General features: G+C 54.2%; 2 protein-coding genes and 1 long non-coding RNA gene across 3 annotated transcripts; all 3 read left to right on the top strand.

The window, feature by feature from the left end:
- Positions 1–24,530: 24,530 nt before the first annotated feature.
- Positions 24,531–27,648, top strand: LOC135578025 (SUN domain-containing protein 3-like). Its single transcript, XM_065048184.1, has 7 exons — positions 24,531–24,549; positions 24,665–24,870; positions 25,441–25,525; positions 25,915–26,030; positions 26,203–26,370; positions 26,885–26,977; positions 27,493–27,648. The coding sequence occupies exons 1-7, from the start codon at positions 24,531–24,533 to the stop codon at positions 27,646–27,648; spliced, it is 843 nt and encodes a 280-aa protein (XP_064904256.1).
- A 14,073-nt stretch (positions 27,649–41,721) lies between these two features.
- LOC135578022 (uncharacterized) lies at positions 41,722–42,809 on the top strand. The gene is made up of 3 exons (XR_010469425.1): positions 41,722–41,998; positions 42,254–42,316; positions 42,404–42,809. It is a non-coding gene; the product is annotated as an uncharacterized LOC135578022 (long non-coding RNA).
- A 2,268-nt stretch (positions 42,810–45,077) lies between these two features.
- On the top strand, positions 45,078–51,068 carry LOC135578019 (uncharacterized). The gene is made up of 7 exons (XM_065048179.1): positions 45,078–45,253; positions 47,369–47,555; positions 48,561–48,662; positions 48,752–48,824; positions 49,587–49,632; positions 50,020–50,382; positions 50,577–51,068. Exons 3-7 carry the CDS (start codon positions 48,565–48,567, stop codon positions 50,639–50,641), a joined length of 645 nt encoding a protein of 214 aa, XP_064904251.1. The 5' UTR covers positions 45,078–45,253; positions 47,369–47,555; positions 48,561–48,564; the 3' UTR covers positions 50,642–51,068.
- Positions 51,069–69,342: the final 18,274 nt, after the last annotated feature.

Raw genomic sequence — 69,342 nt, 5'->3', positions numbered from 1 at the left:
GTTCCTGTGATGGGTGGCGGGGAAACGTGTCCAGCATGGCAGCCCTGCCAGGGAGCAGCAGCGCTTGTTCTTCCAGAGCTGTTCTGGTTCCACTCCCACACTCTCCTTCTCACCCCTGGTGTTGGTGCAAGGCCTGAGTGCTCTGGCAGCTTGGTCACCGTCCTGCTGTGTGTCAGTGCTGTGAGCGCAGGCAGGGACAGGCAATGGGCACTGCTGTGACAGAGCTGTCCCCAGAACAGCCTTTCCAGATAGAAAGGTGATCTCCTATGGACGGTACATGATGGTTTATGTCTTCAAGCATATGAGTACAAAAGTGTCCCACAGATTCAGACACCATTGTACAGCTGAACAGTGTGTGTGTGCAGGGCTGGCACACAGCAGTGTCCTCTCACAGCCAGGCTCCTGCCAGAGACCTGCAGGACCAGCAGAGCAGGGGCTGGGCTGTGCCCCTGTGCACTGGACACCCCAGGGAAGCTGCCCCAGGGCATCATCATGGACTGGCCCCTCACAACCATCATTTCCAGCCCTGGCCTATCTCCCCAGCTCACAGAGGTTCTTTGTTCCTCCTTGGAATGACACTGAACGAGCAGGTCAGAAATCCATATTTGCACTGTTCAGGTGAGATGTGAGCATGCACATCATGTATGTGAGGTGACATGACCCTGAGTGAGGAAAAATTCCATCAGCTATTCCTGGAGGTTCCATGAAGGCCTGTGGGACAGACAGTTTCTTGAGGTCACTTCACATTGGGAGTAACAGCCCACGGGAAACCACCCACTGGGATCTTCTTCCTTGAACTGAGGTCCCTGTGTCCATTCCTCATGATGTGGGACATCTCAGGTGAGTACAGAGCATGTGACATGCCACAGGGCTGAGGTGCATCCCGACCCGTTGTAGTGGCAACAGGAGGCCAGAGGGACACTGTGACTCCTGCCTCTGTCTGTAAAAGGGACAGACTCCGTCTCTGAACATCCCTGGGTGCATAAGGAGTCCATTACGTCTGGTCATATATGGATGCTTCATGAAACCCTGACATTTATGTGTGTGACTCCAGGAACAAACTCCACAGGCCCACTGAGATTCATCTCAGCTGCCTTGGACAGGTTCATTGCAAGTGCTCCAGTCTCCTACCTCACCCTTGCACCTGATTCTGGATTGTGTTCTCAAAAGTGCCATAGAAACCAGAATGCTTCTGGGGTCCTTAGAAAACGCAGACCTCAAACCCATCTTCAGGAAAAGCACAAAAAAGAACTGGGATAACTACAGGCTGGTCACCCTTCCTCCCATCCTGGGAAAGTGTTGGGACATGTCCTCCTGCTGCCATGTCCAGGAATGTGAAGGACAAAAAATGGACTGGTGAACCCGAATGGACAGGGGAAAGAAAGGCATGTTGTGTACAGGGTGTTTGCAAGGCTAAGACATGGTCTCCTCTGGCCAGAGTGGTGCTGATGGGGCTCAAGAAGTGGATGCTGGGTGGGAAGTTGGCTGAACCATCAAGCCCAAACATCATCAGTGGTACAAAGCCCTCCATGCAGCCAGTTACTGGTGTCATCTCTCAGTGACCAGCACTTGGACCAGCACTGTTGAACGTCTTTATTCTCCCCTTCTATGATGTAACAGAGAGCACTTTCAGCGCCTTTGAGGAAGATGCAAACCTGGGTGGAGGCCTTGATGAACCTCACCTGGGTCACCCTGCCCTAACCAGGAGAGTGAGACAAATGAGTGAGACAAGGGCTCTCTGCAAACCTGAGTTATCCTGTGATTTGACAAAATTTTTGCCTTGGAGAAGTTTTTGGAGAGAGAATAGGTAGAAGAATAGGAAAAAATAAATAAAAAAAGGCAGAAGAGGAGATACAGAAGGTGTTAACGGAAGTACAGGAGTTCCAGTGAGGAGCGCTTTTCACTCACAGTGTTAACAGGAAATATATTTGACAAATATGAACAAGGTGAGGAAGCGAGATGGGTGTCTACAGCCTATGGGAAAGAGGGGCAGGTGTAGGATGGTGTAGAACACACTGCAGTCTTGGTCAGGTCCGGGGTGCTGAGGAGGGGGATGGACGAGTGTGGTATTAGGAGGTCAGTTGTGTCTCAGACACTCATAATCCAGTCAGAATCATGTGGCTGTGAAGGGGACTGTGGGGTCAGTTCTGTGTCTGGAGGTGACAGCCCAGCAGCAGGGACATGGCTGGGAAAGAACCTCTGCCGAAGTGCCCACAGGTCTTACCCAGGAAGAGAGACGGATTGTCATGTCCATCCCACCTGAGAACATTATGGGACAGCAGCAGGAACATGGTTGTGTTTGTCAGAGAAGCTGAAAGTCCAGCAGCACTCATGGGACTTGGGAGATCATGGTGAGGTGACTTCTCTCCAGTCAGGTAAAAGACCACAAGAAGCCTAACGGGTTGGGTTCCCGGCATGAAGGGCAGTTTCTGAGCTCGATGAGCTTTTCTTGATAATGGGAAAAAGCAGAAGAGGGAAAAAATATCACAAAGTGCAATTTGGAAGGTGCAGACTGGATATCAGGAGGGAGAAATGTCACTGGAAGGGCAGTGCTGTGGTGCAAGAGGTGACCCAGAGGGAGCTGGATCAGCCCATGGTTTGTGTGCCAAAGAGCAGCCAGTGAGGGTGCAGACACAGCAGTGAAGGTGCAGAAATGCTGGGCTGAGAGCAGGTGGGGAAGCGAGATGGGTGTCTGCAGCCTGCAGGGAAAGAGGGGCAGGGGTAGCACTGTGTAGAACAGCCTGTGGTGGAGATGGCAAAGGGCGCTGTGAGGCTGGAAGGGACCCACAGAACCCAGGTCTCTGTCCCCTTGGCCAGGGCAGTTGTCTCTGCCACTGAGGCCCAGGAGAAGACATGTTGTCCTCATGGCACTGGGGCCTCGGTGCCTCCTTGCATCCCCATGGGGAAGCTGGAAGTTGTTGTCCCAGTGTTGTCCTTCCCTGGGCCTTGCACACCCACATCCCACGGTCCCAGGAAGAGCCCTGAGCCGTGTGTGAGGGACAGGATCCCCCTTCCCATTGCCTGGAGGACATGGCTTCTCCTTTCTGCTTCAGAAAGCAAACCAAGGGGTTTCTGAGCATCAGAGCTGAAGAAAAGACTCAAAGGAGACCTCATGGTGGCTACAGGTTCCTCACAAGGGGAGAAGGAAGGGAAGGTACTGATCTCTTCTCTGTGGTGACCAGTAAAGGAACCCGAGTGAATGGCAGGAAGATGTGCCAGTGAAGGATCAGCTGGACGTGAAGAAAAGGTTCTTCCCCCAGAGGTGCTGGACACTGAACAGGCTCCCCAGGGAGGTGTCACGGCCCCAACCTGACGGTTTTCAACGAGAGACTGGACAACGTCCTCAGACACACGGGGTGACCTGTGGCGTGTCCTGTGCAGGGACAGGAGTTGGACTCCATGATCCTTGTGGGTCCTTCCAACTCAGGACATTCATTGATTCTATGAAATACTAGGTGAAACATCCATGTTTTCGTTGTGCAGATGAGTTGTAAACACACACATCATGTGCATGTCCGCTATGTGCATGTGGTGAGATGAACCCAAGGGAGCACAAATGCCATCAGCTATTCCTTGGGGTGCCATAAAGTTCAGTGGGACAGAGATGGTGTTCAGGGGGCTCTTCCAACCTGTGTTATTGCAGGATTCCATGAATCTTTTCCTTGGAGAGCTCTTTCACGTCAGAATAGACAGAGGAAGAAGAAAAAAGGCAGAAGCAGAGATGTAAAATGCCCCAGAGTAAATACAGAAGCTCCTCTGAGGAACGTTTCTCCACTCAAACCCTTGATAGGAAATCTATCAGATACATTTGATGAAAGCAGCTTAGTTTGATCTGCTCACACACTGGACCACAAGGAGGGTGATGGTGGGTACAATGTCGTGTGGTCACTTGTGTCTCAGGAACTCATAGTCCAGTAGGAACCAATGGCTGTGGAGGGGACTGTGAGGTCACTTCTGCCTCTGCAGGGGATTGTCCAACAGCAGGAACAGGGCTGGAAAAGGACTGTGAGGTCACACACACGAGACGAGCAATTGGGCCCAATCAGCATGGCTGGATGAAAGGCAGGTCCTGCTTGACCAGCCTGATCTCCTTCCATGACAAGGTGACCGGCTGAGCAGATGAGGGAAAGTCTGTCGTGGGGAGTGAATCCGCCACACAGGCTGTGGGTGTTGTGTCCTTAGACTGCAGTAAAGCCTTTGACACCGTATCCCACAGCATCTCCTGGAGAAGCTGTAGCTCATGGCCTGGATGGTGTATCTGTGATGGGTAAAGAACTGGCTGGAAGACATTCTGTCCCCTGGAGCCATTTGTCCCCTTCCTGTTCACATGGGCATCCCATGAATGCATCACTGCTCTGCCCCAGTGTAGACAGGCACAAGGCCTTCTCCTCCTGGACCTCTCACCTCACCTGTGGCACTGGTTTCTACAGCAGCCCCATCCTGGACTGTGGGATGCCCAGAACAGCCCTTCCAAGACAGTTTGACAAAGCTTTTTTCTACACACGTGGGTCCCTGCTCAATCCCCTCATGTACAGATCAAGGACCAGAAAGGTTGGGTACAAGTGGGACATTGAGAAAAATGGTCAGGAAAGCTTAGAGGTGCACAGAGAGCCCATCAACATGTTCGCCTGCTGTTCTCTCTGAACAGGCCCTGAGGACCTGGACAGCATTTGCTGTGTCCCAGAAACTCGCCTGGAAGGTTGGGATATGAAGAAAAGGTTTGGTCTGGGAAGGGACAGACAGGCGCTGGTGGAACTGGCTGGTGTGACCATGAGACATCTCTCCAACACCTCAGAAAAGTCCTGGCTCTCAGGGAGGCTGCATGGTCCTCTGAGAAAGAAAATAGCAAAAATGACTTATCATGGAATGATAGAATAATTGTGGCTGGAAGAGACCCTTAGGATCATCGAGTCCAACCGTAACCCACTAAACCATGTCCCTAAGAGCCTCATCTATCTGTGTTTTAAACACCTTCAGTGATGGGGACTCCACAACCTCACTGGGCAGTCTGCTCCAATGCTTCAAAACCCTTTCCCTGAAGAATTTCTTCCTAATATCCAATCTAAACCTTCTCGTGTGCAATCTGAGGCCATTTCCTCTTGTCCTATCACTTGCTACTTGGGAGAAGAGACCAACACCCACCATGATAAAACCTCCTTTCAGGCAGCTGTAGGGAGTAATAAGGTCTCTCCTCAGCCTCCTGTTCTCAAGGCTGAACAGCCCCAGCTCCCTCAACCGCTCCTCGTCAGACTGGTGCTCCAGACCCTTCACCAGCCTTGTCACCCTCCTCTGAACTCTCTCCAGCACCTCAATGTCTTCCTTGCCATGAGGGGCCTAAAACTGACCCCAGGATTCAAGGTGCAGCCTCACCAGTGCCCAGTACAAAGGGATGATCACTTCTCTAGTCCTGCTGAAGCTCTGATTGAATCAAGGCTTGAACACCTTGGTGTGACCCAGTTGGTGACAGGTTGGACTGCAGACTCCTGAGGTCCCTTCAACCTCAGTTCTCTCATGATCCCATTGTGATGTTGGGCTCTGTTTCAGACTGGGGCAGAGCAGACGATGATGGGGCAGGATCCACCTGTGCTGTAGGTGACCATCTAAACCAACATCTCAGCCAGGGAACCAGCCAACCCCTCAGTGTGACTCGCTCTGGGCAACGTGTGAGGAGTCCTGGGCAGGGAAGGTTCAGAGGGCATGGGGCGCTGTGCAAGACACAACATGATCTTGGCTTCATGCCTGTAGGCCCATCAGATGTCAGTTGATGTCAATGGATATTAAAATAAGAAGAATTGAAGACAAAGATCCAAAGCAAAGGAGCGTGTCAACCTTCTTTTTCTTTCTTTGTTTCTTTCTTTGTTTATTTGTTTCTTTCTTTGTTTGTTTGTTTCTTTCTTTCTTTCTTTCTTTCTTTCTATTTATTCATGTATGTATTTATGTATTTATTTATGTATTTAAGTATTTATTTACTTATTTACTTATTTATTTATTTAGTTACCGATTTATTTATTTATATATATATATATATATATATATATATATATATATATATATATATATATATATATTTATATATTTTAAAGTCTTTGTAGGGGAGTCTCTTTTCTTTGGAAAGGAAAGAATTCTCCAGAACTGGGCATGGGTTTGGGATACAAATGTCTTCAGCTCCAGGGACACAAACACCTGGTGCCAGTGTAGATGCCCCGGGAACCCCTGCCCAGGCTCCACCTGCACTGCAAGGTGCTCTGGTCTCCCCAGGTCCTGTGTGAGAGATGCCAATCCCAGGCCAGCACCTCAGGTACACTGGGCCCCTAAAATGGCACTGGCTGTTTACGGTGAGACAGCTGATGACTGATGTCTGCCTGGAAACATCCACTTTTTTGCTGTTGCTTTTTTGTTTTGGGATTTTTGTTTGTTCAATTCATTGGTTGGTTTGGGTTTTGGTTTTGGTTGTTGTTCTTGGTTGGTTGGGTTCGTTTTTGTTTTGCTTTGGTTTTGTGGGTGGTTTTGTTTATTTTGTTTGGTTTGTTATTTTCTTTGTCTGGAGATTTTTGTTTAGTTGTTTTTTTAACATATTAAAATTTAAAAGAATAAAGCCAAAAAGGGAATTATGGGGAAGTGCACTAAGAGTAGGAGAAGAAATACTGGTCTTCCTCTGTACTTCTATTACCAACACTCTATTATTTCATCTCCCTCGTCATTCAGGAGTTCCCACCTCTCCTGATTAAATGTCCCTGTCCAAGGACAACTTTCCAGCACTGTCTGGACGTTTGCCCTTCCCAGTGCTCTCAGGTTTCTCCTCCACTTGCTCATTGGTCATTCAGTGGCCTCTCAGCTGTCTGGTTTCTGCTTTGAGCTTCAGGGAGTTACAAACTTGCCCCATTCTTCAGAGCTCTAATTAACATGGCAGTCAACACGTTCATTGTGTTTATTTTATCCTCTCCTATCTCTCTGTCTAAACCTGTTCTTGTGTGAGTGTCCCTTGTGGATGCTGGACCTCATCAGGTCCAGCTTACACACACAGCTGAGGAAAGTGTTTTGCTGTTTATTGAACTGATGTAGGAAAAGTGATGCAATCTGTGGTGGCCAATGAGGGAACCGGCAGACTGGGGGTGGGGGTGAGGAGCCAGGTTGTCCATACAGTGTTCCTTCCCTTTCTCCTGCTCCCTTCGCTTTCCCCCTCTGTTCCATATCTTTCTTCCCGACTTGTCTCTTGGAGACTTTGTTCCACTTTGTCCCCAAGTCTGGGCATGGTTTGACCAGTTTTCAGAGGCCTGGCTGGTGACAGCAGGGACAGCAGGCAGTGACAGTCCCGGGGCTGACAGGCTCCCCCTCCCCTAGGGGGCGCTCGGCTGCCACACCCAGCTGACATAGAACCTTTGTCACAATGCCCGCTACCGTGGCGAGGATGCGGTGACTCTGCAGGTGACAGGGACACTGCAGGACCTGGTGTCAGCTCAGCAATTTCTCAGTTCCCCAAAGAAGCGGAATTCTGCAAATTGCTGCCTTTGCTCTTGAAAGGATGTCATCAGGTGGGTGTTTTGGTGGAATACACTGGAAACCAGAGCAGAAATGGGGAAATATTCCCATGAGATGCATGATCCCTGCACCAAACCACCATGACGAATGTATTGCACATACAACGCCTATCCCAAATTCTGATTACTGCCTCACAGTCATGAATAAACAAACTCTCACAATTACTCTCAGCTAATGTTACCCTGACAACAGTATATATAACAAAATTCAGTAACCTCTGCCAACAAAACCCCCAATACAGATAATGCTTCTGTTTGCCAGGATGAAATGCTTTCATTGAGTATTAAATCAACTCCAAATCATAAGTTCTGCTTTAATATTAGGATCAAAACTAATCGGTAAATTGTAATTATTCTTTCCAGTATCTGGAGAGAAGTTTGCTTTGAGTTCCCTATTTATAAAAGCGTGATATGTGAAACAAGAAACTGGAGCTTTTTACCAGTATATAGTGGTGGGTATATCCCTTGGCATTGTTCTGGCAAGCACAGCAAACACAGTTCCCTGATGATTTTTGGTGCAAGTTTCTGCTCTCTCAGTTTTGCCGGTTGTGTGCGTGCTGCTGATCTGGATGTCGGAGGGTTGAGGGACAAGCAGCTCCTGGGGGAGCAGGAAAGCAAATTGGAAATATTTTTTGATTTAACTTACTAAGAGGTAAAAATTGTGCAATCCAGTACTTAGAAACAGCAGGTTACAACGTGGTGCGAACAGGGTTCTGCTCTAAAATGGTGATACATTAAGTGTCAATTTAAACAAATTATTGGTTTCTTGCTTCCCCTGTGCGATGATCTGCTGCGTAGCCTCTGTGATAGTCTCTGTGATGATGAGCTTCTGTGGATATTAGTTTTTATCTTCAAATTTTGTTTACTTTTAAGGAATCTTTTAATGTCACAAACCCCATTGGACAGCATGTGTGTCAAAAACTTATGGGATAGTGTGTGTGTCACAAACCCCCCTGGACTGTGTGTGCTTATCACAAACCCCATTGGACAGGGTGTGTGTCTCAAACCCCATGGGACAGTGTGTGTCTCACAAAGCGCCCTGGACTGCGTGTTCTTCACATACTCCATTGGACAGTGTGTGTGTCACAAACCCCCTGGACAGTGTGTGTGTCTCAAATCCCATTGTACAGCTTGAGTGTCCAAACCCCATTGGACAGCGTGTGTGTCACAAACCCCATTGGACACTGCGTGTGTCTCCAACCCATTGGACACTGTGTGTGTAACAGACCCCTATAGACAGCGTGTGTGTCAGAAGCCCCATTTAACAGTGTGTGTGTGTCACAAACCCATTGGACACTGTGTTTGTCACAGACCCCGTTGGACAGTTTGTATGTCACAAACCCCCTGGACACTGTGAGTGTCAGAAACCGTACTGGACAGGGTGTGTGTCACAAACCCCATTGGACAGCGTGTGTGTCACAACCGCATTGCACATGTGTGTGTCACAAACCGCCCTGGACTGCGTGTGTGTCACAAACCCCGTGGGACAGCCTGTGTGTCAAAAAACCCTCTGGACATCGTGTGTGTCACAAACCCCCCTGGACTGCGTGTGTGTCAGAAACCACGTTGGACAGTTTGTATGTCACAAACCCCATTGGACAGTGTGAGTGTCACAAACCCCTTTGGAGAGCGTGTGTGTCACAAACACCATTAGACATGTGTGTGTCACAAACCCCTCTGGACAGTGTGTGTGTCCAAACCCCTCTGGACAGTGTGTGTGTCCAAACCCCATTGGACGGTGTGTGTGTCACAAACCACCCTGGACTGCATGTGTGAGTGTCACAAACCCCATTGGACAGTGTGTGTGTCACAAACCCCATTAGACGTGTGTATGTCACAAACCCCAATGGAATGAGGTGTTCACTTAAAGCAGTAACAGCCACAAAAGAAATGAAACGCTTGAAGAGAATTGTTACTGAACGCCAGGTCCACCCGTGAGCTCTGCAAGAGACTCATCGTGTCACCAGCGCTGTGGCTCATTTACCCCGCAGCCTGTCTGAACTGACACGCTGCCCGCGCTGCCTCAGCTTCCCTCTGACAAACCGGAGGCGCCAGCCCCGCCGCTCCCCTTCCCGCACTCCCTGCCCGCACAGCCGCTCTCTGCTCGGCAGGGCGACCCTCGTCCGGCCCGCCCGCACCCCGAAACCGTTGTGTCTCCTCGCCAACGCCCCCGCACAACAACGCACTCGAACCCCTCACTGCGCCCGGCAGCCAATCAGCGCTGAGCTCCCGCCCCGCCCGCCAGGCGGGCGGCGTGGCTGGCCAATGAGAAGCGGCGTAAGCGCGGCGGGGCGGGCGGCAGGCGGGTGGGGGCGGGGCCGTCCGCAGCGGGGACCAATGGGCGGGCGGCGCGTGCCCGCCGAGGGGCGGGTTTGAAGGCGGCGGCGGGGCTCGGGGACAGCGGGTCCGGGGAGCAGGGGCCCCTTGGTGGGGGCGCGGGTGTTACTTGGGGGTCCCTGGACGCCTGTGTCCCACGGGAGGGTCCTCGGGGGCCCCCAGGGTGTGTGTGGGGGTTCCCGCAGCTGAGCCTGCCCCACCAGGAGCTGCGCCCCTGCAGCCCATTGCCCTGCAGGCCTCTCCCCCGCCCAGTGAGTGACGGTGGGGGCGGAACTGGGGGGCCTGGGGGTAACAGGGACCCCTGGGGGGATGTGGGACCCTGGAGACCCTGGGGGGATGGGGGAGGGGGTGCCAGGGACCCACTGGGTGGCACTGGGGGATGCCAGTTACCCCCTGGTGACAGCGGGGGGCTCCTGGGGATCTTCCGGGGACCACAGTGTGGGGTCCCAGAGACTCCGTGGGTGTTGGGGGGAAGGGAGCCCTGGGGCCCCCTGGGGTGATGGTGGGTGGCACTGAGGGGACCCTGGGGTAATGAGCATGGCTCCTGGGATCCGCGGGGTGACAGTGGGGAGGTCCTGAGGTCCTGTGGTCCGTGGGGGCGTCCTGGGAACCCAAGTATCATAAGTGGGGGGGTCCCAGAGACCCCCTGGGTGGTGGTGGACGGCACTGTGGGGTGTCCTGAGGACCCTGAGGTGATCGTGTGGGGTCCAACGACACCTTGAGTGGCACTGGGGGGCCCAGTTACCCCCAGTATGACAGTGGGGGCCATGCCTGAGACCCCATGGGTGACAGTGCGGTGGTCCTGTGACCCCTGGGCATTGGTGGGTGACACCGGGGTTGGTGTTGACTATGTGTGGGTGCAGGTGCTGGGTGTCCCCCTATGATGGGGTGTCCCCCTATGATGGGGTGTCCCCGCCATCGTGTGTCTCTGCCCCCCGCCCTGCAGACGGACCTTCACGCTGGATGACTTTGAGACTGGGTGGCCGCTGGGGAAGGGCAAGTTTGGGAGTGTCTACCTGGCATGGGAAGCATGAAGCAAAGAGTATATTAAAAATCCTACAGCCTTATATCTCTAAAGAATTCATTATATTTAGCGTTCATCTACTTAAGTTAAATGGTTAATATTAGACTGAAATTGGGTCATCCGCTGAACTGTGAGGAGTAAAACCATTGCCACACAGCTCACTGATTTAGCAGGGAGAGCTCACAGTGGCTCACCCAGACTGTCGTGTTTATAGAATAAAGTGGTTGGCTCGCAGTCAAGTTGCACACAGCAGGAAAAGTCTGCACAGAACCCCCTGCGCCAACAAACACCCTGCGCCAGGGGGTTTGTGACACACACGATGTCCAATGGGGTTTGTGACACACACACTGTCCAATGGGGTTTGTGACACACACGCTGTCCGGGGGGGTTTGTGACACACACACTGTCCAATGGGGTTTGTGACACACACGCTGTCCGGGGGGGTTTGTGACACACACACTGTCCAATGGGGTTTGTGAAACACACACTGTCCAATGGGGTTTGTGACACACACGCTGTCCAGGGGGGTTTGTGACACACACGCTGTCCAATGGGGTTTGTGACACACACGCTGTCCAATGGGGTTTGTGACACACACGCTGTCCAATGGGGTTTGTGACACACACACTGCCCAGGTGGGGTTTGTGACACACAGACTGTCTGGGGGGTTTGTGACACACACGCTGTCCAATGGGGTTTGTGACACACACACTGTCCAATGGGGTTTGTGACACACACACTGTCCAATGGGGTTTGTGACACACAGACTGTCCAGGGGGTTTTGTGTCGCGGTTGAGACGGACAAACGACATGGACCAAGTTCTTTCAAGATGAAAGTAATAGATGCCATTTATTGCTGCAAGTGCATTTTTATACAATTCTACCAGATCATGTGTCTTTTCACCATTGGTTACAAGTTCCAGCACTAACATCTCATTAGTTAATTTTTCTATCGTCCATGTTATTCTTCTATCCCCTTCTCTCTCACGGGTACATCTCTCCTCTCTCCGGATACTCCTTTACTCCCATCCTTCTCAAGGGTAAATCTTAATATCTCAAGGCTGATCTCTACTCTCACATTTTCTGTCAAGGATTCCACAGACCCACTGCAGTTTCCCACAATTCCCCCTTTTTGTATTTGTGCTAAAAATGCTGCCCTCATTGTCCGCTGCAGGGCCCTTTGCAGCAGAGAAATCATGATGGCAACAACTGCAGTCATGGCAGAAACCAGCCCTGCAACCAAGAGAAGAGCCCTGGTGGCTGTCCCCTCTCTGCACCAGAGCTGATGTCCATGAGGCCCCACAGCGAGGAGGACCAGGCTCACAAAGCCTTTTCTGAGGGGATAACAGGATGGTTTCAACCACTGCAGCGTGGAGAAAATCCCAAGTGTGACCAGAGCCATAGGCTGCGCTGGACAGTGCCAACAGACCGCCATGGAAATAAGACTCGCTTTGAATCCATTCCCAAAGCACAGCCAGGCACATGATGACTCTTCCCAAATGAGCAAAAAGAGTCCATTGCTGCTACTGCAGTCATGTTTCCTTTTCTACCCAAACCAAGATCCACAGTTGGCCATCTGTACAGGGGATGCAAAATGCACTTCAGCTGCAGGGTAAACCTTCCACACCTCCTGTGTGACTTGCACCTTTCTCAGAGTTATTTGCCTACCTTGATTGGTGGGAAGAGGTTCAGAACTTATGGAAAGCCTTTAAGAGATACTCTTTTGAGTACTCAAAGAGTAAGGAAGCTACTGCCATTTTGGACATTTGCGTCAAAAGTCATACACACATGGGATAGTGTGTGGTGAGTGACATGGATTTCTTTTTCTCCTTGTTCTCCTTTTTAGTAATGCCTGAGATCTTTGCTTTGGAAAAAACATACCTAAACGAAAGAATCTGAGAACAAAAGTCCTGATCAGAGAGAAGGTCCATCTGGGCCAAGACTCAGTCTCCAAAGCTGCCAGCCATCCGTGTCTACAGGGTCTTGGGCTGCTCAAAGGCCTCAGTGGCTGGGACCGGCCTCCCTGGGGACCATCTCCTGCAGGGGCCCAGGGGCCGTGTCTCAGCTCAGCCTGGGACCTCTGGTGCCTGCCTGAGCCATGTTGTAGGTGTGTGTGCCTGTCTCTGCCCCATCTCCTGGACGGGCCTGGGCCCTGCCCTGCAGAGAGCGGCTCTCCTGGATGGAGTCCTCAGGCCTGGCTCAGAGCTCATCGTGCTCCAGGCACAGCTACTGAGCACAACCATGCTGTGCTGTGCTGTGCTGCTCTATTCTGTACGCTCACAAGGAGTCCAATAAAGATGGGACTGTTTGACTGAAATGCCAGAGAGGTTTTAGATCCAAAAACAGTTTCAGGGACACATACACAAAGCATACAACTGGAAACAGAATTTTTTTTTTTTTTAATATATATTTTATTAAAATTACAAATTTTAATAGAAGAAGGAGAAGGAGGAGAGCTGGCTCCTGCTGCAAGCTTGCCCTTGGAGAAATATCCCGATAAAGCCAGGGCACGAGTGGTGCCTTGGAGGGCAAGAGCAGTGGGCATGAACCGAGCCAAAAGGGCCCAGAGGAGCTCTGACAGGTGGTCATGCTCAATGCTGCAGAGGAAGGCAAAAAAACCCCGGGGACCAGGGCCAGTCTGCCCCGGGGGAAAATTCCTTCCTGACCCCAACACTGGCGATCGGCTGTTCCCTGAGCATTTGAGCAAGACCTGGCTCCTCGGCCCACAGGCTGGTCCTCTCCTCTCCTCTCCTCTCCTCTCCTCTCCTCTCCTCTCCTCTCCTCTCCTCTCCTCTCCTCTCCTCTCCTCTCCTCTCCTCTCCTCTCCTCTCCTCTCCTCTCCTCTCCTCTCCTCTCCTCTCCTCTCCTCTCCTCTCCTCTCCTCTCCTCTCCTCTCCTCTCCTCTCCTCTCCTCTCCTCTCCTCTCCTCTCCTCTCCTCTCCTCTCCTCTCCTCTCCTCTCCTCTCCTCTCCTCTCCTCTCCTCTCCTCTCCTCTCCTCTCCTCTCCTCCTCTCCTCTCCTCTCCTCTCCTCTCCTCCTTTCTTCACCTCTTCCCTCTCCCTCTTCTCTCTCCTTCTTCTCCTTCTCCCTCCTTTCACTACCAGTACATGCTGAGGAAATTGCTGACAAACACTTGTAACCTTGCCCAGATTAGCCATTCGCTCCATCACCTTGTGCAAAGGACGCATGTACCTTCTGGTGGCCGGGAGAGCACCGTGCCCCCTTAAACCACTCTGCATTCCACTTCCTACAGCTGCTGACCCTAGCTCCCCACTCCATCAGGATGGTGAGCTCTGCAGTGCTCCTCAAGAAGTTATTCCCTTCATTTTGCTGCTGCTATTCAGCTGAAAAGGATGTTCCTCTTCCTCCTCCTCTTCCTCTCCCTCCTCCTCCTCCTCCTCCTCCTCCTCTTCATCTTCCTCCTCTTCCTCTCTTCTCTCTTCCTCTCTTCTCTCTTCTCTCTTCTCTCTCTTCTCCTCTTGCTTCACCTCTTCCCTCTCTCTCTCTCCCTCTCCCTCTTCTTCTCTCTCCCTCTTTTCCTTCCCCCTCCTTTCACTACCAGTGCATGCTGGGGAAATCCCTGACAAACACTTGTAACCTTGCCCAGCTTACCCATTCGCTCCATCACCTTGTGCCAACGACGCATCTACCTTCTGGTGGCCGGGAGAGCACCGGGCCCCCTTCAAACCACTCTGCATTCCACTTCCTACAGCTGCTGACCCTAGCTCCCCACTCCGTCAGGACGGTGAGCTCTGCAGTGCTCCCCAAGAAGGCATTCCCTTCATTTTGCTACTGCTATCCAGCTGAAAAGGATGATCATCCATCAGATGAACCTGGAAGGTTGCCCTGCTGGGAGATGGCCTTGCAGCGGAGAAACTCCAGCTGCCTCGTCCAGCTCTTCCTCCTTCAGCCCCTGTCAAGGGATTCCACCAGCTCCTCAAGGACTTCCTCTCCGATGTCTTCAGGCTGCCTCCAGGCCAGCTATGGCAGCAGACACGGGACGCTGCTCCCTTTTATACTGCCCCGGGGCATTGTGACATCAGCATTGCCCCGTGGTCGCATTGTGACATGGAGGTGACATGGGCCCCCAGTGTCCCACCCCACCCACTGCCCATGCACTCAGCACTCTGTGGAGGAAGGACTTCGGGGTGCTGCTGGCCCCGAGGCTGTCCTTGTGCCCAGGAGGCCCAGGGCGCTGTCCCTGCTCTTGGTGGTCACGCACTGGGCATGGCTGAAACCACCTGGGAATGGCGGTGGCATGAAATTACTGAGGAGGTTATTCAGATACAAAGGAACTTCTTCTCTTTGCCTTTAAAGTTACTAAAAGAAACTATGAAAAACAATCCTCTAGTACATGATGGTAATGAATTGCTCTGCGAAAGTGCTGCCATGGGTGCAGGAACCTGCCAGCCTACGTCTCTTCCATTAAAGAATCTCAACCTTTTGGTGCCGGCTCCATGTGTTTGGCATGTGGCCTCTCTCACCTCCTAGATGTCCAGGTAGGAAAACAGGTGGGGGAGCAGGTCTCAGCTAAACCCCAGGGCACCTGCTATGGAAAGCATAGGTGTGAAAGCATAGGCATAGCCTCTGGGCTCAGGCACCAGGTTCTGTGGGCTGGCAGATGGCTGCCTGAAAGCTCAGACATGGTAATTATCCCTAATTCAAGCACTCGGGGTAATGCAAGGTGGTGCCGTGTTGGAAGCGCTTCATTAACTGCAGAAGAGTAAAGACGTGCCCATGGGCAGATCCTCTGCTGCAAAGGGGCATTATTCCTGTTGTAGCAAAAACAAGCCCAGCGATAATCTTTAGCCCATATCGGCATCAGTAGCTGGTTTTAAGAAGCGGCTAAGAAGACTAATCGGGCTGCAGATGATGGCAAGGGGCTGCATTCATCCCCAGGGGCATCATCAGGGGAGGAAGTGAACATTACCCGGTCTTTTTATCCAAGTCATCTGAGAGAGTTGAGAAAAGACTATACTCGTAAAGATGGTGAGAATATGTTAACCTGGATGCTCCGATGCTGGGATAACGGGGCTGACACAAGAGAACTGGAGGGCGGAGAAGCCAAGCAGTTGGGATCTCTGTCAAGGGATTCCACCCTTGATAGGGCAATTGCCAGTGAGCCCAACCCCACGGCCCTCTGGATCCGACTCTTGACAGCCATGAAAACAAGATTTCGTAACAAGGATGACTGTCAATGCACATCAAGGAAATGGAATGCTATGGAGCGAGGTATCCAGTTCCTGAGAGAGTTAGCTGTGCGAGAGATTATCTGTTTTGGGCCAGATATCCAGGAGGGGGTGAATCCAGATAGAGTTGAGTGTACACGGTCTATGTGGCGCAGATTCTCACAGAGTGCACCAGCTCCATATGCTAAGAAATTGGCAGGAACGTTCGTGTCAACTGGCGGTAGACAAAGTGTTAATGACATGACTGAGTGGCTCCGGGAATTTGAGGAAAACCTTTCTGATCCCCTTGGGGCTCATGTCTCTAGGGTGGAGAAACTGAGTGAAACGACTGTTGACTGTTTTGAAAAGCTGTTGATAGAAATGAAAGCACTCAGGGAACACACACATGGCTCTCGATTTGTACGAACCAATGCTTCAGCTATTAGGAGAAAGCATTTCCAATATCCAGAGAGAGAGAGAAAGCGTTTCCAGTCCCCAGAGAGAGAGAGAAGGCGTTCCCAATCTCCAGAGAGAGAACAGAGGCAGGCCACCAGCAGAGGTTTGCTGTGGTCCTTCCTACGTGAGCAGGGAGAAGATGTGAGTAAGTGGCCCAGTAAACCTACTGGGGAACTTCAAGAATGAGTGCATGAGTTAACAGGGCAGGCTTCTAGGAAAAGGGCTGCCTGGTTTACAAAAGAGATTCTGATGCTCGTGAAGGAACCTCTAATTCACACCGAGTGATGGTGGAAGACCGAGATTAGAGGTGCCCTGCCTCCAGCCAGGCGGAGGAAAGGGATAACAGAGTTTACTGGACGGTACAGATAGGATGGCCTGGTACAGCACACCCCCAGGAGTACAAGGCTTTGGTGGACACTGCTGCTCAGTGCACAATAATTCCTTCAGACTGTAAGGGGACACAACTCATCAGTATTTTTGGAGTGACTGGGGGATCCCAAGAGCTGACTGTTGTAGAGGCTGAAATGAGCCTAACTGGAAAAACCTGGCAAAAGCATCCCATTGTGACTGGCCCAGATGCTCCGTGCATCCTTGGCATAGACTACCTCAGGAGAGGGTATTTTAAGGACCCAAAAGGGTATAGGTGGGCATTTGGTACAGCATCTGTGGACACTGAGAGAATTGAACAGCTGTCTGATTTTCCTGGTCTTTCAGATGACCCTTCTGTTGTAGGACTGCTGATGGTTGATGATCAGCAGGTGCCAGTTGCTACCACAACGGTGCATCGTCAACAGTATCGCACCAATCGGGACTCTTGGATTCGTATTCAGAAATTGATTCATCAACTGGAAAGCCGGGGTGTGATCAGGAAGACTCGCTCACCTTTCAATAGCCCAATTTGGCCAGTGCGTAAGTCTAGCGATGAGTGGAGATTAACTGTAGACTACTGTGGCCTGAAGGGGGAAGGGGGAAAAAGGGTGAAGGGAAACCTTCTCCCACGGTTTTGATTGTCTCCCCATGATCAAACCACGACAAAAACAAAGAATCAGCGTGGTGAGGCTGTCGAGTGGCCCTTGGTTTGTCCTGCAAACAACCTCTGAATGCGGATTCTTGCAGGTGCAGCGGAGCAGGCAGCAGCATCTGAGTGAAGCTCTGGGGGACGGGGTCCTGTGTGCTGGGGACAGCTTCCCTCGCCATTCTCTGCTCCCTCCTCCTCCAAGCAGGGGCTGCCCCACGCCGCGCACAGCCAGTCCCAGCCGGGCCCGGAGGTGGGTGTCTCCGTGACGACCGCCTGGCTCTGTGACGTCATAACCAGAGGGCATTGTGACACGGGGTCGACATCACCAGAGGCCATTGTGACACGGGGGTCCCCGCCCTGACCGTGGGGGTATTTAAGGAGCGAGAGCCCTGGGGTGCTCACTCCCAGGAGAGCAGCTTCTCAGGAGCAGCAGCTTCTCACGAGGCAGCAGCTTCTCACGAGGCAGCATCTCCCCTGGGTGCCCGTTGCGGCTCTTTGATAGAGGAGACCCAAGATGCCAACTGACAAGGAGGTGTCCTGCTCCTCCTCCTGCCCGCAGATCGGCCACAGCCTGGGCCAGCACACCCTCCAGAGCACCTGGGTCACCCCCTCGGTCCAGGAGCGCTTGCAGGACCACCATAAAGGTCCCCAGGAGGGGTCTGGCTGGCCTCGCAGCACCAACAGCGAGGCAGCAGCAGAGGCAGAGTGCCCGGCACCTGCCCCACAGGGCCCCACAGCCGACGACGCGGCTCTGTGGGACACAGCCCAGCGCATCGTCAGTGAGGCCGTGCGCAGGGCTGTGGCTCAGATCGTGGCAGCTGGCCAGGAACCGGAGGAACAGCAGGACCTGGCCCAGCACGTGGACTTGCAAGATGAGAACAGCAAAGAGGGGTGCCAGGGCGGAGACACCATCCACAGCACCTGGATCAACCCCTCGGTCCAGGAGCACCTGCAGGACACCCCTGCAGGTCCCCAGGAGGGGTCTGGCTTGCCCAGCTGCACAGACATGGAGGCGGCAGCAGAGGCAGAGCGCCCGGCACCTGCCCAGCACAGCCCCACAGAGGACGATGTGGACCTGTCAGACATTGTGGAGTACATCGTCAGTGAGGCCGTGCGCAGGGCTGAGGCTGAGATCCAGGGACCTGGCCAGCAACCGGTAGAACAGCAGGACCTGGCCCAATGCACGGATGTCCCAGTGGCAGCAGCAGCACCTGCAGGACTTGAAGCCATTGAGGCTCATTTGGCAGGAGAGGATGAGGGACAGGCCAGCACAGCCCCTCTCGTCCCAGCTGCAAAGGAGGAAGAAGAGAACACGGTTTCTCCAATGTCTGCAGAGCATGGGGGAGAGACCAGCGCAGACATCGCCTGCCCAGCGCAGGGCCCAGCTCCACGGCGACGGCCTTCCCGGTTCAGGAGGGCGCTCCGGGCTCTGCGCAGGGCTTTCCGCTGCAGCTGCACCGCGGCACAGCAAGAGGAGTAGAGCCGCGACCGCGGCGTTCACCTGCCCTGAGGACATGGTGCTGCCAGCCTCTGCTCGGCCTTGGATTGTTTTCAAAATCAATAAAGCCAATTAAAAAAAAATGACAAGTTTTCCCCCTGTGCTCCTCTGTTCCTGCTCCACCTCGGGACAAAGAAGGCTGCAGGAAATCTCTGTCCTCGGGGTGTCCCGGCCTTGGTTGCCGGAAGCCCTGGGCTGGTGCTGCCGCAAGCCGGCAGTCTGGCTGGATCCCCCTCAAGCTCCCTTCCCACCCGCCTGTCTCCAGTTCCAGTCCAGGACTTGGAACGTTTGAGATCTGTTGCCGACTTGGCCTGGTTGACCTGCACCGTACGGCATCCCCTTCGTCTCACAAGGAACCTCCCCATTGCGGGGGTGTTTCGGAGCACCTGCATGAGCTGATACAGGCGAGACCCTCCAAACCCGCATGTGGTCCCTCTCCTCCACTGAGGGTCTTCCAAGTCAGGAAGAGCCGGCTGCTCGCTCCCTTGCTGGAAATCTGAGCCATCACCCATCTCTGCACAAGGCTCTGATGCACAAGGCTGCCAGCGTCACGAGAGCACGTTCAGGCCTGAGACACTGGGGAGAAGTGCCGCAAACAGTGCTGGTCTTGACAAGAAATCCACCTGCTCAGAGCTTTGTCTCAGATGCGAGTTACTCTGCCCTGGGTTTCTGGGGCCCAGAAATGGAGGGAGGCTCAGGTATAAACCCAGTCAGCCAAGAGCCGCAGCAGCTGCTGATCCCTGTGTGGCGCATTGCAAACCAGCCATGGCTGTCTGTGGCTGCTGCATGGCCCGGGCTGCAGCCTTCGCAGCATCCTCCTCTTCCCCAGCACCCCCGTGCACTGCACAGACCCAGAGCTGATTGCAATGGCTGGGGCAGCACCGGGCAGCAGCAGCATCTCTCTCCCCAGCCTCCAGCTGCCCAGTTGCCCTGCAGGGAATTTCTGCCTGGGAAGGGCAGAGTTGTATTGCGATCGGCCGGGGGCTCAGGACAAAGCACAGCACCGCCACGTCCCCGGAGCAGAGCCCTTCTTTTCCTGGCTTGGACTGGTGTATTCCTCCTGCTCACAGCGCGGTCCTTCTCTGGGAGAAGGTGACGCCAGCACTTTCAGGGAAATTGGAACGTCATGATGGAGTGGACGTGAAACAGCCTCACTTCCCGAAAAGCCAGAGGAGTAAAACTGACATGGAACAAAGCAAGTAACTTGCCACAGCTGTCCAACCTGCGCTCCTCAGGCGGGAGGTGACCGGCGACATGTTCTGGTGCTGCGGGGCTGTGCCGCAACGAGTCAGTTGGGGCCGTGGCCAGAAAGGTAGTTATGTACATCTAGAGATACCCACATCGTTCTGTGGGAAGCATCTGTTTCCTCGGCACGATTTGGAACACTTTTGACACACGGGACTTGCTGGGCCCTAAATCACAGCTGCGTTGGCTCCTCTAAGCCTCCCAGTTCCAATTCTGCAGGTGCCCAGTTCAAGGTGTTGACTCAGCAATGTGTACTTCTCTTTAATCTGTATTATGTGTTCTCTCCGAAATCGACACTTCCTTCCTAGGAGCAATCTGGGTCCCAGTGTAGGCTACGAAGCCATTGGACTTGTTGACAGTAGTTAACCAACAGTAATTTGCCAACAGGAGGAGTTCTTGCTAAATTAACAGCAAAAGCCATGCTGACAAATGCAAGGGAGCAATGAGGGAGGGCTGGAGTCGTGCTCGGGAGCTGTGTCCGTGCGGGAAGGTTCATGTGTCTCGCTGGGTAGTGCCCAGAGAGTTGGTCTGATCGCACCGCAGAGCTCCCGGAGACATCAATCTGTTTTCTTCTTTCCTACACCAAGCTTTAAAGGCTGGTTTGGATAGTCAAATGGGATTCAAACGTAATGTTCCTCCAAGAAGGCCTTGGGTGAGTCATTTCCCAAAATTCCAACTTCTTTTCCCAGGGAGGCTGAATTTCCTCCATAGCAATCAAATGATCAGGTTTTGCACAGAAGAGTTGCTGTGGTTCTAAGCGTCTTTATTTTGTCTATGCTGCCTTAAAGAAGCAGCTGGTCTGCCTTTTGCTTTTGGTGATGGAAGTCGGGAATGGCCAGCGCTGTGCTTCATGTCAGGATGGTTTCATTCTCGAATTATTGAAACTGAACTTTTGCTGGATGCGACTCCAAGAAAAGGCCTCAGCCTCTTCCAGGGCCCTGGGAGGAAGGAAACTTTAAAAATTTCAACATTAATTTTAGGAATTTCAACTCGAATTTTAGAAATTTTGACGTGAAACTGTAAAAAGTTTGAGGGGAATATGAAAAATTTTTTTGGGGATTTTGAAAATTTTGAAGGAAACTTTAAAACTTTCAACATTAATTTTAAAAATTTCCACTGGAATTTTAGAAATTTTGATGTTAAATTGTAAAAATTTTGACCAAAATTTGAAGAATTTTGACGGGGATTTTAAAAATTTTGATGGGAACTTTAAAAATTGGAACGTTAATTTTAAGAATTTCAACTGGAATTTTAGAAATTTTGACATGAAATTGTAAAAATTTTGACTGGGCTTAGGAAAATTTTAGTGAGAATTTTAAAAGTTTCAACAGGATTTTAATATTTTTGTTGAGAATTTAAAAATTTCAAAGGGAATTTGAAGAATTTGGATGGGAATTGAAAAATTTTAGTGAGAATTTTAAAAGTTTCAACAGGATTTGAAAAATTTTGAGAGGAATTTGAAAAATTTCAATGGGAATATGAACAATTTGGATGGGAATTGAAAAATTTTGAAGGGAATTTGAAAAATTTCAACATTAATTTTACAAATTTCAACTGGAATTTTAGAAATTTTGGCGTGAAATTGTAAAAATTTTGACAGGGATTAGGGAAATTTTAGTGAGAATTTTAAAAGGTTGTTGGCAGAGGTTGTTCTCAGCTGCTGCTCTGTGCAGCTTGGTTCAAGAGCCAGCTGGGGGCTTCTTTGGAAGGGAGGTTTCTTGTTCTGTGCTCACTGCTCCTCGGGACCCTGCACAGGAGCGCTGTTGGGGTCTGCAGGGACGGGTGGGACCTGCTGTGACTCCTGCTGAATGTGAACTCAACTTGTCCTGATGGCCTCGAATGAAACCAGACTGACTGTAGGTGCTTTTCTTCCCTGTTTCAGTTCCAAACTACACATTTGGCACTGAAGAACATGAGACTTTGTGCTGTTTTTCGGACGTCAGTGGCTGCGGATCAGCTGAGAACATCACTGCCTTAGGTACCAGGGCAGGTGGTCTGTGATCAGGGCTGTGGACTTGAATGGCCGTGCTTTCATGAACATTTCCTGGTCTTGCCATTTCACAGCCCTTCCTTCTCCTGGAAATTTAATCCAGCATTTCTTATTCTGAGGTTCAGATGGGAGTTGGACTTACTGTTGAACGGCTGATATAATGTGCTCCCTGACGAGCACATCTTGCTTTTTTGTTGTTGTTTTCCAACACCGTCTGAACTTTGGTCAGCAAGAGGAAGAGTGGTGACAGAGCCTGTTATCTGAGAGTAACGTGTTCCTGTACCTTTCCCGTCCTTCTGTGGTGAAGGATTCCTTCCCTTGCAGAGAGGACTGCGAGACCCGCTCCTGCCAGGTTGGACTTTGCCTCCAAACGATGTGCAGCCTCTTCCATTGTGACATCAGCCACTGCCGTTGTGTCACAAAGCAGCATCAGCGCTGAGGTCGGCACAGCAGGGGATAAGACCAGGGGTCTCCCTGCGCCTCGGTCACTCTCGATCTTGAGGGAACCGAGATCGCAGAGTTTCTGGCTCACTGCTGAGTGAGTGAGATGCTTGTTACCTGCACCTCAGCAGGTACCAAGGGACACCCAGAGAAGGTTCAAGGTCTGAACGGGTATGTTTGAAAACTCCTCCTCCCCTTTCCCCAGGTGTGTTTCCACCTCGTCAGCTGGGGTGGGTGGAGGGTGGGCAGGAGAGGAACACGAGGGCAGCCTGAGAGCTGGGTCTGGAGCTGCTGGAAGGCAGCAGCCGCCTTCCAGTCTCTTCATGAATGTGAGGGCTGGGCCCAGAAGCCTTTGATCTCTGCAGAATGAGGGACAGGTCCATTTTGGATGGGACAGAGAGAGTCCCAGGGGTGGCCCAGACACAGCCTGCCGCAGTAATTGTGAGAGCTCAGCTCCGTCCTGTGTTGTGCTCTGCAGGGTGGGTTCTGTCCCTGAGCCTGCTTGGTTTTCCTCTCCACGGGGACCAGAAGGACACCAGCGTGTCCTCTGTTGGCCGTGGGTCTGAATTGTGTTCCTGACAGCGGAGGTTTCCTTGGGAAACCTGGTCACCTCCTCACCAGGGCTCTGCCTCAGGAAAGGGGCTCAAAGTCCTCAGAGGGGTGCAAGGAGTTCTCTAGGAGAACAAAAGGGATTGTTTATTCCTGATGAGTGTTGCTGTGAGCCTGTTGAGAGCCTCCTGGAAGAGGCAGGAGGAATTTCCCCCCTGCAGAGCGGTGTGTGCTGTGTCTTGGCAGATCAGGCTCAGGGCAGCAGGGCCCAGACACCGGAGTTTCTTTGGTGCTTCCTTGGTTGCCCGTTGCTTGCCAGCACGCATTGACATTCAGCCCTCCCTCCCTCTTTCCAGTCTGCATTTGTCTGCCGTTCTGCCAAGAGAAGGGCCAGAGATAACCCGGCTGCTAAAGAAACGCTGCAAGAGGGGAGACACACACCCCCCTGGCAGCTGTTGGACTGTAGGGGCACAGGCTGAACCTTCTCTTGAGAGGGTGGAGAACAGGAGCAGCACAAGTGTCCATCGGATGCTGGGCAGGAGAAACAGGCGTTTGTTATGTCCTTCCATTTCCAGAGAATCCCTGTCCAGCCCCACAGATGTGAAATGTGGACACAAGTCCTGTTGCAACTCCTGCTCTTAGTCCAGAGTCAACCTTGAGCCCTTTGTCCCTAAGGAAACAATCTTTGCCGTGACAAATCCCCCACTGGTGCAGCTGGTGACACCTCCAGCAGTGAGTGGAGCTGGTGCAGGACCAAGCCAATGCACACGGCAGGAACGCCAGGCTCAAGGGCTGAGTCCATGCTGCTGCTCTCCAGTCTGCTGCTGATCTGCACGGGAACCGCCAGCTTCACCAGCCTTTTCTTTATCTGCTCTGCAGGACGATGAAGGCACTGAAGGCATCGACCCTGGTGCTTCTCCTTGGTCTCTTCTCTTTCGGTGAGTCTCTGCAGATCTCCGACCTGAGGACGGTGCTTTAGAAGGTACTCGGGGCTCCATCCTGCCCTGTTCCGCTTCCCCCGCTGTGAGCAGCAGAGCTCAGCCAAGAGCAGAAAGTCCCCACAGAGCTGTGCCAGTCCCTGCTCCAGCGGGACGGGTGTGGGTGAGGAAGGGCTGAGTTGCCTTCCCCAGGAGGGCTGAGCCAGTTCTCTTCAGCCAGGGAGAGGCCGTGGCTGAGCTCTCCTGCCCCAGGGGCTGAGAATCTTCTGCAGGACAAGGAGCACAGTCCAGGGCAGGGAACGTCCATCTATTGCGGAGCCCGTACGCCATGACGGCCACTGTCAAAGGCAACAAGAGGAGAGACAACTATGGCACTTGGGAGAGACACAGAAAGGGGAGCGGGCAGCCTGAGGCATAGCCCAGCCTTAGACCAGGTTCTAAGCTCTTGTTTGTGTCTGACAGGTGCTTACCGTGTGGGACAACTCGGCACCTTAACCTGGAGCACTGCAAAAGAGTTAGGAGAGCTGAGCAAAACCCTGTCCCTGCCAGACCAGCTCCGAAACCTCCAGGAACAGCTTTATAATCTGCGCTGGAGCGCAAAGGATGTCACTGAGCGGGCTCTGCAGGAAGGGCTGAAGCAGGCAAAGCTCCCAGGCGTTACCGGACGGGTAAGGGCACAAGGCAGAAGGATCTGCTCAGGGGTTTTATCCTCCCTCTGGCACGTATCCTACTCCATTCCCTGTCACAGCCAACAGGCTGGTGCTGCTGGAACAAGTGCTGCCATGGCCACGCTTCCTTTTCCTGTTGCTCCACACTTCCTTATGGGGAACAGAGAGCGTGATGGGAATGCCAGCTGTCTGAGTCGGACCTTCCTCTGCGCCCAGATCTCGGGTCCTCCTCAAGGGAGGGCTGGAAAGAAAGAATGGTCTCAGAGGTCCAGAGTTAAGCCAGGCCTATCTCATGCCCAGAAGGCTTGTCTGTCTGTGCTGCCTGGTCTGGGGCCTCTGCACAGGAACAGCCCCGTCCCACAGCTCCAGCATTCAGAGCACTGGAGTGAGCAGCTCCCCCTTTCTGATCCCGACAATCAGAGCAGAGCAAACCTGGGAGGCTTCCAGGCAATGTGGGTGTTCCCTCCATCTGAAACGGGCCTTGTACCCGCTCACCTTGGCTGGCCTTGCAGGGGAGCTGCTTGCCCCGGTCCTTCTCCTTCCAACAGGCGCTCTCCTTTGTGTTCCCAGGCTGTTCACGAGATAATCAATCAAGCTTTGGAGAAGCTGGAAGAAATGCAGGTCCCGATGCCGGATTACGCCCTGAAATCAGCAGGTGCCGTGACATTGTACAAGCAAACGAGTTTCAAAGCACCTCCTGTCCAGACTGACAAGATGGGTATTGGAATATGCCCAGGGGTAGGAGAGAAGGGGCGAGAAGTCACGGGTCACCTCGTGCCCTAAAAGTGCCCCCAGTGACAGAGCCTGTAACGGGACAGACCCCATGGGAAGCACAGAAAGGCTGGTTCACATTCTTGCCTATTTCCACGGCCAAATGTGACAGTTTGATGACTCCCTGCTGTGTGTTCCAGAGGGGTCGTGCCAGCAAGACAGAGGGGAACCCACTGTAGGACATGGATGACAACTGAGAAGCCTTTTTCAAGTCAACAGTGCAATATTCCTCCTGACACTGCCTGATGATCATGCTCGTGTTTGAATTTCCAGGGGCAGCCATCATTCTTTCCAAGACTTCTCCATCCCTCCGGACTGCCAAAGCCAAGGTGTTCTTGTACTCGCTGCCGGTGATGGATTACATGAGGTCTCCTGAGCTGATTCTGGAGGTAGGAGCACCAAGAAGCAGTAACACAAAGGCTGGGAGAATGAACCACACATGCTACTCTGAGTGTCCTTCCCACCTGTCTTCGCTCCTTGAAGCTTCTTCTCCTGCCCCCTGTCCCGCATGGACCTGCTCTCCTCCTGTGTCTCCCTGCTGAGTGTTTCTTGTCCTTTCAGCCGGACAATCATCCTGGCAACTGCTGGCCCTTCCCAGGGAGTCAGGGACACGTCTTCATCAAGCTGTCCATGCCGGTCATTCCGAGAGCTGTCACCATGGCCCATGTCTCAGGGACGGCGTTCCATGGAGAAAGCATCTCCGGAGCTCCCAAGGACTTTGCTGTCTATGTAAGTGATTTCTCTAGAGTTGGGGGCTCAGGGTTCCGGAGCATTTCTGAGCAGGGAATGAAGTTGGGTCAAAGATTCTGGTGGCCTGAAGCTTCCTCCTGTCTCAGAACAAACAGGCTCCTTGGAGTTGCTTCCTTCCCATTGTATTCCTCTTTTATTCAATGTACCACTCAAAAAAAAAAATCTCCTGGGGCAAGATGCTACTCCAGGAGCCACAGGGAAAAGGAGCTGGACAGTGCGTGGTCCTAAACCTTCTTGTCTTCCAGTCCCAGTGGCATTTGTGATCCTCAGGTCACCTCCCTCTCACTGGGAGCATCTGCTCCTTTTCTGACAGGTAGCCTGGACTCGCTGAGTGGGCAAGTGTGACGTGCTGCCCACCTGCAGCTTCTCGTCTTGTCCTTGTGCTCATGGTCCTTGGACTCCGTAGCTGAAATAACCCCGTACTTCACCGGCTGAACTTCAGTCTCCCATGGTGCACCAGACGCTCTTGTTTTCTCCACCCATCTTTCTGTAGGGCTTCAAGGAAGAACACGAGGAGCAGGGAACGTTCCTGGGACAGTTCACTTTCCTGGCGGCGCTGAATCCCAGTCAGACCTTCCAGCTGAAGGTATGGGGACACAGAGGGAGGAGAACTGCAGGAGAGGAGGAGAAATGCGGCTGGATGGGGAGAGGCTTCCCTGCCAAAGGGTACAGGCAGCCCTGTCCTTGAGCCTGTGCCACGCTGCCTTTCTTCTGCTTTAACTTCCTGGTGGTGGATGGATGGACTGCTGCTCTTCTTTCTAGAGAAGGCAGCGAGACATGTTGGGGCTGCCCATTGGGATAAAAGCCATTTTTTGGAGCTCCCCATTGGGATAAAAGGCATTTTGGGGCTCCCCATTGGGATTAAAGGCAGTTTTAAGGTTCCTCATTGATCCCCATTGAGCCCCATTGACTCCCATTGACTCCAATTGACTCCCATTGACTCCCGTTTGTCCCCATTGGCTGCCATTGACTGCCATTGACCCCCACTGACTCCCACTGATCCCCACTGAATCGCATTGACCCCCATTGATCCTCATTGACTCCCATTGACCCCCATTGACTACCAGGGAAAAGACTACTGATTTCTTCTTGTCCTTGCAGAACGAGCTCCCTGGGGTCGTGAATTACATCAGGCTGCAAGTGCTGAGCAACTGGGGCCACCCGGACTACACCTGCCTGTATCGGTTCAGGGTGCACGGTGATCCGCCCAGAGATGGGGGAGACACAGCAGTTGCATCTGTCAATAAATTCCATTAATGTTCACCCAGTCGAGTTCCCGTCTGTTTTGCCTGCGATGCTGCCTGGTCCTCCCTGAGCTCACTGGAGCTCCCCGTCCTTCTCTCAACCACCAGCTTATGGGAGACTTCAGGAGCACACAGCAAGATTGTCCTTGTTAGGGGAAATGGAAAACTCAGCCACAAACCTGCAGAAAGCCTGACATGCACACACTTGCTGCGACACAGGAACATCAGCAAGGCCCTGCCTGGACACCAGGGATGAAATTAATGGACAGGTTTCCTGTGCAGGAAGCAACTAAGGATCCACTGAATGGAACCATCTGCTGTTACCTGTTTTCACAAGAGGCACATGCTGCTTCAGCTTCCACCTTTCAGTCTGTTGCCGATGAGAAAATGGAAGTGTGTGTTTTTGTAAGAAGGAAACCTTAATTGGAAAGTTGATTCATGGACTTATTTGCCTCTCTGGGCACATATCGATTTAATAGCTCAGGAAACGTTACAGAGTGATGAGCAAAGCAGTCCCAGGACACTTAAGAGATCCCATACCCACACCAGTCTGTCCTTCCTTTTCACCTGAATTCCCCAAGCCCCAAGGCCACAGAGACCCATAGAGACCCATAGAGACCCGTAGAGACCCATAGAGATACATAGGGACCACAGAGACCATAGGGACCCATAGAGACCCATAGGGAACACAGAGACCCGTAGAGACCCATAGAGACGCATAGGGACCACAGAGACCCACAGAGACCCACAGGGACCATAGAGACCCATAGAGACGCATAGGGACCATAGAGACCCATAGGGACCATAGAGACCCGTAGAGACCATAGAGACCCACAGAGATGCATAGGGACCACAGAGACCCACAGAGACCCATAGAGACCGTAGAGACCCATAGAGACCATAGAGACCCATAGAGGCCACAGGGCAGTCGTGTGCTTGGACCGCCACAGGGAGGAGAGAACAGGACCAGCGCTTGGCACCCGGGGCTGGGATCAGCAATTTGTGCTCTGAGCTGGGGCTTAGTCCATGTGCAAGCCCAGCACGGGTCCAGATACCAAACTGAGGGTGTCGGTTCACCCCCGGTGCCACACACACGGCACCTTCTTCCATCGCCTCCTCCAATGAGCTGTTTTGCAGCCCCTTCCAGCTCAGCCCAGCTCAGACACCTGCACTCTGGCTCAGGGCTGCCTGGGGCTGGTGACCCTCGGGGCAGCAGCAGGAACCGCTCTGACCCTGGTCGTGGGGCTGTCCCTGGGCTGAGCCTCGGGCCCAGGGCTGCTGAACTGGGCCATGCTGGGGCCCAGGGGTGCTGGGGTCGACAGGTCCCCATGGCCTGTCTGTGCTGGGAGACACCTGCTCCTGCAGCACCCCTGGTCCTGATCCCGAACCTGGTCCATCCTCACCCAGAAGTACACTTTAGTCTGTTTTCTTTCTTAAAACTGAAGATAATTCAGGTAGAGGCAGAGTCTTTTTACAAGTCTGAATAGTTTGGGGACAGAGGCCAGTGGGGGGCTGGGACCCTTGGGGGTGGGGGCTCTTTCTGCCACGTGTCCATAGCCTGGAGCTCACAGCTGGGAAGGGACTTTCCAAAATGCTGCTGGGAGGAGCCAGATGTGGCCACCCCCGGCACAGCCTCAGGGTCTGCTGCCAACCTGCCCTCGGATCATCTCTGCCCAGCCGGACATGGCCCAGGAGTCACTGCCAGTGCTGCTGTTCTCCTTGGGGCAGCTGTTCCTCTGCCAGGAGAAGACTTCCCACAGAGCCTTGGCTGATGGTGACAGTTCCCACCAGCCGTCCCGCTCTGGAAGGTCCAGATACCACAGAGGAGACACTGACTGGTTGTCACTTCTCTTGCAGGAACAAGTTTGATCAGCAGGAAGGAGGCAGGACCAGAGGGTCCATGAGGTCAGAAAGCACATCAGACAGCTGGTACAGTCATGCTGACAGCAGAGGGAGAACAGAAAGAGATGCAGTGACCTGGCAGGGACAATGTTTCTGATGTGACACCTGCCACACAAACACATACGTCATCACATGACGCAGAAGGCAGAAGTCAGAACACACGAAGCACCATGGATCAGCTAGGGACCATCCAAACTACATGTGGGAAGGATGATCTACCTGGAGACAAGAACATCATCTGCCAAAGGATGCAACAGGGGAGCACTGGAAAATGAAAGATTAGATAATGTGGAGCAGCAGCTGACCGAACAATATCAAAACTAAGTACAAATTCTGGATGGTTCCCTATGAACATAACAAGACATGCGTAGAAAGCAACTGAACAGGGAGAATAAATCAATTGGTATAATATGCGTGAAATGTCAACGGCACAAAGAACACGCCCTCCTGATAGAAACTAAAGCTGCACTATTTTAAGCAACATTTAACGAATAATTGTTGTTTTTACATAACTGAGGACCTGGCACCTGAGCCCAACAGGGGGGAAGGACCAAGAGACATCGGACTATGAATCCTTAATGTAAAACAGTCTTTTCCTGGAATATATACTGACACCTGTATATATACTGATACCTGTATTTACAAGTTAATTTAGGGGGAAGGACCGAGAGACATCGGACTATGAATCCTTAATGTAAAACAGTCTTTTCCTGGAATATATACTGACACCTGTATATATACTGATACTTGTATTGACAAGTCAATTTAGGAGAAGTGCAGCCAAAGTACCAGGAATCCATATTGATAAGGGGAAGGGTTATTGTATGCGCTGAGGGAGTCTGTAAACCCTGAAGTACCAACCAGTGGGGAACAGGGAGGAAAATTGCAGCTGGGCTTTTGGGGAGATATAAGCAGGGGCTTTTTGCCCTATTTGATGTGCCTGCCTTTTGGTAGAACATCCGGTCTTGCAAAATCATTATTAAAATGTGCTTTGCTGAGAGATCCTGCCTGGGCCTATTATATTTGCAAAATAGTTGCTTCCTACACTATTTTTTTTTAAGTGCAGTACATTTATTATAAACATTCATACAGGGAAAAGTTAGGGTGACCCTTCCCGTTAAAAATGTTTTTATTTCATGCGGTTATTTGATGGCATCAGTGTGGAGAGTTTTTCTTTCCTTTTAGTCTCTATAGACAGACAGAGGCCTCGGTGGGTCCTGAGGAGGTGGAAAAGGTGCCTGGGAGGGAGGAGAGCACGGGGAGATGGGGACAGAGGGGCAGACAGAGCAAAGAGCCGGTGCTGGCACTGAGGACACTGCTGCTGTGCAGGTGCTGCTGGGGTCACAGCCCCAGAGCAGTGACAGACAGGAACGGGCCACTGGCTTGTGCTGGTCCCTGGTGGAGCAGAACTCCCCCTGCAGCCTCTGGAGCTCCACGCAGGAGCAGTGTCGCCACCACGACGGTCCTTTCTGCACCCCTTGTTCCACCCCATGGACATCGGGCTCAGGTCCCACATGACCCAACACGTCCTCACCAACCAGCGCTCCCCTTCCCGCCCTTTGATACCACACACAGGCAGTTGCCCTCAGTCCATGGGCCGCCCCTGTGAAACGTCCATGAAATGTCACAACAGCCCGTTGAGCTCCTGCAGGCCGTGGCTTTGGGCTCCGTCTGTTTCGTGGCCACTCTGGACAGCACGGGTGTCTGTTCCGTGGGGTCACGGGCACCAAACCCAGCTCGGGTGGGAACCAAGAGGGTCCCCTCATGTTCAGGCCCAAAGCGCCATCTGTAGCATCTGCCCGTCCCTTTGAGTGCCCAGAGCCTCCTTCTTGGGGCCAAATCCTCATGTTTAGGGTCCCAAAGTATCTTCTATCACGCATGGCCCTTGTTCAGGGCCCACAGTTTCATGCTTGACCAACCTCATAGCCTTTTATGAGAATGTAACAAGGTGGATGGACGATGGCAGAGCGGTGGATGTGGTCTACCTTGACTTCAGCAAAGCCTTTGACACAGTCTCCCACAGCATCCTCACAGCTCAGTTGAGGAGGTGTGGTCTGGACAATAGAGTAGTGAGGTGGGTTGCAAACTGGCTTAAGGAGAGAAGCCAGAGAGTGGTAGTCAATGGTGCGGAGTCCAGTTGGAGGCCAGTATCTAGTGGAGTGCCTCAGGGGTCAGCACTGGGGCCAATATTATTCCATATATTCATTAACGATTTAGACGAGGGAATTGAGTGACTGCCAGCAAGTTTGCTGATGACACCAAGCTGGGAGGAGTGGCTGACACATCAGAAGGCTCTGCTGCCATCCAGCGGGACCTGGACAGGCTGGAGAGTTGGGCGGGGAATAACCTGATAAAATTTAACAAGGACAAGTGTAGAGTCCTGCATCTGGGCAGGAACAACCCCAGGTTCCAGTATAGGTTGGGAAATCACATATTAGAGAGCAGTGTAGGGGAAAGGGACCTGGGGGTCCTGGTGGACAACAGGATGACCGTGAGCCAGCACTGGGCCCTTGTGGCCAGGAAGGCCAATGGCATCCTGGGGTGTATTAGAAGGGGGGTGGTTAGTAGATCGAGAGAGGTCCTCCTTCCCCTCTACTCCGCCCTGGTGAGACCACATCTGGAATATTGTGTCCAGTTCTGGGCCCCTCAGTTCAAGAAGGACAGGGAACTGCTGGAGAGGGTCCAGCGTAGGGCAACGAAGATGATTAAGGGAGTGGAGCACCTCCCTTATGAAGAAAGGCTGAGGGAGCTGGGTCTCTTTAGTTTGGAGAAGAGGAGACTAAGGGGGGACCTCATTAATGTTTATAAATATATAAAGGGAGAGTGCCATAAGGATGGAGCCAGGCTCTTCTCGGTGGCCAACAATGATAGGACAAGGGGTAATGGGATCAAGCTGGAACACAAGAGGTTCCGCTTAAATTTGAGAAGAAACTTCTTCTCAGTAAGGGTGCCAGAGCACTGAACAGGCTGCCCAGGGAGGTTGTGGAGTCTCCTTCTCTGGAGACATTCAAAACCTGCCTGGACATGTTCCTGTGCGACCTCACCTGGGCGTTCCTGCTCCAGCAGGGGGATTGGACTGGATGATCTTCTGAGGTCCCTTCCAATCCCAAACATACTGTGATACTGTGATACTGTGATACTGTGATTTTTAGGTGGAGCTCGTTGCCCGGCAACAACCAACCAGAAATCTATGGGGAGTCAGAGGACCCAGGACAGCCAATCACATTTGAGGAGGCGGGGTGAGTCATGTGACTGATAGGTAACCAGCCAATCAAGCTTTGAGACCTGGAGGAAAGGTGGTGAGAGTTGAACAGCTTGTCAGTGTTGAGGGGCGGGCTGTGCTGGCTGCACCAATCACACCTGGCGGGAGTGCAGCACATGGATGAGTGACAAGAAGTCTGACCAATCATTTGATGTGAGGAGCCAGGGAGAAATCCCAGACCCAGCACCACCATCCTGACAGGGGCTGAAGAGGCCGCAGCCTCTAAGAAGCTCCATCTCTGCTCTCTCACGGCTGGTGGGAAATGCCCCGTGGTGCTGGTCCCAGCAACGGGAGCGGAGCCGCTGGCCGCGCAGAGCCCAACCCATCTGGGCTGCTGAATCGTGGAGACATTGCTGCCCGGCTGGAGAACCTGCCTGTGAGAGTTTGCCATGGAGAAGCCATGTGCCCAAGAGCCGGTCCGCTGGAGAACCCGATCGAACAACCAGCGGGGGGATCGAGCTGCCCAGGTCAAAGTGGCTGAGGTAGATTTGCACTGGAAAGATGAAGGTGAATTATTGGTGGCCCATTGGGCCCACGATGCCCCAGGTCATCGAGGAAGGGACGCAACATATGGATGGGCTCGTGGTCGAGGGGTGGACTTGACCATGGACTTAACAGGTTATGCACCATTGTGAAACATGCGCTACGATCAAGCAAGCCAAGCGGTTAAAGCCTGTGTAATATGGGGGGCGATGACTGAAGTGTCTATATCACAGAGCCACAATCTCACCACGGCAAGAGCTCTGTGCTTACGATGGTGGAAGCCACCACCAGATGGCTGGAAACACGCACCGTGCCCCACGGCACTGCCCGCAACACCGTCCTGGGCCTTGAAAAGCAAGTCCTGTGGCGACATGGGACACCATGGGGAGTAACTGAGGGTTCTGCTCACTGCAGAACAGCGTTTAGATTTCTTAAAGACAAGCTCAACTTCAAGAATTCAGCGGCAGGTTGACTCTGTTATTTACTGCATGGGGAAATATGGCAAGCCGAATGCTGCTGGCCTTCTCTCCAGGTGCCTGTACCCGTTCACGAAGCAAACTGTCGGGATTCTTGCCTCCCTGATAACCGTTCGCTCTGGACTCTGTGTCCTGGAGCTCCAAGGACAAACTCTCAGGTGAGGCCGTACCCGTCACAGTTCACACGGTCAGGATTCTTCTCTCCCTGATAACTCTTCACTCCAGTCTGTATTTTCAAGCTTTGAAGACAAACTTTCAGGGGAGCCCTGTATCCGTTTGCAAAAGCAAACTTTCAGGCATTCCTTTCCTGATAACCGTTGGCTCTGGAGTCCATGTTTAAAGCTCCGGTGGCAAACTTCTCTGATTCCACATGGGCTTTGTTGTGTTCAGCTGTAGACATTGGTTATGGTCCATAACCCTGCAGGTGCTGTTTTGCCTGGACGCAAATTCCTTTCTTCTCAGCGAAGTGCAATATCGGCCTTATCTTGTAAGTGATCAGTGTAGTTTGTAGTTGCTTTTGGTAGATATGAGCAGAACTTCACAGCTTAAAATTTCAGCAAATCCAGCTTACAAGTAACACGAAGCAAAGAGTATATTAAAAATCATACCACCTTAAGTCCCTGAAGAATTGATTATATTTAGTGTGCATCTCCTTAAGGTAAATGATTAATATGAAACTTAAATTGGTCTCATCCACTGACCTATGAGTAGTAAAACCATTGCCACACAGCTCACTTATTTAGCAGGGAGAGCTCACAGTGGCTCATCCACGCTGTCGTATTTATGGAATGAAGTGATAGACTCGTAGTCACATTGCACACGGTAAGAAAAGTGTCTGAGACTTGTACGCCCACAAGTTCCCGGTGTTCATCTGCTCTTCTGCTTCCCTGCGGGTCTCCTGGCAGGAGTTCTTGGCCTGGGTACGGCTCAGGCCCTTCCCTCCTCCGGAGCCTGGACCCAAGTGCTGTGGGTTTGGCTGGGGGTGATTGGGGGATCGAGTGCATCTGCCACCCCTGGCAGCCCAGAGAGAACTGAGCCAGACAACGGGACTCCTTTCCGCAACATCCTCAGAGACGCCTGGAGCAAGGAGATGGCACTGAGTGTGTCTGTGACATCCCCACCACGCACCAGCCGCTGGGGAAATGGAGCGGTGCAGCAGACTGTTCAAGACTGTGCTCAGAGCAATGGGTGGTGAACTTCTAGAAACTGGGATGGAAATTTAGCAGCCATGTGCCCAGGGCTGAGCTGGCCTGAGCCTCCCAAGGGGACCTCCTGACCCTCCCCACCCAGGCACAGGGTCACAGTGGGGCCCTTTGTGACCTCACTTGGTGACACCCACTGCCCCGCATGTGATTGGTGCAGCTGCAGCCCCAGCCCACACTGTCCGACAGGACGGTGACAGGACAGGGTGCAAGCACGGAGCTGGCGAGAGCCCCGAGCGTAGCCCACGTCTGTCAGAGAACCAGAGAATCTCCTTGGTTGGAAGTGACCCTTACGATCATCGAGTCCAACCACAGTCCAGCTCTAGCTGCCCCCGGCAGACTTGGAGCAAGGAGCTCCTGAGCTCACGTCTTTCCCCGACGAGGAGCACACGGGCGCATCCCACACCCTTCACCGCTGCCTCTGGCAGAGCTGCAATACCGAGGCATTTTGACAAAGCGTCCGCCTTCCCCATTTTTCGTCCTTCCCTTTGACTGAAAAATGGCAGGAAGACCCCCCACCCACCCTAGGCTGGCCTGGCAGGAGAGACCCCCCAGCTGCCCCCGGGTGGCCTGGCAGGAGGAGGTTGGGGCTCCCCAAGAGGTCACATCTCCACCGCAGCCCAACCAGGTGGATGTGGCGCAGCCACCGCAGATCGGTGAGTGAGGGGCCCTGGTTGTTGGGCAGGGTGGGGCCCAGCGATCGCTCCCCGCTCGACACCAGGGTCACGGTTCCCCACACGCTGGCAGGGGGTTCCATGGGTGGTGATTATGCTGCCTGAAGCCCAGGGCTGCTCGGAGCTGGGAGCCGGCCCCAGCACAGCCTCTGCGGGCAGAGGGGACCCAGCTCCTGCTGCAGGGCACGGGCAGCGAGAGGCAGCTGGGCGGGCAGGAGGCAGCCGTGCTGCGGGACGGGGACCTTTCCTGCCCGTCTGAAGCGAGTTCCTCACCCGCTGCACTGGGCGCTTTCCCCGTCCTGCCTGGCTCCAGCATCGCAGCCCGTCTGCCGGGCACCCTGCAGCCCTGACACGCACGGGGAGACTGTGCCGGGGCAGCGGGCACTGGGATGGACATGGGGCAGAGCTCCTTCTGCTCTGTCCTGCCTGCAAACCCTCTCTGCAGCCCTCCCTGCTCTCCTCCTTTATTAGATGCCGATGCGTTACCTGTGAACGCATTTCTAAGCAGATACATGGACTCCATCGTGTCCTTTCTCGGCAGCCCAGAAAAGGTAACCGCAGCCGCTTTAAAGGCGGCTGTGCCGGCGTCTGCTGACAGGGGCTCTGCTGCGGGTGCTGGAGGGTGCTGGCTGGGCAGAGCTGCTGCTCCCGGGTCTTTAATGGGCACTGCACCCCCATGCTGCGGTGCCGCTGGCCGCGTGTCCCCATCTCACGCTCCCTGTTGGCCTCTCTGCTCCCTGGCTGCCAGGAGGAGAGCCACAAGATCGGGTTTCTCATGGACATCCGTGACCTGTGCGACACCAGCAGGCGCCAGTGCTCCCCAAGGGGCCTAGATGTCTTCTGCCAGAGATACGAGCTGGCAGAGAATATCAAGGTGAGGGGATACCCGGCGGCTCTGGGGAAGGGGTCGAGGACTCCGGCACCGGCACCCTGTGAGGACAACGCTGGGCAGGGCCGGGGGCTGGCGGCGCTGGGCGCTGGCAGCTGCAGGTCCCATCCCGGCTGTGCTCTGCAGGTGCTGCTGGAAGAGGAGCCCAGGGACCAACTGCGCACGGCGCTGCGGCAGATCGCCATGCGTGCCATTGCCGAACTGAGGTACCTGCCCATCCCTCCCAGGGACGCCTGCACGCGGCCTCGAGGTACCAGCGTGCGGCTGGCTGCTCTCTCTCTTTGCAGCGCAGTGGAGAGGGTGCTGGAGGGCAAGGAGACAAGGCTGCTCCAAGCCTGCTTCTCCAGTGTCTTCTCGCTTCCACCAGAAGTGGAGGACATGGACCGTTACCTCTACTTAGAAGTAAGTGCTGCGTGAGCTACAGGAGCCCCCGGTCCCTCTGTCTGCTCCCCAACCACCCCGTGCCGTGATATAACCAGAGACCCAAGGCAGGGCAGGGTCTCAGCTCTGCTGTCCCACCCTCATCCCTTCGTCCCCTGCCTGTGGGCCCGGCCACGTCCAGTTTCGCAGGCTGCTCTGCCCATAGCAGGTTGTTTGCCCCTGGGTCTCTCCCAGGCACAGCGCAGCAGCGCGGGAGTCGTCCCTCGGTGCTGGGAGTTCACATCAGTCCCCTGGGAGTGAGAGAGGTGGCAGAAAACACGACCACAACCCGTTGTGTTCTTGCAGACCATGCGGTCCATGGACAACATGCTGCAGGCGTTGCTCCTCAACTCTCGTGCCTCCAGAGTCAGCGAGCTGCTGCAGAATATCTTCCAGGTCTGGGTGTGCGAAGTTTGGGCTTCGCAAGGGCTGTTCCTCACCCTGGGGATGGGGTGTCCACTCTGGAGGTGACAGTCCCACCCCGTGCCGTGCAGAGAGCGCTGCCGGGAGGGTGCCCACCTCCCCGGGGAATGAGGGGCTGCCCTCCAGGCTCTTCCGCAGCACAGTGGCCGCAGAGGGTGGCATCTGCCTTCCTGCCTGGTCACAGGGCTGGCCTGGGGCATGTGCCCCAAGCCTGCCAGGGACCCCAGGGCAAGAGCCTCGCTACAGGCTTTGGTCGAGCCCTGGGGAACCCTTAATGGAGCGGGCCAGTCCAGCCCAGGAGTTGAGCGGTGCTGCTTCTGCTGGAGCGGTGGCTGCTCCCAGGGCTCACCAGCAGCTTCTCTCTCCCCAGATGCTCCTGACTCTGAGCAGCTCCGAGAGAGAACATGTGCGGCAGAGGGCTGTGGGGAGGATTGAGGGGCTGAGCTTCGTGTTGGCTGAGAATCCCACACTGGGGGTAAGGAGCCAGGCACCCTCCGGCCAGATCGTCTGCCCATCCCTGCACCCCAGAGCAGCCTGCAGCTCTCCCCACGTGGGGCTGTTGCCCACCCAGCTGCTTTGGGAGCTGTGACCGGCACGGCCCTGGACAGTCCTGCCTGCCCATGGAGCCCTGGACACGCACTTGGCTTCAGGGCTCTGGCACCATCTGCCTGCCCTCAACCCTCCTGCTGTTCTGTCTCCCTCGCCCAGGCCTGGTGCCGCTCTAGGACAGACATACACGGCCCTGTCAGCTATAGAGACATCCAGATCCCAGAGCTGGGACAGCTGCTGGGGCATCTCCTCCTTTTCCAACATTCCTGGGGAGAGGAAAGAACTCTGGCTCGAGATGCAGTGCAGCACCTCGCTGTCTTCTTGGCTGGACAAAACAGTAAGAGAAGTTGTGTTGGGCTCGATCCCTCTACACACAGACATCTCCCGATGGGTCTGCTCCTGTTCCTCACCTCCTTTGTCCTTCCCAGCTGCTTCCCGTAGCATCCCAGCTGCCATTTTGCTGCAGCAGCTGAGCGCTCTCCCAAAGTCTGGGATCTGTTCTCTGCTGCTCTCCTTCCTCCCTCCTTTCGGAATCCTGAAGCCCGCTGTTCTGTGGTTCCCAGACCCAAACATACAGCTGATTGCCATGACCCAAAGCCATGGTTTTCCTGCCAGTGAAGAGCAGGTCTATCTCTGAGTCCTCCTGGCTAGAGCTTCCAGTGCTTGGAGCAAGAAGCTGTTCCTGATGCCCTCCAGAATTCTCCTTGACCACTTATGCCCTGCCATTGTGAGGGCAGATCTCGGGGTGCTTTGGGAAGCTTGCTGACAAAGCTGCTGTGCTTTGCTGAGTTCTCTCTGCTTCCCCGCTGTTTAGACAGGAGGAATGAAGCACGACAGCCCCACTTGGAAGATCCCGACAGCTCCTCTGAGGACTGGCTAAAACCCGACATCATGGTAAAGAGCTCCTGCTGGCACTCTTGTTGGTGGCACCAGCAGGGGACTCGTGTGAGCAAAGGCCTCCACAACCAGGGGGCTGGCATGTCCCTGCTGAGAGGGTTCCTGCTGTCCCCGAGCAGGGACGATGCGAGGGCTGCTCTCCAGTGTCCCAGCAGCAGCCCCAGCCCTGCTGGCCACCAGCAAGCCCTGGTTCACGGCAGGGCCAGCAGCCTGTGCCCAGGACCCCAACCCTCCCCCCTCTCCCCGGGCCTCTCTTCTCATCTTCCCATGCAGTCACTGCCCCCCTGCTGCCAGCTTTGCTGCGGGCACTGCCGCAGCACCGCCGGGCGTCTCTGCAGGGCTGCTGGCACTGCCCGCCTACGCAGCAGCACCGGGGCACTCGGTGTGACTTGGCTTCGCTGCCTCCCTTCCTCCCTTAGCTCTTTGCAGAATACCTCCAGCCTTCCGAGAGGACAGACATGGTCCTGGTGTTCATCGAGGCGATGAGCGACTCCAGCACCTTTGACAAGGAGGTGGCCAGAAACATGCTGGGCATGGTCATGGGAAACTGTGATTTCTGGCTGGTGGATGTAAGTGGCCTTTGGCTGGATTGTCCTGCCCTTCGGCCCTGTCAGGCCTTGTTCCTCCCTCCATCCATCTCTTCCTCTCAAATCCCAGTAGAGTGAAGCCACCTGAAGGCGGCAGAGAGGGATGGGAAGGGCAGCTGAGGAAATGGCTGCACTCCAGTGGCAGCACCATCCTCACCTGTGTCCCCTCCAGGTGCCAAAGATCACGAGCAGCATCTATAAAACCCTGGAGCGCATCAACACGGCACCAGCCCGGCGGAGTGTGATGTCCCTAATTGTCCCCTTGGCTGACAAGTGCCCTGGGGAGGTGGTGTCGACGCTGCTGACAATCGCACCACCAGGAGACAGGTACCGGCCCCAAAAGCCATGAGGGCTTGTTCCCTGTGGGGAGAGGGGCCCAGAGATGCTCTGGCTGCCAGCACCAAGGAATCCTGCAGGACACCCCCGAGGAGCAGGACCCTCCATCCCACCACGCTTTCCAGCGCTGGGGGTCAGCCAGGCCCGCAGCAGCCACAGCTGAGCAAGCCAGCCCAGAGCCCCCCACTGCGCTCCTGCCAGCCCCACGGGAGCAGCAGCTCAGCCTCTGCTGCTGCCCAGGGCATCCCAAGCGTCCTGCAGCGCGGAGCCGGACACGCTGCTGTGGCCCAGGCTGCCCTGCTGACAGAGCGCTCTCTTGCAGCACTGCCCTGGCACTGTGGGAGGTGATGTTCTCCGTGCCCCACACCCTGCAGAACGTGCTGAAGGAGCTGCTCATCCAACTCCAGGACCGGCACTATAGGGTCTTATATACACACTGGGTGGACACCGCCATCCTTCGCTTGGCTGTGAGTTACTGGAAGAAGCTCCTGGTGCCCCAGGAGCTGCACGGTGCCAGGAGCCCCAGCAGCTCTGCCACTCTGAGCAGCTCTGCTCACTGCTGGCTTGCTTTCAGATACTGGCCAGCAGTGACCTGCAAGATGAGGAGTTTGCTCCAATGTACCTAGTCATGAGGTTTCTGAGGCAATGAAGCCTGGGGGCTGCCTGGAGAGCTCTCCAGGCATCGACCTGGTCCCAAGACGGAAACTCTCTTCTTCATATAGGCCAGAAAAATGAAGGTCATGCTGCCAGACCTGATGTGGGTCCTGCAGTACGGCAATAAGGCCATCAAGATCAAGGCTCTGGTGGTCTTCAGAAACGTGATGGCTCAGCTGGAGAGGGAGAAGGCCAGTCCCACCGCTGTGCAGCTGGCAGAATTTCTCCTGCCCTTCTTTGATGACGTAAGGCTGATGGATAAGGCTGATGTATAAGGCTGATGTATAAGGCTGATGTATAAGCCTGAGCCCCGCGGGTGGGCACTGGACAATGACAGCTGCCCTTCAGCCCAGCCACTCAAAGCAGGGGCTTCTCCTCTGCTTTCTCCCCGGGGCTCTTGCGGGATGGTTTCTGTGTTCTGCAGCCCAGCCCAGCTTCTCCCTGCCCGCTGCTCCCACAGCTCCTCCCCACCATGGCTGCTGAGGCTGCTGGGGGTGCTGGCTGGCTGGGAGAGCACTTTGAGGCACAGGCACTGCCTGAGCAAGTCTCACGAGTGGCCTTTCATGGACCCAGGGCCGCAGATCTGGCCACAACTGCAGTGTGCACAATGCCGCCCTGGAGCGTCTCCCCTCCCATCAGCCATGCAGGAGCTTCTGCTCCCCGTGGGCAGAGAGCTGCTGGTGCTCAGGTCCTACTGTGCTGCTCCCTCCCAGGAGCTGAGCCAGCTGAGAGAGAGCTCCATCAGCCTCTTCAGAGACCTGATGAAGATGGTGGTGCGGAGCGACAAGAGGGAGATGAAGAACACGGTGCGACGTGGCCTGCTCCCTCTCTTCTTCCGCATGAGTGACCAAGTGCAGAGCGTGGCCAAGGTACAGATTTCAAAGCCGAGCAGCAATGCAGGGAAGAGACCCCTGGGCTTTTGGGCCAGGGCATGTCCCCGCTCCCTGAGGGCAGAATCGCCCCAGGAACAAAGCCCAGAGCAGGGGGACACCAGGTCTCCTGCCCCAACCGTGGTGCCATCTCCCCGCTTCTGCTGTTCCGTAGGTCGCCAGGGAAGCCCTCCTCGGTGCAGCAGAGCTCCTCAAGTGGAAACAGCTCCAACACCTGGTGCAGACACAGCAGACATGGAGGATTGGAGAGTGCTTGGTGAGGACAACCCCCAAGGCCCAGGGCCCAGGCTGGACGGGGCTGCCCCACATGTCTGTGCTGTGGGCTCTGCAGATGTGCCTCCCCTGTCCTGCTGCAGCCCCGAGCTGCATCCTTGTTCCCTGTGCTCAAGAACAGAGCCCCCAGGGCTCTTCCCTCTGCCCCGCAGCCAGCGGGAGGGAGGGCTCTCAGCACCCCTGGGACCCCTCGGCCTGTGTCTCTCTCTCAGCCCCACGGGGCTCCTGGCTGGAACACGGGAATGGCCGGAGGGGAAGGGGAGCGTGGGTTCATGGGAGGAGAGACTGATCCAGCCAAGTGGGGAGGGACAGTGACGTGCTCACACCCTTGTGCTCTCTCCAGCTGGAGCGGGACAGGAGCAGAGCTCAAGAGCTCTTGAGTCAGAGCCTGCCGTACCTGAGGGACGCTCAGGCCAGCTTGCGAGAGGCGGCCGTGAGGTTCATCGGTGAGTCACAGCCCCCGGGTCCCTCTTTCGGCAGCCTGGCCCCAGTCCCCGCCGCTGCCCTGGCACAAGGAGCAGCCCTGTGGCTGCCAGAGCCCCGGCTGCCCCGGGCAGGGCCTTGGCCTCCCCTCCCAGCCCTGCCCACGCAGGTGGCCTTGGTGGCCGCCTTGCCCGGTGCCACCATCTCGGCTCCTGCTCTCCCCTGGGCTCAGCCCTGGTGAGGGGAGGGAGCAGGGGCTGACGGAACTCTGTGCCCAGGGCTGGCTGCGCGGCCCCTGAGGGACCGAAGGGAGGAGGAGGAGCTGGCTGAGATCTGCAGCGGTGAGTAGGGAGCGTGGTCGGGAGGGGATGCCCGGGGGTCTCTGCAGACGTGGGAGCTCATCTGGGTTCTGCTTCTTTCCCTTGCAGCCCTTCAGCCCTTGGAGTGGGACAGCGAACCCTCCATCTGCTCCCTGGCAGCCCAGACCATCCGCATCCTGGGCAACCCAAGGGAGCAGCCACGATCGCGATGGACCCTGCGAGGCCTGTGCTGCTGGCCCCGCTAAGCCCGGCGGAGGTGCAGCTCTTCTCGGGAGGAGGGCTGGATTTAATAAAGCTGGAGGAGAATGCCAAAGCCCTGGTGTCCTTCAGCTGTGCAGCGCCCTGAGCGTGCTGAGCAGACGGTGTCGTTCCTGGGCTCTCCCGCTGCCGCAGGACGTCTGTCCCTCAGCACAGCCCGGTTCCAGGCGCAGTTACGGTGCCGGCGGGCGGGCGCTCGCGGGCCCCAGGCCCTGCCCTGCAGGGGTACGCAGGGGAGGCAGATGGCCGTGCGGCACGGCAGGCACGGGGCAGCAAAGACATGCACTTTTACAGCAGGGCTGGTCCCAGCGCCCCAGGAGCTGTTTCCCACTGGTTTGCCCTCAGCTCCCGCCATCCCCCGAGGGTTTCCACAGCGCCGTCTCAGCGAGCGAGACCCTCTGCTCCGGGCTGCCCGGCCTCGTCTCTCACGCTGCCCTCCCCTCCTCGCCAGCAGCTGCCGCCCGGCGCTTTCACCCTGTCCTGGAGCCGCTTTCCCAGCGGCGCTGCCGGGCTGAGCCGGGGCAGTGCGGGTTCACAGAGTCACAGGACGGTTTGGGTTGGAAGGGACCGTCAAAGCTCATCCAGTGCCCCCCCCGCTGTGTGGGAACTGCGGAACAACTGACGCCCTTACGTTCCTTTAGCTCTAGAGTGGCAGTCTGGGGGGACTTTGAATGCATTAGCTCTGGTGGGTACGGGGGCTGAGGTCACAGTTTTACATGGTGACATTAAGAACAAAGATGCTACATCACAGATTTGTGGTTTGGGGGGACATCTGAGCCCTGCTCTCCAAGCTGCTGTTCCCCTCACAATCGCAAATCCCAAGCCATTTACTGGAACAGTGTTGGTTGCCCCAGTTCAAGAATACATCCTGGGTATTGATGTCCTAGCAGGGCAGACGGTTGGAACCATCAATGGTCGTTTTGCTTTCGGCTCTCTGCGCACAACCCCCCCGTGACACCGCTGACCGCAGCCCAGGACCTCGGCGCCCCGACCGAGGGTCTCTCCAGCACCCCGGGTGAGGCTTCCACGCGCTGCGGGTGGGAAGGGACTTGCCGGGGGAAGCTGCGCTTGTACCAGTGTCTCCGGAGACTCGGGATGCTCCTGGGGCTGGTTTAGTGCCCCTGTGTGTAAACCTCAGGTGTGAATTGGCCTCCGCGTCCTGCGCAGGGGCTCAGCGGAGCTCTCTGAGCCAGGGCAGTGCCCGCAGGGGGCAGGAGGGGAGAGGCCGGTGGGTTAAAGCCCGTTTGCCCTGGCTTTGCGGTGTCCCCGTCCTGTGCCGCCAGGTCCCCGCTGGGTCTTTCCCCAGGCAGGGACGCCCTTGGAGGCTTCCCCTGCGGGTCTTGCTCAGACTGCGAGGCTCTGGGCTCTGCAGGAGCACGGGGAGGGGTCCCCTTCATGGGGACAGGGCACGGGGGAGGCTTTGGGATGCTTCTCTCGCTGGTGAGCAACACCCTGGACTGTGGCCCTGTTTCTGCGGCACTTTCTGGGATCATTCCCACGCATCCTTCCCCTCTTCTCAGGGGGATGATTACTTAGAAAAGGAGAAGATCTTCTTGGAGTCCCTGAAGAAAGCGCCATACAACACTTCACGTCTGTCAGCATCCCGTCCGTCCTTCTGCCCTTCTCTGGACCACGATTCCTTTGAGGTTACGCGGTTATTTCTGGAGATGCCGAGGAAAGGGCCCTACTGCACTTCACCTGTCCCAGCGTCCCGGCCGTCCTCCCTACCCCGACCAGCATTTCTTAGAGGGTTTCTTAGAGAAATGGGTTTAAAAGCCCAAGTCTCTTTCGCCTTGTGTTCCCTCCCCTGAGAGGCCCCCAGCCTGGGCTGTTTCTTTGCTGTACCTTTTAAGTTGTATTTCATCCTATAATTAAAGTCTATTTTTAAAGCGCAAATGCCTGAGTCTCCGATACAGGGAACCTGGGGTCAAGAGCATTTCTGTGACAGTTGTGCCCATGAATCCGCGTGTGGCGCTACTTTGCTGATGGAGCTGGGAGGGAAATACTCGTCCTCTGGAGCCGAAAAGCCACAGGCGGCGGCTGGAGAAACGGCCAGTTTGACCTGGAAGGACGAAGCCAGAACTGAGGGCAGAAATGAGTTGCCCCAGGTCCTTGGGTCTGGAGGCTGTTCCGGATGTTCTTCTGGTTCTCAAAGGCCATGTCCAGCACACAACGGTCCCCAGGGCGGTGTCCAGGCTGGTTCCTCCCCGTGCGTGCCCTGGGTGATCTGCTCTGTGACCCTGCGGGAGCAGGGGTTGCACTGGGGCTCTGCAGAGGTCCCTTCAGCCCCACCAGGCTGGGATTGGGTGACTCTGTGACCCTGCACTGCGGGTCCCAGCACCCCCAGGATGTTCCACAGCCCACAGGAACTGCAGCTTGTCCTTTTCGGGCCGGTTTCTGAAAACCCCTGGCTCTTGTGCTGGGCTGCACCTCCCGTCCGGGCACCCCGGGCTGACAGCGGGGCCGCTCCGGTCCCTCCCGCGGGCTCTGCCCGCTCGGAGCAGCAAGGCCGGCGGTGGGGAGGGGTTCCCGGAGGGCAGAGCCCGTCCCGCGGGGCTGCGGGGACGTTTCTAGGCAGGCTCCGCGCTCAACAGCCCCGTTGCTACGGCTGCGGGGCCTTCCAGGCCGGACCCCGCGCGGCGCGGCCCCTGTCGCCATGGGAACGGGCCCTTCCGGAGCGGGCGGCGATCGGCACGGCCGGTGAGTCCCGGGCCGGGAGCCCCGGTTCCCCCGGGCGGGCAGCGGGAGCCGCTTGGGGCGTGCGGGGAGAGCGCTCGGGCGGCGGAATTGCTGGCGTGGCCGGCTCGGGGGGGCGGGGGCGGCTCCGGCTCTTCGCGGGCTCTCTCGGCCCCGTCTCTTGCGCTCTGGAGAAAGCGGGAACTCTCTGGAAACGAGGAGACCGACTGAGCAGCAGAGGCAGTGCTGCTGTTGGGCGGCATTCTTTATTTCATCAGCGCTGGGCAGCACTGGTAGAGACTTACATCTGGGCAGGAACAAGCCCAGGTTCCAGACTGAGCTGGGGAAGGACCTGTTGGAGAGCAGTGTAGGGAAAGGGACCTGGGGGTGCTGGGGACAGCAGGGTGACCATGAGCCAGCACTGGCCCTTGTGGTCAGGAAGCCAATGGGACCAGGGGGGGTTAGAAGGGGGGGGTCAGTAGGTCAGAGAGGTTCTCCTGCCCCTCTGCTCTGCCCTGGGGAGACCACACCTGGAATATTGTGTCCAGCTGTGGCCCCTCAGTTCCAGCAGGACAGGGAACTGCTGGAGAGAGTCCAGCGCAGCCACCAAGATGCTGCAGGGAGTGGAGCATCTCCCGTGTGAGGAAAGGCTGAGGGAGCTGGGGCTCTGGAGCTGGACAAGAGGAGCCTGAGGGGGGACTCATTGCTGGGGATCAATATGGAAAGGGGCAGTGTCAGGAGGATGGAGCCAGGCTCTTCTGGTGACAACCAGGGACAGGACAAGGGGCAATGGGTGCAAACTGGAACACAGGAGGTTCCACTGAAAGATGAGAAGAAACTTGTTCGTGGTGAGGGTGGCAGAGCCTGGCCCAGGCTGCCCAGGGGGTTGTGGAGTCTCCTTCTGTGCAGACATTCCAACCCCCTGGACACCTTCCTGTGTAACCTCATCTGGGTGTTCCTGCTCCATGGGGGGATTGCACTGGATGAGCTTTCCAGGGCCCTCAGGATCGCTGGCATTCTGTGATTCTGTGAATCATCCTCCCCTCGTTTTGCAGATGCTCAGAAAGCATTTACCATGTCCTTGGTTAACGATGGGTGCGTCTGTTGTAAGTGAATCACAGTGTACATGAACTGAGCCGCTTCTCTCCACTCTCCATCCCCAGCTGTGCTCTCAGGCGGGCAGCCCCGCTGGGGCCGATGCCCAGTGAGGATCCTGATGTCGGCAACTTAGGAGCGCTGGAAAAATCCCGCAGTGTCAGTGGGTCCCTGAGGCTGGCGGAGAAGGAGCAGGGAGCCGCGCTGGGGGCAGACGGCCCGGCAGCACAGCAGCCCCAGCCGGGTCCTCGCCCAAGGGGCTGCGCCGTGCGGGGTTTGGAGGTCAAGACAGCTGTTGCTGGGGCTGCGTTTTGCCCCAAACTGTGCTCTGGAGAGAGCTGATGAGGGGCTTTGGCACAAGGTTGGCCCTTTTCTGATGGAGAAGTTTGCAGAGTGCAAATGTTTCAGGGAACCGGATGGCAGTTCTGGGAGGAGGGAGGCTGGCCAGGACCTGCCAAGAGACCTGGAGCAGAGTAGAGGAGTGATTCCGTGGAACCATAGGATCATTTGGTTGGAAAAGACCCTCAAGTCCAACCATAACCCACCCCCAGCACTGCCCCGTGTCCTGAGAACCTCGTGTCCGTCTGTCCAGCCCTCCAGGGCTGGTGACTCCAGCACTGCCCTGGGCAGCCTGTTCCAATGCCCCACAGCCCTTTGGGGAAGAAATTGTTCCCACATCCAACCTCAACCTCCCCTGGCGCAACTTGAGGCCGTTTCATCTTGTCCTAAACCCAGTAGTGTCAGAGGAACCAGAGCAGGAACCAGAGCTGTAGAGCACCTGCAGCAAATAACCCAGTTTGGCTGCAGAGAGCAGAGCTGCTCCTGGGCTGGGAAACCGCTGGGCCTGGGGTGCGATGGGCTGGGGGAGGAGGCGGCAGACGCGCGCAGGTGCCGAGGAAGGCAGAGGTGGTAGATTCGAGTCTCTGCTGGCTTGGAGTTTGCGTCTCTTTCACAGCCACTCTAACGCTCTGCAGGCGTTTTGTGTTTGGGTATTTTGGGTATTGGAATTTATCAGGTATGTGGTTTTTTCTCCCCTGTCTGAAGAGCCAAAGAACAACATCAGCCTGCTGCGTGAGAAGCTGCTGCGGGCAAAGGAAATCAAGGCAAGAAAGAAGACCCCGAGGGAGAACCGCCAGAACCTCCTGTATCCAAACGAGCGTGGTCAGCAGGACAAGGGCAGTGACCCTTCCCCTGTGCTCTGCATTGGGGAGGCCACACCTGGAGTGTTGTGGTCAGTTCTGGGCCCCTCAGCTCAGGAAAGAGATTGAAGTGCTGGAGCGGGTCCAGAGAAGAGCAACAAGACTGGGGAAGGGATTGAACACAAGACCCATGGGGAGAGGCTGAGGGAGCTGGGCTTGTTTAGTCTGGAGAAGAGGAGGCTTAGAGCTGAGCTCAGCACTCTCTAGAACTACCTGAAGAGCAGTTCTAGCCAGGTGGGGATTGGGCTCTTCTCCCAGGCATCAGCAATAGGACAAGGGGCCATGGGCTTCAACTCTGCCAGAGGAAATTTAGGCTGGAGATTAGAAAGCAATTCTCTGCAGAGAGAGTGGTCAGGATTGGAATGGCTGCCCAGGGAGGTGCTGGACTCGCCGGCCATGGAGGGTTTTAAGCTGAGATTGGACAAAGCGCTTAGTGCCATGATCTAGTGAACGGACTGGAGTTGGACCAAGGGCTGGACTGGATGATCTCTGAGGGCTTTTCCAACCCAGTCCATTCTGTGATTCTGTAATGCCGAGCTGGAAAGAGCAGCGTGGCTCCGGACAGGTGTGTGCCCCGCCACCCCCTCCCTGCCCCGCGCTGGGTCCCCCGGTGTCACCTCCAGCGTTTCCCTCTCCTCGCAGCGCTGATCCCCCTCGACGAGCTCAGAGCTGAGCGGGAGCAGAGCAGCGGCCCGTTCCACAAGCAGCGCGTGGCCGAGCACTGCGCGGTGTTTCGTGACTTGTTCCGAGGGGCCACGTTCCCCCCGGGTCACCTTGAGGGTGGCGTACAGCCAGGCAGACGAGCACGCCGTGCCGGTCTGCTATGGGAACATGGTGACTCCGTCAGAGGAGTGGGGGGTGCGGGACACAGCCTTGGCCCCACGGGAAGCCTCTGTGGTTTCCTCAGACGCTCCCGATGGGCATTGTCTGCCCCGGGGGGTTTTGTTTAGAAGGGTATTTGCTCTGTGATGATCCAAACTTGTTTCTTGGACGTGATAAAGACAGAGCGTTGCAGCAGGACGGCTGTCTGTCAGCAGGCTGATGCTTCTGAAGGCTCTGGGCGCTCTCCGGTGGAGCTGGATGACTTGGTGTCGCGGCCATGCCTGGTCTGTGCTGGGTCCTGGCCGTGCCTGTGCCCGGTTCGTGTTCTTTGCCTTGGAAATCATGACCTGATCTTAATGGAACGTGTTGTTGCAGTGACAGACATTCTGTTTTGTGGCTCATTTAGGCTTCCAGTCCTCCCGCAGTGTCATCCCAGGCAGATAAAGGCTCCCTGCGGACTGTGCTGCTCACAAACCCAGGTGAGTAGCGGGTTCTTTACAAAGAACATGTTTAAACAGGATGGTTTCCCTCTGCTCTTGTTTGCTGCTGTTTCCGTTGGCTGCACGTGCAGAGACGATGCCGTATCATCTGAGTAGGGATGTGTTACATACGCAGGAAAGATTGTAGCCTCCCCAAAGCTCTAGCAGTTGAGAGATGAGACAGGACCGGTGTCGCAGTGTAGTGGAAGCAATTCCCTGGCTCCCGTCTTCTGTTTCCCCCCAGACTCCTCTCCCTCAGCAGTCTGCCTGGCAGGTGCGTTAGCTGCCACTGCTCGCTCTGGGAAACTGAGGCACAGTGAAGCAGCTGACCGAGAAGTCCCTTTAATCTTGGAATGACCTCTGTCGAGCTCTCATTTGAAGCTCAGTCCTATAAGAACGAGTTACTCTTCTGCTAGGAAAGGATTGCTGGGTTGTCTTGGGCTGCCCCGTTGGTTCAAAGCGGGTCTGGGGGTTCTCACTTTGGGGTTGGTGCAAACACCGGCCTCAGTTGTGCCAGGGGAGGTTCAGATTGGATAGCAGGAAACATTTCTTCCTGGAAAGGGCTGTAGAGTACTGGAACAGGCTGCCAGGGCAGTGGTGGAGTCACCATCCCGGGAGGAGTTTAACAGACGTGTAGATGAGGTTCTTGTGGACAGGGGTAGTGCCAGAGCTGGGTTATGGTTGGGCTCGATGATCTGGAGGGTCTCTTCCAACCCAAACGACTCTGTGATCCTGTCACGAAGTCGCCTTTCTCTGTTGCAGAAGGACGTTGAAGGGACGCGCACTCGGAGCACCCGCGCTGGCTGGAGTGAGTACCGCACGGCAGAGCCGCGCTGCTGGGCTCGGGGAAAGCCCCGGCGGAGCGGGCAGAAACTCCTTCAACAGCGCTCGGGAATACGGATTTGCTGAGATTTTCTGTGGTTCTCTGGTGCTCCTGCCAGTGCTGCTTCACGCCCATGTTCTGGGTCCTGCTAAAGACGCAGGAGATCAGGTGTTGCTGCTGTTTGGCTTTCAAAACGCTGAGTGTGAGGTTTTTTCCCAGTGAAAGCAGCCTCTGCTGTCTGTTTGCTTGTCAAACAGGGCGTAGGTTACGTCCCAACGGAGCCCAGAGTGATGTGTGATCCTGGGGGAATCTGCTGGCCCTGGGGGAGGGAAATGAACGGATATATAGTGCAGTAAACTTGTGTGTGTTCAGGACGAACATCCCAGGCAACGACATGCAGTGGGGTAGGGAGATCTGCCGCCACCTGCCCCCCTTCCCCGCCATGGGCACTGGCTGCCATCGCTTCATCTTCTGCCCTTCAAGCCAGAACCGCCCATCGACTCCAGCGAGGATGTTGGCGCAGGCCCTGGTCACTGGGGCTGTTGCTGGGCGGTTCACGCTCTCTTGGCCAGGCTGTTCTTGCGTGTTCTGGTGACAAGGTCGTGACTGCTGGAGGAGAGCAAGTTCCTTGGAGTCTGCAGGGTTGCTCAGGGCTGCTCCGAGTTTGTGTGTTGCCTGAAGCCGCAATCCCAGCCCTGCAAGCACTGTGCTGTCCTGTTGCTTTCAACCAGGCCGGTAAGAAAGTGGGTTTTTTCCTGCCTGGAGCAGGAATGTGCAGAGGGCTGGGGAAGCTGGGAGGAGTTTCAATGTGCCTTCCTTTTCCACCTCTGTTTTACAGACTCGGGGGTGCTGTGGGGAAGTAGTTGCCAGCCAGAGTGCTGCAAGAAACGGGAATCACCTCAGCTCTTGTGCTTGTGTCTTGTTTCCAGCCACAGGCTCGAGATGTGAACCTTGCGCACGTGTGACTTGTACAGAAAGCACGAGGATGCCGTGACCCCGGCAGGGCTGCCGTTCCAACAGTGTTTCGATGTTACATTCTATGGAAACGCCGTAGAACAAATTGTGGCTGCTGTTGTTTATCTGCTACAATTTCTGTAGCATTTTTAGACAATTTTCGAAGTCGACTCTCGTCAGGAATCCAGGATCTTGTGCTGACCTGCATGTTGCTCCTTCTGCACGTTGTCCTCGATTAATGCTGACCTGAGGGATTTATCTGCAGCACAACACGGTGTAGATACTAAATCAGGTCTGGAAGCCATCTCAGGAGATGGATTAGCTCGTCATTGCACCAAAAATAGAAGGAATGCTACTTCCTTGTTTCCTGTGCTTATGTAATAAGGCACATACGTGGTAGTAACAGAGCCCGTGGCCCCTGTACTTCATGTGCTTATAACAGAGTAAAAATAAATTGTTAAAATGAAGCTGGTTTCAGGTGTTCTGTTCTAATTACTTTTCCCTTTTGACTCTCTGTGTTTTCCGTTGTCACTGGAGCCCAACCCCACTCACTGTCCCGCGACTGGGGACTCCAGACAAGGGGGCACAGCCGCGGGGGCGGCTGCACAGCGGAACTCAGCGGACTTGGGAACCACGCAGCTGGGTGAGGATCAGACGCGCACAAAGCAACTTTGCTTCTTAAATGACAAGGACGATGTGCTTTGGTTTGGAAGACATCAGATTTGGAACGTTAAGGAAGCTGTAGCTCCCTTGGTGTTTCCTTCTCCCCGCAGTCGCATTTCTGGTTCTGTCTGTCCAGTTGTGCTCCTCTCCCGCACCAGGTGCTGATCGTGGGCTCAGGGTGGGGGGGGCAGGGAGGGCGGGGGGTCCGTGGGCTTCAATAAGTTTTGTTTGGGGTTTTTCAATCGCCTCTGTTGACACGTCGTATAACAACTGATTGCTGCAGTGCTAATGAATGAACAAGATACAGCATCCTAGATACAGCATCCCAGATACAGCATCATAGATACAGCATCCTAGATACAGCATCCCAGATACAGCATCCCAGATACAGCATCCCAGATACAGCATCATAGATACAGCATCCTAGATACAGCATCCTAGATACAGCATCCCAGATACAGCATCCCAGATACAGCATCCTAGATACAGCATCCTAGATACAGCATCCCAGGTACAGCATCCCAGATACAGCATCATAGATACAGCATCCTAGATACAGCATCATAGATACAGCATCCTAGATACAGCATCATAGATACAGCATCCCAGATAGAGCATCCTAGATACAACATCCCAGATACAGCATCCCATATACAGCATCCTAGATACAGCATCCTAGATACACCACTAGATAAGTTTTGTTTGGGGTTTTTCAATCGCCTCTGTTGACACGTCGTATAACAACTGATTGCTGCAGTGCTAATGAATGAACAGGAGGATGAGCAACAGACTGCAGAAACTGTTTGGCTTTTGGTTTATTGAAAAATTATGATTTAACTCAAAAGCAACAAGGTCTTGCAGTGGTCTTCTAATACCTAGTGACAGCTTTTTAATGTACCGGTTTGGAACTTTGAGATGATTTTTGATATGGAGCGGCTGTTCCATTGTGGAATAGTGCAGGAGTAAACTCTTGCATTTCAGCATTCCTGGCAGATCTGCAGCTTGATAAAGACCTCAGGCTGCTTGGTTTAATCAGACTTTTGTAGATCCCACCTTCACTGCTCAAAGCACCGGCTGCCAATGTGTTTTCTTTCTGGTGTTGTCACTGCTTTCTGAGCAAAGACGGCAGAGGCAGCAGCTCTGCTGGTGGTGTCTGTTTGATTGAAACATGGGTATCTACAGAACTTTAACCTGAAAGCTCAGAAAGCTGTGGTCGGTGGTATATCTGTGTAATGTCTGTAGATCCTTCTGCAGATGTTCTTGTGCCAACGAGCACGGAACGTTTGTGAGTGTGACCTGCTGTGCGGTTAGAAGGAAGAAAGATGTGTGAGCTGCAGCAGCAGGAAGGCTGCAGCCGTGTACGCCGGGGTGCAAACGGCACGAAACGGGCTGCAGCGGCGGAGCCCTCGGTCCCGGGCCGTCCCGGGCGGGCGCAGCCCGAGCGCTCCCGGCCCCGCTGCCGCTGACCCGCCGGGGCCGGGGCCGCGCTGCGGGCGGACAGCGCCGCTCTGCGGCCGCCGGCGGCTCCGGGCCGGGAGGGGGGGCGGGGCCCGGTGGCGGGCGCGGACGGGATTGGCTCCTGCGCGGGATGGGCGGGGCCACGCTGCAGAAGCGCGCGGGCCGAGGAGCGCGTGCCGGCGGTGCGGCGGCGGGAGCAGCGCGCGAGGAGCGGCGGGGCCGGCGGTGAGCGAGGGGCGGGCGGACAGCGGGGAGACTGGACGGGGCCGCCCCGGTCCCGGCTGAGGGGGGAGGCTGGAGGGGGAGGGACGGGCTGGGTTCGGCAGGAGGAAGGCGAGGGGCAGCCAGCCGCAAGAGCGCGGCCCCGGGCCGGGCAAGGGGCGAGGGGGAAACACGCGGGCGGCTGTGAGGGAAGGGAGCCCCGGGCTGAGCGCTGCGCGGGGCTCGGGCGGGGCCGTGGGGCGGAGGGGGGAGCCCGCGGTGCCGCAGGGCAGAGGGAGGAAAGCGAGCGGGAGGGGGCAGCGCCGGGTCGGGAGCGGCGCAGGCGGGGCCGGGGGCGCCAGGGGGCGCGAGGGGCGGGGGCGGCGCTGCCGCGGGGAGGGGCCGGGAACGGGGGGAGCGGCGGGAGCGGCGGAGGAGCCTGAGGGCGGGACGGCGCGGAAGGAGCTTGGGCGGGAAAGGCTGAGGGAGCTCAGGGAGGGGGTGACATCGGGGAGGCTTTGGCGGGAAAGGCTGAGGGAGCTCAGGGAGGGGGTGACATCGGGGAGGCTTTGGCGGGAAAGGCTGAGGGAGCTCAGGGAGGGGTGACATCGGGGAGGCTTTGGCGGGAAAGGCTGAGGGACCTCAGGAAGGGGTGACATCGGGGAGGCTTTGGCGGGAAAGGCTGAGGGACCTCAGGAAGGGGTGACATCGGGGAGGCTTTGGCGGGAAAGGCTGAGGGACCTCAGGAAGGGGTGACATCGGGGAGGCTTTGGCGGGAAAGGCTGAGGGAGCTCAGGGAGGGGGTGACATCGGGGAGGCTTTGGCGGGAAAGGCTGAGGGAGCTCAGGGAGGAGATGGCGTTGGGGAGGCTGCAGTGGGCAATGCTGAGGTAGCTCAGGACGGGATGGCACTCAGGTGTGGTTTCAAAGGGAAATGCTGAGGTACCTTGAGGAATGGACGCTGGGCTGGGAACTATGAACACATCAGGTTGGTTCAGAGAGTGTTCATGACAGAAATTTGTGCAGTGAAGGATTCCAGCAAAGAGAGGGAGAAGAGCCAAACTTAGATCAGGCCTCCTAGGCCGCCTGCAGGTTTGGGGACAGGGATGACGAGGTTGTTAATCCGGTCCTAACTGTTTCTTTCTCTGTCCCTCTCTTGCAGCACCTGACTGAATGGAGGAGCAAGTGGACGGGAAGCTCCTGCGCCACACACAGATCACATTTGTTATAAATAAGAGCCAATAAATCGATTTTGAGCGAATGATCGATTTTATTTAGCAAGCGGTAATTAGGCAAAACAGCGCTGGGTGACCGGGGGAAGCTCAGTTCCGCCAACAGGCACACCACTCAACTTTTCGTGTGTGCTTATATATGTTATACGCTCGTTCACACGCTGGGAATTTCCGTCTCTGGAACTTTGTTACCTGTGGCCCCATCCGGGAGTCCTGTTACCTGTGGCACCATCCGGGAGTCCTGTTACCTGTGGCACCATCCGGGAGTCCTGTTACCTGTGGCACCATCCGGGAGTCCTGTTACCTGTGGCACCATCCAGGCAATCCAGGCATTGGCTTAACTACTGCTACAAGGTTCTACAAAACATAATCAAACTTGCACAAGCGCAGTTACTGCTTACAACAATATGCATAATATAATTGAATCCTACTCGATTTGTCCAACATTAACAATTTTGACCATCACTTATTACAATTCCCCCCCTTTTTTTTTTTTTACCCATTTATTTGTTGATCAAATCAAGTTACCGCTTTTCGGGCTAGTAAGGTCATTTCAGCTTCTTCATCAGTTCCATGTTTCTGTAGCAGCAGAAGGTGTACCCGCTCTACACGGTTTTTAACTAGTCCAATAAGTCGATTTAGGACACAGGGTCCAAAGGTTGGGGTGAGTAATAATATCATCAAGGGTCCAGCTACTGTGGATAGCAATGTAGTTAGCCACGGGGACTGAATAAACCAAGACTCGTACCACCCTTTTGCAGCTTCTCTTTCCCTTTTTCTCTGTTCCAGTCTCTCCCTTAATTTTGCCATCGAGTCTCGGACTACCCCTGTGTGATCTGCATAAAAACAACACTCTTCCTTCAAGGCTGCGCATAGTCCACCTTGCTGTAGGAAAAGGAGATCCATCCCTCTCCTGTTTTGCCACACCACTTCAGATAGCGAGGTTAGAGATCTCTCTAAGGCGGTTATGGAGTTTTCAATTCTCTCTAGGTCCTCATCTATCGCAGTCTTCAAGGAACTGAATCCTTGATTTTGTTGAACAAGTGAAGCTATCCCTGTTCCTGCTCCGGCTGCCCCTAACCCTAGCAACGTGGCTATAGTAATGGCTGTGATGGGTTCCCGTTTGGTACGATGGAGTCCTGTATCCCAAATATCATACATTACATTTTCTTGATGATACAATATCCTTGGGATGATGGTAACTAACATGCAATACTCTCGGGAACTGTTGAACACCTGTTGAACACACATGGAGTAAGTCCCGTCCTAGAACATATCCATTTTGTTGCATTCGGGGGAATAATATATCCTGTGGTTTCGTTAAGGCTCGGTACGATATTCCCACAAAGAGGTCTCTTGGAGTTTGGTACTTTACCTATACAAGTCCCTATCCCAGTTACATGTTGCATAGTTATCCCTCTTTTCTGCTTTTCCCAAGGACATTGAATAGGCACAGGCTCCTTGCTTATGGTATACCGACGATTATCCCCTATAGCTTCATAAAAGGGTGGATTAACATTATAACACAACCAGCAACCAGTGGTTAAGTTGGGTTGAGTATAGTTTAGGGTTTGATAAGCAGCCCGGATAATTTCCCATAGAGGATTCAAAGATTCCGAGGCTTCAGTATTCAGAGATTTCAAGGCTTCAGTGACAGTTTCCTCTTTTACTATTATATTCTCCTTCTCTACTGTCCTTGTCTCCTTACCCAGAGGGGGAGGGGATTTTACTACTGGATCGGGACCTATCGCTCGAGGGGTCGGTTTAACTTCTTCCTTCTTTATGAAGAACATGCCTCCCCTATCATCACCCGGTTCATAATACCGCATTCCCCAGGTTTTCCCAACAAGCCATCCACTATGTTCAGGGTTTGTTATGTTAAGGAATATATATTCATACTCGCCATCACTGTCCCGCTCGTTTCGGTTGCGAGGATAACCGAGTTTTAGTCGGCGGCCTTGGTTCACGACTCCCGAAGGAGGAATGCATCCTACAGGTCCCCATCCAACCTTTAAGAACTTATCAGTATTTGCCGGAGGAATTGGCCAGCTTGAGGCAATCGTTTCACACCCCAGTAAGCGCAGTAATAGTGTCCTGGGGTATTACAATACGAGGGCCCTGTGCTGGGGCACATATAAAACCCCATTTTGTTAAGGCATGGCTCAATCTGAACTAATTGGCAGAAGGTTGCAGTAAAAGAAGGTGACCCTGATGTGCTCTGTTGTTGTATGGTCATTTGGCCTTTCCATCGATAGAGGGTCCATTTAAAAGGTTGGTGAGAACTCCCCTGCTTTATTGCTATTATTACCGGTAAGGTAAGGAGGATTAGGGAGAGCGACCCGGCCCCTGGTTGGCTGAAAATCAGCCAGTGGAGGTTCATTTTGTTGAGGGTTGTTCTGCTTAACGGAGCTGCTTTATTTTAGGAGTTTTCGGAGGCACTTGCCAATCCCCACAAGGATACCCCTCTGCCTTGCCCTGGGCCTACTCGGTTGCTTCAGAGTAGCCGGGTAAGTTTTCTTCTCGGCAGCAGTTGTAGTCTTCAGGGGACTGCCTCCTGAATCCTCTCCTTGTTCTGTCACAACCCACTTTCCAATACTCAACCCAATAGGGCTATTTTGAATACCAGGTTTTGGCCACTGTCCCGAATCCTCACAGGGTCTGGAACATTCCCGTATTTTTACTAAACGCTTCTTACACTTCCTCTTGGTTATTTCCCAAATGTCTGGACTAACGGGTCATACAGAAAGTACTGAATATTTTTACTACACTCTATGTTCTTAACTATAAGTTTCTCTCCTAACTGTGCAACAGTTCTGTACCAATCTCTTCTATAATGTCCGTATCTAGGCCAATTTTCCCGTCCAGTAATTTCCACAGTATTTCCACAGTATTTATGGTTTTTCCCAAACACTCATCACACCATCATTCAACATAAGGAAACTTTTCCCACTGCTGTATCCCGCACCCGCTACACACACGACATACCCAAGGATTACATTGTTTGCATACAGGACATGCGATATGTAACTTCCGCAATTCCTTACAGTTGTCCATAAGAAGCTTAGTATCTACGGCTATACGTCACGTGTCTGTTTCCTCCTGAAGTTCAGCTTCAACTCATCCGGTTCCCCGGTGACTTCCCAGTCTGTATGTAGGATAGGACCTTTTACTCGACTAGCGTGTGTCCATCCTCTTTCTGCGGCGCGGACTGCGGTATCTGTGGTGAGTAAAACAAGGAAAGGTCCCTCCCAGCGAGGGGTTAACGATGATTCCTTCCATGTTTTTACGAGTACTTGATCTCCCGGTTTAATACTATGTATTGCTACATCTAAAGGTGGTCTTTGAACCACCAGGCCTCGCTTTAACAGTTCTTGCCTCCTTCTCATGAGTTCTATAAGATATTCTTGTAACATCTTTTCTTCCACTTTAGGGTGTTCGATTGGCTTCTCCAAATCATAGGGCATTCCATATAACATTTCAAAGGAGGAGAGTCCTGTATGGGCCCTCGGTTGTGTCCTTATGTTCAAGAGGGCTAAGGGGAGGCACTTCACCCAGTTCATTCTGGTTTCTATCATTAATTTGGTCAGGTGCTTTTTAATTTCTCCGTTCATCCTTTCAACTTTTCCTGAACTCTGGGGGTGCCAAGGAGTGTGATACTCCCACTTGGTTCCCAGAGCTTCTAACATTTCTTTAATTATTTTAGAAGTAAAATGGGGTCCTCTGTCCGAATCAATAACTGACATGATCCCATATCTAGGTATGATATGCTCTAATAATATTTTTACTACTGTCCTTGCAGTGGCCCGAGCTACCGGAAAGGCTTCAACAAAGTGAGTTAGGTGGTCTACCATAACTAGAAGGTATTTATATCTGCCTACCTTTGGTAACTCCGTAAAGTCTACCTGAATCCTTTCGAATGGCTTTTTGGCCAGTTGTCTTCCCCCAGGGATTCTCTCCCTAAGGTGCTGTTTATTTATCCTTTGACATGTTAAACATTCTCCAACAATTCCTTTTGCTAGATCATACACCCCCATAACCATATATTTGTTAGCGAATTGATCTACCAGAGCCTGCACTCCCCAATGGGTTTGTCTATGAAACTCTCTCAGGACTTGCCAAGCCACTCCTTTCGGGAGCATTTCTCTCTCATCCGGTAGCCACCACTTCCCCTCTCGTTCAACTATTCCCATTTGCCCCAATTTCTCCTTTTCCTGATTTGTAAATCTCATAGCATACTTAGTTTGTACAGGATCCTGTTCGACTGCTTTTATTGCCAGTAGCGCAGCTTTCTTAGCTTCTTCGTCGGCTAAATTATTTCCTCTTACTTGCGTGGAAGTTCCCTTCCGATGGCCCTTTACGTAAACTACTGCAATTTGTTTGGCCCCTCTTAATGCCTCCAGGGTTTGCTTTATTAAGGTCTCATGTTGTCGAGGGTTAAGATTGCGGGGTGACAATAAAACCCTGGCAGATGTATTGTTAACCCCCTCTCCCCCCCACTTCCCCCTTGTGCCCCTCCCTCTCCCCTTTTCCCACTCAGGACAGGCGATCGGGAGGGCAAGAAGGACAGAGAGAAGAGAGTTGGAAAAATTAAAGATGTTTTACTAATGCTACTAATAAGAATAGAGAAAATAATACAAAATATACAAAACCAATCTTGAAAGGCTCAGCAACTGCAGAGCCGGCACCCAAAGTCCTGGACTGGACTCTGCAGCCAACCGGAGCTGGATTCAGTCTGTCACTGGCCTCAGTTCGCAGGGACGACTAGCAAGGTCCTCTCCTAATGTCGGCCATAAGCAGAAGGGAAAAGCAAAGGCAAAAGGGAAAAGGGACGAGATCCTCGTGATCTCCCACTTTTATATGAAGTATTCACGTGAATCGAATGTTATACACAGTTGGTCAGTTTCTTGGTCACTTGTTTCTCGTCGCCCCTCTCGCGAGATGTCCATCCGTGCTTATCAATAAGTTTGCATTCCATTGCTAGGTTTACCAAAACATGTGTCTGGTTCTCCAGGAAAATGCAGTTAATATGAAGCTTTAGCTGACAGGCAAATTCACTAAAAGAGAAACTGCTTTTTAACAAAACCAGGACATCCCACCCCTTATAATATGCCATTCACTGAATGCTTAAACCTTATCAATACAATCTATCGATACAATCTAATTACTCACTACTACTATATATATATATACATATGTACATATATACACAGGAGTAATTAATCAGTGGACCATCCTTTGAAAAGTTCATTAAGTTCATTTTGTCACGACAGTCTCCCAGGGCAGGAACAATGGTACAAGTGCATCTCATGACCACTGTTTGTGGGTTGAAGACACCAACTTCGAAGAAGTTGTCAGGCGCCACTCGAAGAAGCTAGCTCTGGTTTCATCATCACTGTTTTGGTCTGAAAAACACTTATTAAACACTGTTAGCATGGCAATTCACATCATGCAGTTCAGTATTGCATATTTTCACCTAAACTCAAATCCCCTTGAGGTGCACACCGAACTTCTCCATCCTTAAGCATCACCCACCAGGTGCTGCCAGGTCCCTGGGCAAAAACAATCCCACGAATGGGCTTGACTTTGCTGAGCCAGGATTAACCCAGACTGCCTTTCCTAACATGTTTTTCATGTGTACTACAGGGACTTTATCTCCTTCTACAGTCCGTAGAATTTCTGATTGGGCAGGTCCAGCTCCATTAGTTGATCCTCTGCTGTTGACCAACCAAGTGGCTTTTGCTAAATGTGAATCCCAGTGTTTAAAGGTTCCACCACCCAACGTCTTTAGTGCAGTTTTAACAAACCATTGTACCTTTCCATTTTCCCAGAGGCTGGTGCATGATATGGAATATGATATACCCACTCAATACCATGTTCTTTGGCCCAATTGTCTATAAGACTGTTTTTGAAATGAATACCGTTGTCTGATTCAATTCTTTCTGGCGTACCGTGTCGCCAAGGACTTGCTTTTCAAGGCCCAAGATGGTATTTCGGGCTGTAGCATGAGGTACGGCATATGTTTCCAACCATCCAGTGGTTGCTTCCACCATTGTAAGTACATAACGCTTACCTTGACGTGGTTGTGGAAGTGTAATATAATCAATATGCCAAGCTTCTCCATACTTATACTTTAACCATCGCCCCCCATACCGTACAGGCTTTAACCGTTTTGCTTGTTTGATTTCGGCGCAAGTCTCACATTCATGAATAACCTGTGAAATAGTGTCCATCGTTAAATCCACCCCTCGATCGCGAGCCCATTTATATGTTGCATCTCTACCTTGATGCCCTGAAGCATCATGGGCCCATTGGGCTAGGAAAAGTTCACCTTTATGTTGCCAGTCCAAGTCCACCTCAGCTACTTTAATCTTAGCAGCTTGATCTGCTTGTTGGTGGTTTAGATGTTCCTCGGTGGCTCGACCTTTAGGCACATGAGCATCTACATGCCGAACTTTCACAGGCAGGCTCTCTAGCCGAGCAGCAATGTCTTGCCACAGTGTGGCAGCCCAAATGGGTTTACCTCTGCGCTGCCAGTTGCTTTTCTTCCATTGCTGTAGCCACCCCCACAAGGCATTTGCTACCATCCAAGAGTCAGTGTAGAGATAAAGTATTGGCCACTTCTCTCGTTCAGCAATGTCCAAAGCCAGCTGGATGGCTTTCACTTCTGCAAATTGACTGGATTCACCTTGTCCTTCAGTGGCTTCTGTAACTTGTCGTGTGGGACTCCACACAGCAGCTTTCCACCTTCGATGTTTTCCTACAAGACGACAGGATCCGTCTGTGAACAGTGCACACTGCTTATCAGTCTATTATACTCTTATCAGAGTATTATACGGTGGTGCTTCTTCAGCACGTGTTACCTCCTCCTCATCTGGAGACATCCCAAAGTCTTTGCTTTCTGGCCAGTCTGTAATCACTTCTAAGCTCCCTGGGCGATTGGGATTTCCAATTCGAGCTCGTTGCGTGATCAATGCAATCCATTTACTCCACGTAACTTCGGTTGCATGATGTGGAGAGGGAACCGTCCCTTTGAACATGCAGCTCAGCACCGGCAGTCGAGGTGCCAGGAGGAGCTGTGCTTCAGTACCGATCACTTCTGAAGCAGCTCGAACTCCTTCCTATGCTGCTAGTATCTCTTTTTCAGTTGGAGTATAGTTGGCCTCAGATCCTTTGTATCCTCGACTCCAAAAACCTAAGGGTCGACCTCGGGTTTCTCCTGGTGCTTTCTGAGGCTCCAGGTAAGTCCATTATCTCCGGCTGCGGTGTAGAGCACATTTTTAACATCTAGTCCAGTCCGAACTGGTCCAAGGGCCACCGCATGAGTTATCTCACGCTTCATTTGTTCAAAGGCTTGTCGTTGTTCATGGTCCCACTCAAACTGGTTCTTTTTACGAGTCACTCGATAGAGAGGGCTCACAATCTGGCTGTAGTCAGGAATATGCATTCTCCAAAAACCTACAACGCCCAAGAAAGTCTGTGTCTCCTTTTTATTAGTAGGTGGAGACATTGCTGCGGTTTTGTTGATCACATCCATTGGGATCTGACGACGGCCGTCTTGCCATTTTATTCCTAAAACTGGATCTCTCGGGCAGGTCCCTTGACCTTGCTTCATTTTATGGCAAAACCAGCATCCAAAAGAATCTGAATTATTCTCTCACCTTTCTCAAAGACTTCTTTCGCTGTGAATTATTCTCTCACCTTTCTCGAAGACTTCTTTCGCCGTGTCGCCCCATACGATGATGTCGTCAATATATTGCAGGTGTTCTGGAGCTTTACCTTGCTCCAGCGTGGTCTGGATCAGCCCATGGCAGATGGTAGGACTGCGTTTCCACCCCTGGGGCAAGCGATTCCACGTGTACTGGATGCCCCTCCAGGTGAAAGCGAACTGCGGCCTGCACTCTGCTGTACAGGAACAGAGAAAAATGCATTAGCAATGCATTGCAAGATGTCCATCCGTGCTTATCAATAAGCATTCCATTGCTAGTTTTACCAAAACATGTGTCTGGTTCTCCAGGAAAATGCAGTTAATATGAAGCTTTAGCTGACAGGCAAAATCACTAAAAGAGAAACTGGTTTTTAACAAAACCAGGACAGAAGGGCTTCGGCCTTTCATCGCAGGCTTAAGTGCTGCAGCCAAGGCCGCAGCGTGGGCTTGAGCATGTAGTTTTGCCTTTTCTACCTCCTGTTGCGTGATCGGTACCCGTGTGCAAGCTTCCACCATCTCTGCTAGAGAAGCAGTTTTTCCCAAAGCGGCTCATATCTGTTGGCATTGGGTGTTTGCATTCATCATGGCCAAATCTTTCCCCACAGCAGCTTTTGCCTCTGGAATCAGGTTAGGAGAAGCATCTATAGCTTCTTTTAAACGGTCCACAAACTTCATATATGGTTCCCCAGGATCCTGCTTTATTGTAGAATAGGGTGGCACAGGGTTACCTATATTGGGTAACTCACTGCTGCCAGAGCAAGCCCTTGCGTTTGCTGCAAAACCCTTGGATTATCATTACTATCACTGCTATACAATTCCCTTGTGCTTCCCTGTGGATCAGTAGGTCGACACATATTTGCAAACCCATCTAACCCAGTCTCCAGCCCTTTTCCACACCACGATCTCAAATATTCATCTGCTCCTCTTACGGACCACATCCCACCTTCAACACATTGTCTAGCCCATTCTTGTGTTCGCTCCCTTTTAATACGGAGCTCCTCAGGAGTGAGGTCTAATTCCGCCCCCTCCCTTTCCTGTTTTCCCCGTTTTTCACATCCCCTGCCAGTTGCCTCCAGCCCGTCCTTCATCGCATCTGACGCCTTTTGATATGCTCTTAACCACCAAGTTTTACTGTTACCGCCATCTAGTCGCCTCACGGCGTCTAGAACTTCTTGCATCTGGCTCTCCTGCCGTCTCAGTAAGTCCTTCGGGCTCTGCACGTGGCTCTCCTGTCGCGGTTGAGACGGACAAGCGACATGGACCGAGTTCTTTCAAGATGAAAGGAATGGATGCTATTTATTGCTATAAGTGCATTTTTATACAATTCTACCAGTTCATGTGTCTTTTCACTATTGGTTACAAGTTACAGCACTAACATCTCACTGGTTAATTTTGCTATCATCCATGTTATTCTTCTATCCCCTTCTCTCTCACGGGTCCATCTCTCCTTTCTCACGGGTACAACTCCATATCTCCGGATACTCCTTTACTCCCATCCTTCTCAAGGGTAAATCTTAATATCTCCAAGGCTGATCTCTGCTCCCATATTTTCTGACAAGGATTCCACAGACCCGCTGTAGTTTCCCACACTCTCCTCCTGGAAGCCAGGGCGATTCTGCGGTGCTGCATTCTCGTGCTCCACCGGGTCCTCCGGCCACGGCACTTCAGCTGGATTAACCTGTCCGGGCTCGTTGAACCTTGCTGGTTGCTGCCGTTGCTCGTCGGAGGCAGGCGATGGCTCAAAGGGCGCAGAGGGTATAATTTGCTCTCTGCCCCAGAAATCCAAATCTGACACGGGACATACCAGCGGTATCGATTGTTCAGAGTCCTCGGAGGGGGGCCAGCTCGCGGCGGGCGGCTCCGGGGGGACGGCACACAGCTCCGGCTCCGCTGAGACCTCCTGCATCAGCCGCCTGACCTCCCGCCACGGCCCGGCGAGGTCGCAAGCCTCGCGGCTGCCCCTTGTGACCGCGTCCCACAGTTCGGTCCCTGTGTCCTCCCGTGTACCGGGAGAAAAAAATCCGTCGTCGAAGGGGACACACGCCTTCCGCGGGGCGAATCACAGCAGGCGCTTTAACGCGTCTGTTTCAAAATACCTTCCTGTTCGTGCAGCCAGCTGCAGAATACTTTGCATTATGATTTTTTCTTCCGCAGATGCCGTGTTTCCCACGCCACCTGCTTCTCCGCAGGCCTGCTTTCCGCTATTCTTCAAGCGCAGGGCTAACTTCGCCCTCCAGGTGCCTTTCCTGGCGTCTTCACATCCCAACGATCTTGCTTCGATACGAAGTATCACGTCGGGCTCACCAAAATGTTGCTCTTTCCACGCGAGACACGGAACCTGACACAGCAATGTGATGTTCACAGAGTTCGCTTTATTGCCGGAGCGGGCTGGCTCTATAGCAAAGCTGCCCTGTCCACGCGCCTTACAACAACGCTCCTTTAGTTTCTTCTGTCTCTGGCTTCACCTCTCAGCCAGGCTGGCGACAGCCCCATCCCCCCGGGGCGGGGGGGCTCTGCCACTACAGAAAAGCAAAGATGGTGAGAAGAAATAAGGCAAAAAGACAAGGGATTACAATTACCCACAGGAGGGAAAACCCTGCTTATAGATCTTATGGAAAATAGCCCAGGAATTCAATGTCACCTCATGCTGGATATGTGGGGGGTCTCCAATGACTGATACATCGGATGAACCTCTTGTAAGCTAGTGTCGCGGGTAAATTCATCAAATACCTCTATTGCTCCCCCTTGGTACCCAGGTCCACCTAATGGATATTGGTCTCGAAATGGTAGCCTGGTGGAAGAAAACAGGGTTCGTGATAGCATGTGCATTTCTGGGTTTACTGTTTGTGCCGTGTATGATCCTGTGCTTTATTCGGTTAATACATCCAGTAGTCCAAGGCATGCAAATCTCAGGCATGCTCTATAGATCCTAAAAAGGCAACTTAGCAAGATTTGTCAGGAAGCAAAAATTCAATGGGCTCAGGCCTTGCCAATAGTGGTGTTGTGTATTAGAATTAAACCTAGGAGCGGAATGTCAGTAAGTCCATACGAAATTCTGTATGGCAAGCCATATGAAGCACCGGATCCAGATCCAAGTGTACATGTAAAAGGTAATCAGGATTTCTACAATTATGCGTTGCCTCTCGGCAGGACACCGAATCAACTCAGATCCGCACTAGTGTGGAATCGCCCACTAGCACTTGAGAATCCGGTACATGATACAGAGCATGGAGACACGGTGTATACAAGAACTTGGAATAAAGAAACTTTAAAAGAACGTTGGGACGGACCCTATCAAGTACTCTTAACCACATTAACCGCAATTAAGGTTGCTGGAATAGACTCCTGGATACACTACACCATTCAACACAAGAACCGAGAGGTTTTTGACACCTGCGTTCTTGTCGGTGTCCTACTGAGCACTAGCACAAAGCCAAGAGTGTTGCTCAGCAGCACCAACCACGTCTGCCAGGAATTAGTCTTCAACATGAACCAGGGGCAGCAGAAGGCAATCACCAGCACCACAGACAGCAAAGGAGAAGTCTGCAAGATCCCGTAAGGCTGGAATAGACTGTTGGCATCTGCTCTCCACGGCAAAACCGGAGGAGAGCGTAGAGGGAAAAGAAATGAAGGTCATTGACCGTGAAAAATGCGTGGCGAAACACAGGAGGTTCTGACACAAAAAGACCCTCCCGGGAGCAAGCCATGACTTCTGGATCCAGCATCTCTGGCCCGGGATGAAGGCTTCCCCATTGCCGTGCGGCCACTTGGGGTGCAAAACTGGGGTTTGAGAGGGGCTGTTGCCCCCCAGTGTCTTGCTCTGCCTGGAGATGTCTCTGCAGAGGTCCCTGGACAGGACGCCTCTTCCTCAGTCAGCGCTGGCAAAAGCCATCTGGGGACACGCTCCGTCCTCTGGAACTCTTCCTTGTGTGACTCGCAGCTCACGTGTGACAGCGCTGCTCCAAACTTGGCCATCTCCAAGGACCGGCTTTCTTTGGGATGTGGGGTTCACTCTCAGAGGAATCACGGCAGCCCTGCTTTCTGTGTTGGGGTCTCCCTTTCAGCTATGGAGCAGCTTCAGTTCTCCGTGCAAAAGGATCTTGCAATGGCTGTGCAGATAGCAGCAGCGTTTCTGAAGCATCAGAGGAGATGTCAGAGCCATCAGGCTGAGGGACGGGAATGCCAGCAAAAGATGGCCCGTGTTTCAAAAGGGAGGCAGCCGTGCCAGCTGGAGAACCTCTCTCGCAGCTCCATCCCCAGCAAAGAGCTGTCTCTAGAGCAGTTCGTGCTGCTTACAGGCAAGATCAGCCTTTGCATTTGAACCACCTCCTTGCAGAGGTGACAGGAAACATACTCTGGTTTATGTCGTTCTAGCTGCAAAGGCCAGGCCAGTGTTCATGAGGGAGCAAGCGATGAGCACATTTCCTGGTCGGCAGCCGCTGGCTCGTGCCAACGGTCAAGAGAGGCAGAAGAAATCCCTTCAGAACAGCTCCCTCTCAAAAGACATCCTTCTGCTTGATGAACCGCAGGGAAAGGCGTCCTAACCCAGGCACTTTGACCTTGTTTTCAGCCCAGGTTCCCAGTGCTGGTGCACTCGTGAGCCAGTCGCTGCACATCTGCCTCCAAGGGGAATCGCCTCCGAGGCCAACTGTGCCGTGGGGAAAGGAAAGGGTGAAACGTGGGGAGAGTTTGATTTAGTGCACAACACGGATAAAGCCATTCTCTCTGCAATTAAAACTGAGGGTGTTTAATTCAGTGAAATGAGATTTCATTCCCCATGACCTGTGCGATTGTCTTTTGAATCTGGGCACGGGCTGCAGTGACCTGCCACAACATTTGAGGTGTCACCAGCTGCACTGTGGGTGGTAAAGTGGGAAAGGCAGGAGGGAGCCTCAGCATCTCCCATCCCGTGGATGACTTCATCACAAAGGACCAGGGCGGCGCCCACTGGCTCCTGGGGCGGCTGTTGCCGGGCAACAGAGACACTATATTGTCCCCTGTCACCTGTGCCCCTCGCCCATTTGGTCACTGGCCGTGGTGGGATCACTTGCCGTGGTGGGATCACTGTGGTGGTGGACTCATTTTGGCAGTTGGATCGCTTTTGGTGGTGGGATCACTACTGGTGGTTGCATCACTTTTGGTGGTTTGATCGCTTTTGGTGGTTGCATCACTTCTGGTGGTGGGATCACTTTTGGTGGTGGAATCGCTTTTGGCGGTTGAACCGCTTTTGGTGGTTTGATCACTTCCGGCACTCGGATCGCCTTGGTGACTGGATCGCTTTCATCACTCGGATTGCTTTTGGCACTTGGATCTGTTTTGGTGACTGATCGCTTTCTGTGGCAAGAAGGAGCAGGAGAAAGGCTGCTGGCTGGCCATCCCTCCAAGATCACCTCCGGACAGAAAAGCTCCCGTCTTCCCACATCAGGCTCCGTGTTTTCCGGCAGAGCAGCAGCGATGGCCACACTCGGTCTGCTGGAGATGCTGAACGCCGCCATCGGGACACCCAATTTGGGGGTTGTTGACTTCGTGGCGCTTCACAAGTTGCTCGAGGCCATCATCGGGCAGCTGGGCCAGCAGCAGCTGTCTGTCCTGGAGCCAGGGCAGAGCCCGGCCCCCGGCCTGGCAAAGGACCAGGACAGCAAGGACCAGCCTGGCCAGGAGAAGGAGGAGGACGGAGCCCTGGGCACAGGGCAGCAGCTCTGGAAACCAGAGGAGCAGCTGGAGGGGACCGGGAGCAACTCCGAGGTCTCCTCCATGGCCAAGGAGCTGATGCCAACAACAACCGAAGAGGAGGAGAGAGCCGTCTCCAAGGTAGATGCTCTTGCTGGTCCCTGGGTGCTCCCCCACGAGACGCCCCCTCCTCCGGGCTCCGCGCTGCCGTCGTGCCGCCCTCAGCCCAAGGGCTGGGTTAAGCCCGAGCTCCCGCAGCAGAGCACAGCGGGGCCCAGGTCCCCAGGGACCCTCCCCTGGGCTCACCCCCCACCCGCTCTCCCAGAAAAGGGCTTCGCTCCAGCACCTGTGGGAGGAGATCAACAAGTTTAAGGAGGCGCAGTGCGGCCTGGCAGAGGACGTGCGGGCCATGCAGAAGGCGCACTCTGGCATGGCAGAGGACATGCGGGAGATGCAGGAGGCCATGCAGAAGGCGCACTCTGGCATGGCACAGGACATGCGGGAGATGCAGGAGGCCATGCAGAAGGCGCATTCTGGAATGGAACAGGACATGCGGGAGATGCAAGAGGCCATGCAGAAGGCGCACTCTGGAATGGCACAGGACATCCAGGAGATGAAGGAGGCGCATGTCGGCCTGGCAGAGGACATGCATGCCCTGCAGGAGGCGCATTCCGGCCTGGCCGAGGACATCCAGGAGATCCAGGAGACGCTTGGCCTGGTGAGCATCCCCTGGTGCCCTGGGAGGGAGCTGGGCCCTCGTCCCTCCCCGCTCCTGCTGCCCTGTCACACTGTGCCCGTGCCCCACGGCCATCGGTGTCAGCAGCGTGAAGGGCAGCAGGAGGGAAGAGTGGGAAGGGTGTCCCAGGAGTTGCTAAGGCACTTTTGAACTAGAGAGCCCTCAAAACAGATCCAGGGGAGGGGAGGAGGGGAGATAAAGCTCTGCCCGTGCAATTCAGCCACGGCCCCCAGGCACAGCCCTGCCCTGCGTCCCTCTGTCTCCTGCCCCAGTTCATTTGGGGATACTCTTTAAATCCCGCTCCCACATCTGAACGGGTGTCCCTCTCCTCGCCCAGCTCCAGGGGAAGCCCCAGGACGCTGCCGGGCTGCGCAGGGACAGGAGGCGGCTGCGTCCCCCGCTCCCTCGGGGACACCAGCCCTCCTGCCTCGGGGCACAGCCTGTGGGGTGGGGTGCTGGGCAGTGATGCTGCGGGTCCCATCCCCGGATGTCCCATCCCCCCAGCTCCATGGCTGGGCTGACCCCGTGATCCCTTTGCATTTGGGCTCTCATGTTCAACACGAGTTTGGCCCTGTGAGATGGTGGTTTGGGGACAGGGACTGGGGACATGGCGGGGGGTTCTGGGGTCTGTCCTCACGGCTGCCCAGCTGCCAGTAAACGTGCTGCCCTTTGCCTCTTCTTCCCAGGAGGGCGGTGGGGGCCAGTCTGCCCCTGCTGAGCCCACCCAGGTGGCCATGGACAGCCAGGCCAGGAAGAGCTCAGCACTGGGGCCGAAGGGACGTGGGACACGGCCTGGGATGGAGACCGGCAAGGGGACTGCAGGGTCTGGCTCCCCGGGGATGCGAGCAGGGACACAGGGGGAACCAGCGACCCCTGTGAAGTTGTCAGGCGCTCCCTCTGATCACACGAGGTCTATTGGTGCCGGCGCCACCACCCCGGGGATGCAGGCAGGATCCCGGGGCACCCAGGCCAGCACCTCGGGGCTGGAACCAGGATCACGGGGCACCCAGGCCAGGACCTGCCTGGGGACACAGCCAGGGGCCCCTGATGCCCAGGCCAGCACCTCGGGGATGCAGC

Source organism: Columba livia, unplaced genomic scaffold (assembly GCF_036013475.1).
Source record: "Columba livia isolate bColLiv1 breed racing homer unplaced genomic scaffold, bColLiv1.pat.W.v2 Scaffold_215, whole genome shotgun sequence".
NCBI classification, from domain to species: domain Eukaryota; kingdom Metazoa; phylum Chordata; class Aves; order Columbiformes; family Columbidae; genus Columba; species Columba livia.
The sequence above is the reverse complement of the archived record's forward strand: the minus strand, read 5'-3'. Positions and strand labels throughout refer to the sequence as shown.

Bases quoted from the DNA above. Each gene is read 5' to 3' on its own strand.
- LOC135578025 (XM_065048184.1), top strand. The intron at 24,871-25,440 runs GTAAGGGCACAA...TTGTGTTCCCAG, and splicing joins TCCCAGGCGTTACCGGACGG to GCTGTTCACGAGATAATCAA. The intron at 26,031-26,202 runs GTAGGAGCACCA...TTGTCCTTTCAG, and splicing joins CTCCTGAGCTGATTCTGGAG to CCGGACAATCATCCTGGCAA.
- LOC135578019 (XM_065048179.1), top strand. From the start codon at position 48,565: ATGCTTCTGAAGGCTCTGGGCGCTCTCCGGTGGAGCTGGATGACTTGG. The intron at 48,663-48,751 runs GTTCGTGTTCTT...TGGCTCATTTAG, and splicing joins CCTGGCCGTGCCTGTGCCCG to GCTTCCAGTCCTCCCGCAGT. The intron at 48,825-49,586 runs GTGAGTAGCGGG...TCTCTGTTGCAG, and splicing joins TGTGCTGCTCACAAACCCAG to AAGGACGTTGAAGGGACGCG.